Here is a 70420-nt window from a genome sequence, read left to right as displayed (position 1 = left end):
TAAATCAGTAGTGATAATACAGCAGTCCAAAGAAAGGAACACCGTCAGGAGGTGGAACAGAAAGGATAATCGACAGACCCCATCGTCCGTATTCACTAAGCGTCTCAGAGTAGGAGTCTTGATCTAAGATAATGTCCTCCCCCCCCCCGGGTCCATATAATGTTATTCATTATGATCTAAAAGGTCCAACTAATCCTATATCAGCACGCCTACTCCCCAGACGCTTTTTGAATATGAGCCTAGAAAAGTAGAAGCAGGTGGTCACTGCAGTCAGACTGTATTCAGGTGAGGTCGGTGCCCGGTCGAGACTCAGCTGGCCACGCCTTAACTACATTCAAAACCGGAGAAAATCCTTTTCACTTCGTTTCTGTTTGGCTGACCTCTCGCTAAGGCCTTGAACTCATTGATCCCATCTCTCCACTTTACCCATGGGTTCCGCTAGCCCCTTCTCGTTTGCTCTTCATTCTCAGACCCTCAACTGTCTGTGCAAACTCCCCCTGACCCATCTCCTCTGTAATAACCCTCTCTTTCCCCCCTCACTCTTCACCTTATTTTCCCAAGCCCCCCTTCTCCCCAGTGGCCTCATATATGCACCAAGACATCATTATACAAGGTCCCCTCAACCCCATAGCCTCAGCCTTGCCATACACTCACTCACCCCACCCTCCTCTCCCTACCCCTCTCCCTTTGGGACAGCCCAGCCAGCTGACCTGACCTGCCTGCCTCCTCACTCCCTCAGTGTGGCTGCATATCATTCCCCTGCAGTGCTTTGTGTGGGTTGGTATCCTAGCAACAGACGGCCATGACATCTAGGGATCCTAAAGCGGAGAGAATCCATTGCTGCTGCAACACTGCTAGCGGTAGCTAACACACTCGCTGCATCTGAAATGGCACCCTATTCCCTATTTAGTGCACTACTTTTGACCAGAGGCCTTACGAGCCCTTGGCAAAAGTAGTGCTCTACATAGGGAATAAAGTGGAGAAAAAAAATTGGGTGCAACCACTGACTGTGCTGTAGTGTTGGGTTCTCTCCAGCCACTAACAGGCTACTCCCTCTCCAGCAGAGCAGGACAACAGTAGACTTTCTCTGTGACTACTGACTTAGAACCACACTGCACCAACGGTCCTGGGAAAGATGGCAGTGGTCTCTGAAAGCAGTTCCAAATGAACCAACGGTCTCTGGTTTTCTGAGATTAGTGAGAGAATAGAGTTGGAGAGATCATCTATATAAATCCATCTCAGCTTTAGTCAGATTTTGTGTGATTCTGCAAACTTTGTCAAATATGTTATATTAAGGTATTTCCATAGTTTTTCTGTTACAAAAGGTTCATATAATATCCTCTGTGGATACTATTTACAGTAAAATACACTTTACAACTTTATTAAATCATTGATAATAAAATGAATCTCTTTCAAGGAAATCATACAAGCTTTTTTTCAAGTTGTGAACCTGTATGGTTTTTGCCTGCGGTTAAAACCGTGATGTGGGCTAGTGGATTGTTTTATTTTCAGTAGCATTGACGAATCACTGTAGTTGCAATGCAGTAAATTGAGTTTCCATGATACTCCTGACAACTAGAAAATCAGAAACAAGATCTCAGACGGGCTCAGACAAACAATAGAGAACAGAGACCACTTTCAGAAACCCTGCAATCTTTCTCTTGTCTGCTGGGAGGGACTGTCCTTTTCTCCTGTACAAACTGTCTGTACAAACTATGCAAGTGGTACACCAGTGGAATCTTCAAGTAAAAAAACACAAACTGTTTTATGGGACACCTCTTATAAAGAAAAATACTAAAATAATCATTGTACAATCACACCTCATATTCAGGCCTCTACATTTCAGTGGTGATGTGTTGCCATGCCAACAGTGATAGCGTTACAGCGCCCGACTCACCAGTATGGGATATAACACCAATGAAGCATTCTGAGTTAATAAAATCCTTTATACGATTGTGTCTCGTTATCTCATTGTTAGTTTTTTTATTGCTTAATTAGATGGCACGTGGGCAGGATTTCCAAAATGATACTGATAAATACACGCTTTTGTTGACACATGTTGAACACAAAATAGCAGTTTGACGAAAGAATGCAGCAAGACTTTCACCTTTGGCAAATTTCAACTTTCCAAAAAGTTGCCGCAGGTCATACATTTCTTTATGTGATGTTGTCTTGTATATATGCTTATGACACATACGGTGTATGAGCAAAAGCGATATATATTGGGTAGGAGGAGAAAAAAATCCATACTGGTCATCAAAAAGAAAGAAAGAAAAAAGACACAATTGTGCTACAAGTGCTTCTGCCTTCTTGGCACCTGTGGCCACAGTGGAGAATTCGTCATCCTGTTAGCCACAGCAGAGTGATAGGTTCACCAGAGGAGTAGAGAGAGGGAGAGTCCATTTTGTGGAGTTCTGTAGACCCCCCCCCCCTTTCCGGGTAAACTGCCACAGTGGCGTGTTTCTCCCTCACCCCTCCCCCTCCTCGTTTGGTGGAACATCCCAAAGACGGCCATCTTCTCAGACAGACAGTTCCAAAGTCCATTATTTTAGCATCGATGAAATCAACAAAAATGATAGATATATACTGTAAATCAAAACAACAGTAATAGATATAGCTATGTACACAGTCACTCTAAAACGTAAAATGTAGTTCTTAGCGTTAAAGGAGAACCATTTGCAGATTTATCGCATTTTTGTCTCAATTTCTTCTCTCTTCAAGAAAACAAAAAAGACAAAAAATAAAAACATTTTTTCCCACCAAAGACCCTTAGTAACAGTACCCATATACATTCATTCCTGCTATTAACTCCCAAGGCCTTTGAAATCTGCACTCACCAATGGAGGAACACCTATACTCACAGGAATACTACTTGTGCGGTTTTGATATCTTTACTTCTACAATTGTGCGTGTTCAACTTGACATCTGGGGGACAGGATGAAGGATTTTTGTCACATACCAAGAAGACTTTTATGAGACAATCTACCGGCTTTCTGTAGATGTCTTGACGTCTAAGTTCAGTAAGGGGACCATCGTTTCTGGATTGGAAAGCCCTTGATAAAAGGTGCTCTCCAATAAAATAGGCTTTTAGTTCTGATGCAGCATGCATGAATTAAACCATCTATTGCAGATTTTAAAAAAATACATTAACATTCTCCTGTTGTCCCAAGTCAACACAAACAATATTTCCCCCTTTTCTCAGAACCAAAAGGGTAAAAAACAAACATGATTTTTTGGGGGGGGATTGTACATCAGCAGAGCTTCAGTGGAATGGAATAGTATTAAGTTACATAATCACGCTCTAGTGGTGGTTGCATACAGTTTTTCTTCTACATTCTAATACTGTGTATACGTTGCCGGTATCACAGGGTACTAAGACCAGACCAAACAGGGCATACCATAGCATTCGCCATATAAACAGAGTTGAAAATAACGGAGTACAGTAAAATGCATTATGGTGACATCAGTGTAGTTTGTCTGTTCCTCTCAAACAAGCCATATAGTTTTCTGTGGTGGTTTTTGAACGTCAGCATGTAATTATTACAGTATATAAGGCCTTTGCGTAGGCTGGGTATAATATTCCGTTATTTATCCAGAACACAAATAGCAGCCTAGGCTATGCATCTCCCACAAGGCCTAGCGAGAGGGATATTGTTATTGAGACGGCGACAGCAGCGGTCATGGTTCACTTTGACAAGACTTCACATTCGTCCACTTATTACCCTACGTGGTGTACACTTTGTAGTGTACATTTAGTAGTGTTCACTCACTAGGTGCACTCTTATAGCCTCACCATTTAACATCTGCCTCTGGCTTCTACATTCTCGTGGATCCATGTCAAACTTCTTCACCCAGGTCTGTTTGGAATTTTTCAGACGGAGGAGGGGAGGATCGATAAAAATGTTGATCATAATGTGCATCCCAAATGGCACCCTTTTCTCTCTATTGCCCCATAGGCCCTAGTCCACAAAAGTGCAGTATGTAAGGAATTGTATCATTTGGGAAGCACTCAAACTGTGGCAATTTGGAGAAAGAGAAAGACATTTTGAACTTCAATACTGACTTGTTCACTTTAAGTGCCCTCCACATCTCAATTCAGATGGTTGAACAAGGGAGAGGGGGTGTCAGAACAGCGAGACGTTCTCTGAAAATACAGTAGACAGCCAGTCGTTTGACCCGACATCTGATATATCAACATGAGGTACTTCCCAAGAGCTATGGGGGCTTGGTCAAAAAAAGTGGTGCACTGTAAAGGGAATAGGGTGCTTTTTGGAATGCATCCCATGATCTTACACACTCACAAATATTTTGACATTTGTCCAAATGAGGACAAAACTATTCCACTTTCCACATCACGTCTCCATAGACTTCTCGCTACATTATATCCCCACTCCCTTGATAAAAACACAGAGAATCAACTGATAATATCAACGTAATGAAACATAGAAACAATTATTATTTCCACTGCTTGCCATGTGGCAGAATGTATCAAAGTCATTTTCAAGACACATTGCATGCAAAATAAAATAAAAAATTCTCAAGCAAAGAAACACAATTTTGTTTAAATGTTCAGCTAAAAAAAGAAGCTTATTTTCTGTGTTTTTTTTTGTTAATTCTGTTTTTCTATTATTTTTCCAGGACAGGCCCTGTACGTATATACGCACACACCAGGAACAGAGGCATGCCACACTGGCATCGCTTTTGCATTCTACGGTTGGCAGGCTTGATGTCATCGAGGCAGTGCTGTGGTGAGTGGATATAATGCACCTCTTCGCCCAACCCCACCCTACCTCCACAGACACTCAACACACACACCCATGCATCCTACTCCATAGCTGCACCGCACTGCTTTGATGACTCCACAATAGGGGAGTTTGGGGGGGGGTTACAAGTTTAAATAGAATAGAAGCAGTGCAGCAAGACTGTGGCTCATGCAAAGATGGTGGGGTGTGGGTTAAAGGTTAGGAGGGGGTCTGGCCCAGGGTTGCAGTCAGATTTATGTATGGGGGGTCAGAAGTCAGAAAGGGGGAGTGGGGGATAGAAGTCAAGGCTAGGGGGAGTGGGGGGGTCAGAAGTCGGAAAGGGGGAGTGGGGGATAGAAGTCAAGGCTAGGGGGAGTGGGGGGGTGGAAGTCAAGACTAGGGGGAGTGGGGGGTCAGAAGTCAGAAAGGGGGAGTGTGGGATAGAAGTCAAGACTAGGGGGAGTGGGGGGGGGGGGTAGAAGTCAAGATTGGGGGGGTAGAAGGGGGGAGTGGGGGGGTAGAAGTCAAGACTAGGGGGAGTGGGGGGGTAGAAGTCAAGACTAGGGGGAGTGGGGGGTAGAAGTCAAGACTAGGGGGAGTGGGGGGGTAGAAGTCAAGACTAGGGGGAGTGGGGGGGTAGAAGTCAAGACTAGGGGGAGTGGGGGGGTAGAAGTCAAGACTAGGGGGAGTGGGGGGGTAGAAGTCAAGACTAGAGGGAGTGGGGGGGGTGGAAGTCAAGACTAGGGGGAGTGGGGAGGTAGAAGTCAAGACTAGGGGGAGTGGGGGGTCAGAAGTCAAGGATAGGGGAAGTGGGGGGTCAGAAGTCAAGGATAGGGGGAGTGGGGGAGGGTCAGAAGTCAAGGATAGGGGGAGTGGGGGGTCAGAAGTCAAGGATAGGGGGAGTGGGGGAGGGTCAGAAGTCAAGGATAGGGGGAGTGGGGGAGGGTCAGAAGTCAAGGATAGGGGGAGTGGGGGAGGGTCAGAAGTCAAGGATAGGGGGAGTGGGGGAGGGTCAGAAGTCAAGGATAGGGGGAGTGGGGGGAGGTGGAAGTCAAGACTAGGGGGAGTGGGGAGGTAGAGGTCAAGGCTAGGGGAAGTGGGGGGTCAGAAGTCAAGGATAGGGGGAGTGGGGGAGGGTCAGAAGTCAAGGCTAGGGGGAGTGGGGGGTCAGAAGTCAAGGATAGGGGGAGTGGGGGGTCAGAAGTCAAGGATAGGGGGAGTGGGGGAGGGTCAGAAGTCAAGGCTAGGGGGAGTGGGGGAGGGTCAGAAGTCAAGGCTAGGGGGAGTGGGGGAGGGTCAGAAGTCAAGGATAGGGGGAGTGGGGGGAGGTGGAAGTCAAGACTAGGGGGAGTGGGGGGGTAGAAGTCAAGGCTAGGGGAAGTGGGGGGTCAGAAGTCAAGGCTAGGGGGAGTGGGGGAGGGTCAGAAGTCAAGGCTAGGGGGAGTGGGGGGTCAGAAGTCAAGGATAGGGGGAGTGGGGGAGGGTCAGAAGTCAAGGCTAGGGGGAGTGGGGGAGGGTCAGAAGTCAAGGATAGGGGGAGTGGGGGGAGGTGGAAGTCAAGACTAGGGGGAGTGGGGGGGTAGAAGTCAAGGCTAGGGGAAGTGGGGGGTCAGAAGTCAAGGCTAGGGGGAGTGGGGGAGGGTCAGAAGTCAAGGCTAGGGGAAGTGGGGGGTCAGAAGTCAAGGCTAGGGGAAGTGGGGGGTCAGAAGTCAAGGCTAGGGGGAGTGGGGGGTCAGAAGTCAAGGCTAGGGGGAGTGGGGGAGGGTCAGAAGTCAAGGCTAGGGGGAGTGGGGGAGGGTCAGAAGTCAAGGCTAGGGGGAGTGGGGAGGTAGAAGTCAAGGCTAGGGGGAGTGGGGGAGGGTCAGAAGTCAAGGCTAGGGGGAGTGGGGGAGGGTCAGAAGTCAAGGCTAGGGGGAGTGGGGGGGGTCAGAAGTCAAGGCTAGGGGGAGTGGGGGAGGGTCAGAAGTCAAGGCTAGGGGGAGTGGGGGAGGGTCAGAAGTCAAGGCTAGGGGGAGTGGGGAGGTAGAAGTCAAGGCTAGGGGGAGTGGGTGGAGGTGGAAGTCAAGACTAGGGGGAGTGGGGGAGGGGCTAGGGGAAGTGGGGGGTCAGAAGTCAAGGCTAGGGGGAGTGGGGAGGGTCAGAAGTCAAGGCTAGGGGGAGTGGGGGAGGGTCAGAAGTCAAGGCTAGGGGAGTGGGGGGTCAGAAGTCAAGGCTAGGGGGAGTGGGGGGAGGTGGAAGTCAAGACTAGGGGGAGTGGGGGGGTAGAAGTCAAGGCTAGGGGAAGTGGGGGGGGTCAGAAGTCAAGGCTAGGGGGAGTGGGGAGGGTCAGAAGTCAAGGCTAGGGGGAGTGGGGGAGGGTCAGAAGTCAAGGCTAGGGGGAGTGGGGGAGGGTCAGAAGTCAAGGCTAGGGGGAGTGGGGGAGGGTCAGAAGTCAAGGCTAGGGGGTGGGGGGTCAGAAGTCAAGGCTAGGGGGAGGGGGAGGTCAGAAGTCAAGGCTAGGGGGAGTGGGGGAGGGTCAGAAGTCAAGGCTAGGGGGAGTGGGGGGTAGGGTCAGAAGTCAAGGCTAGGGGGAGTGGGGGAGGGTCAGAAGTCAAGGCTAGGGGGAGTGGGGGAGGGTCAGAAGTCAAGGCTAGGGGGAGTGGGGGAGGGTCAGAAGTCAAGGCTAGGGGGAGTGGGGGAGGGTCAGAAGTCAAGGCTAGGGGGAGTGGGGGAGGGTCAGAAGTCAAGGATAGGGGGAGTGGGGGAGGGTCAGAAGTCAAGGCTAGGGGGAGTGGGGGAGGGTCAGAAGTCAAGGCTAGGGGGAGTGGGGGGTAGGGTCAGAAGTCAAGGCTAGGGGGAGTGGGGGGGGTCAGAAGTCAAGGCTAGGGGGAGTGGGGGGGGTCAGAAGTCAAGGATAGGGGGAGTGGGGGAGGGTCAGAAGTCAAGGCTAGGGGGAGTGGGGGAGGGTCAGAAGTCAAGGCTAGGGGGAGTGGGGGGGTCAGAAGTCAAGGCTAGGGGGAGTGGGGGAGGGTCAGAAGTCAAGGCTAGGGGGAGTGGGGGAGGGTCAGAAGTCAAGGCTAGGGGGAGTGGGGGGGGGAGGGTCAGAAGTCAAGGCTAGGGGGAGTGGGGGGTAGAAGTCAAGGCTAGGGTCAGAAGTCAAGGCTAGGGGGAGTGGGGGAGGGTCAGAAGTCAAGGCTAGGGGGAGTGGGGGAGGGTCAGAAGTCAAGGCTAGGGGGAGTGGGGGAGGGTCAGAAGTCAAGGCTAGGGGGAGTGGGGGAGGGTCAGAAGTCAAGGATAGGGGGAGTGGGGGAGGGTCAGAAGTCAAGGCTAGGGGGAGTGAGGGGGTAGAAGTCAAGGCTAGGGGGAGTGGGGGAGGGTCAGAAGTCAAGGCTAGGGGGAGTGAGGGGGTAGAAGTCAAGGCTAGGGGGAGTGAGGGGGTAGAAGTCAAGGCTAGGGGGAGTGGGGGGTCAGAAGTCAAGGCTAGGGGGAGTGGGGGAGGGTCAGAAGTCAAGGCTAGGGGGAGTGGGGGGGTCAGAAGTCAAGGCTAGGGGGAGTGGGGGAGGGTCAGAAGTCAAGGCTAGGGGGAGTGGGGGAGGGTCAGAAGTCAAGGCTAGGGGGAGTGGGGGAGGGTCAGAAGTCAAGGCTAGGGGGAGTGGGGGAGGGTCAGAAGTCAAGGCTAGGGGGAGTGGGGGAGGGTCAGAAGTCAAGGCTAGGGGAAGTGGGGGGTCAGAAGTCAAGGATAGGGGGAGTGGGGGAGGGTCAGAAGTCAAGGCTAGGGGAAGTGGGGGAGGGTCAGAAGTCAAGGCTAGGGGGAGTGGGGGAGGGTCAGAAGTCAAGGCTAGGGGGAGTGGGGGAGGGTCAGAAGTCAAGGCTAGGGGGAGTGGGGGAGGGTCAGAAGTCAAGGCTAGGGGGGAAGTGGGGGGGAGTCAGAAGTCAAGGGGGGGAGTGGGGGAGGGTCAGAAGTCAAGGCTAGGGGGAGTGGGGGGTCAGAAGTCAAGGCTAGGGGGAGTGAGGAGGTAGAAGTCAAGGCTAGGGGGAGTGGGGGAGGGTCAGAAGTCAAGGCTAGGGGGAGTGGGGGAGGGTCAGAAGTCAAGGCTAGGGGAAGTGGGGGAGGGTCAGAAGTCAAGGATAGGGGGAGTGGGGGAGGGTCAGAAGTCAAGGCTAGGGGGAGTGGGGGAGGGTCAGAAGTCAAGGCTAGGGGGAGTGGGGAGGTCAGAAGTCAAGGCTAGGGGGAGTGGGGGAGGGTCAGAAGTCAAGGCTAGGGGGAGTGGGGGGGGAAGTCAAGGCTAAGGTGAGTGGGGAGGTAGAGGTCAAGGCTAGGGGGAGTGGGGGAGGGTCAGAAGTCAAGGCTAGGGGGAGTGGGGGAGGGTCAGAAGTCAAGGCTAGGGGAAGTGGGGGAGGGTCAGAAGTCAAGGATAGGGGGAGTGGGGGAGGGTCAGAAGTCAAGGCTAGGGGGAGTGGGGGGGTAGAAGTCAAGGCTAGGGGGAGTGGGGAGGTAGAAGTCAAGGCTAGGGGGAGTGGGGGAGGGTCAGAAGTCAAGGCTAGGGGGAGTGGGGGGGTAGAAGTCAAGGCTAAGGTGAGTGGGGAGGTAGAGGTCAAGGCTAGGGGGAGTGGGGGAGGGTCAGAAGTCAAGGCTAGGGGGAGTGGGGGAGGGTCAGAAGTCAAGGCTAGGGGGAGTGGGGGAGGGTCAGAAGTCAAGGCTAGGGGGAGTGGGGGGGTAGAAGTCAAGGCTAAGGTGAGTGGGGAGGTAGAGGTCAAGGCTAGGGGGAGTGGGGGAGGGTCAGAAGTCAAGGCTAGGGGGAGTGGGGGAGGGTCAGAAGTCAAGGCTAGGGGGAGTGGGGGGTCAGAAGTCAAGGCTAAGGTGAGTGGGGAGGTAGAGGTCAAGGCTAAGGGGAGTGGGGGGGGGTCAGAAGTCAAGGCTAGGGGGAGTGGGGGAGGGTCAGAAGTCAAGGCTAGGGGGAGTGGGGGAGGGTCAGAAGTCAAGGCTAGGGGGAGTGGGGGAGGGTCAGAAGTCAAGGCTAGGGGGAGTGGGGGAGGGTCAGAAGTCAAGGCTAGAGGGAGTGGGGGAGGGTCAGAAGTCAAGGCTAGGGGGAGTGGGGGAGGGTCAGAAGTCAAGGCTAGGGGGAGTGGGGGGGTCAGAAGTCAAGGCTAGGGGGAGTGGGGGAGGGTCAGAAGTCAAGGCTAGGGGGAGTGGGGGAGGGTCAGAAGTCAAGGCTAGGGGGAGTGGGGGGTCAGAAGTCAAGGCTAGGGGGAGTGGGGGAGGGTCAGAAGTCAAGGCTAGGGGGAGTGGGGGAGGGTCAGAAGTCAAGGCTAGGGGGAGTGGGGGAGGGTCAGAAGTCAAGGCTAGGGGGAGTGGGGGAGGGTCAGAAGTCAAGGCTAGAGGGAGTGGGGGGGTAGAAGTCAAGGCTAGAGGGAGTGGGGGAGGGTCAGAAGTCAAGGCTAGGGGGAGTGGGGGAGGGTCAGAAGTCAAGGATAGGGGGAGTGGGGGAGGGTCAGAAGTCAAGGCTAGGGGGAGTGGGGGAGGGTCAGAAGTCAAGGCTAGGGGTATCAGCGCAATATCTTTTTGGTCTATATGTTTTTTTTTCTTTTTTTTTCTTCACATTTAAATTCTTTATCTTTGTACAAGTATGACACAAGTTCTTGGGCTCATAGAAGTTGTATCTCTCCCTCTGCTGGTTCTGTCTGTGATAGGAGGATGTAGATGAGAGTGGTTATCGTTATGACGGGGAGAGAGGGGGTTGCCTTTTGGGTTTGTCAGCTACATACTGTATAGTATTCCAACTGTGTACACATTAACACATACACAGAAGGATATAAATATACCTGTAAATTGGATATAGTATTGTATTTAAATTCAAATGGATAAATTTGTGCTCAGATGCATTTTGTTAGGTCGACTGCATATACTTTAAGTCCGCAAATATTGCAAATAATGTATTAGGCCTACCCAAGTAGTTTTCTCCAATGACCTGGTTTGAATATATACTAGATTGCGATTACTTTGTAATTGTAGCTGTATCCATAAAATGTGCATACTACTATGTAGCAATGCTTCCATCAAATGTGTGTGATTATAAAAATCTTGAATTCATCCCTAATCAAATTCCAAACTTATTAAAAATGTTAGAATTTATATTGATTCAATTAGTAAACAATTGATAAGTACAGATATGAATCAATAACGCTCAAAGTTGAATTAGATTAAATCCTTTACTCATTAGAAAATCCCATGATTAAATGAGTAATATGTTCAATATTGACACTTAAATATTCACCCTGCATGGGTATCCCTAGCCTGAACTACCCTCTTGTTTTCCCAACCAATTAGAGACCAACTCCATAGTTCCCATGTAGGAAGAATGGAATCATAGAATTAGGAACCATTGTCATTCTATAGAATCCATTCTGATACTGTGTTGAATGAGGGGATAAGAACATGACCAAAGATGGAGGAAGAGATAGAGGGAGGAAGAGATAGTGGAAGGGAGGATATCAGAAAGCTGGGGGAGGAGTGATAGGAAACTGCACTGTGTGGTCAAAAGTAGTACAATATATAGGGAATAGGAGATGCAGCCTGCGTGTGCTTGTTTCCTGCCACCCGATTCCACAGTACATGTCCTGCCACCTGACTGCACAGTACATGTCCTGCCACCCGATTCCACAGTACATGTCCTGCCACCCGATTCCACAGTACATGTCCTGCCACCTGACTGCACAGTACATGTCCTGCCACCTGACTGCACAGTACATGTCCTGCCACCTGACTGCACAGTACATGTCCTGCCACCTGACTGCACAGTACATGTCCTGCCACCCGATTCCACAGCACATGTCCTGCCACCCGATTCCACAGTACATGTCCTGCCACCTGACTGCACAGTACATGTCCTGCCACCTGACTGCACAGCACATGTCCTGCCACCCGATTCCACAGTACATGTCCTGCCACCCGATTCCACAGTACATGTCCTGCCACCTGACTGCACAGTACATGTCCTGCCACCTGACTGCACAGTACATGTCCTGCCACCCGATTCCACAGTACATGTCCTGCCACCTGACTGCACAGTACATGTCCTGCCACCTGACTGCACAGTACATGTCCTGCCACCCGATTCCACAGTACATGTCCTGCCACCCGATTCCACAGTACATGTCCTGCCACCTGACTGCACAGTACATGTCCTGCCACCCGATACATGTCCTGCCACAGTACATGTCCTGCCACCTGACTGCACAGTACATGTCCTGCCACCTGACTGCACAGTACATGTCCTGCCACCCGACTGCACAGTACATGTCCTGCCACCCGACTGCACAGTACATGTCCTGCCACCCGACTGCACAGTACATGTCCTGCCACCCGACTGCTCAGTACATGTCCTGCCACCCGACTGCTCAGTACATGTCCTGCCACCCGACTGCTCAGTACATGTCCTGCCACCCGACTGCACAGTACATGTCCTGCCACCTGACTGCACAGTACATGTCCTGCCACCCGACTGCACAGTACATGTCCTGCCACCCGATTCCACAGTACATGTCCTGCCACCCGATTCCACAGTACATGTTCTGCCACCCGACTGCACAGTACATGTTCTGCCACCCGACTGCACAGTACATGTCCTGCCACCCGACTGCACAGTACATGTCCTGCCACCCGACTGCACAGTACATGTCCTGCCACCCGATTGTACAGTACATGTCCTGCCCCCTGACTGCACAGTACATGTCCTGCCACCCGATTCCACAGTACATGTCCTGCCACCCGATTCCACAGTACATGTCCTGCCACCTGACTGCACAGTACATGTCCTGCCACCAGTACATGTCCTGCCACCCGACTGCACAGTACATGTCCTGCCACCCGACTGCACAGTACATGTCCTGCCACCCGATTGTACAGTACATGTCCTGCCCCCTGACTGCACAGTACATGTCCTGCCACCCGATTCCACAGTACATGTCCTGCCACCCGATTCCACAGTACATGTCCTGCCACCTGACTGCACAGTACATGTCCTGCCACCTGACTGCACAGTACATGTCCTGCCACCTGACTGCACAGTGCATGTCCTGCCACCCGACTGCACAGTACATGTCCTGCCACCAGAGCCACGACCTGTTCACCCCGCTACCATCTAGAAGGCGGAGACAGTACAGGTGCATCGAAGCTGGGATAAGGAGAGACTGAGGAACAGCTTCTATCTCCAGGCCATCAGACTGTTAAATAGTCACCAGTAGCCGGCCTCTGCCCAGTACCCTGCCCTGAACTTTAGTCATTATTACTAGCCGGCTACCAGCTAGTACTCTACCCTGCACCTTAGAGACTGCTGCCCTATATACATACCCCCTTCATATGTATATCCTGTATTCTCGTCATCCTATATAACTACTGCTGTACACACCTTTTCTAATCATATACTGTCTATACACACCATCATATACATATATATATATATTTATATTCCAGACTCTGACATTGCTCATCCTGATATTTCTTAATTCCTTTATTTTTATTTGTGTGTATTGTTTTGTATTGTTAGATGTTACTGCACTGTTGCAACTAGAAACACAAGCATTTCTCTGCACCTGTGTTAACATCCATCAAATATGTGTAAGCAACCAATAACATTTGATTTGATTTGTTCCTCTTGTCTCTCCACAGGGCTGCTGGTTTATGGGCTGTGCTGAAGTGGCTGGACAAATGCCAACCTACTTAGTCTTTTTGTCCTGGTCTTTTTGGGTACACACGTTGTTGTGACAATGGAGAGGGCTTCAGTGGGCTAATGAGAGACAGGGTGCGTTTGAGATAGAAATGCCACGTATTGAGCAGGAGGGGGTAGATGTTGGAGGGGCTGGTAGAGGTAATGAATACGGTAAGGAACAATCACATGGTATCAAAAGCAAAGGGAACACTCAGTTGATGATGTCATTTGAAAAGGCATGGGATGGTGATATATGTTAGGGATTTTTTTTTATTTTTTACAACAGGACAGGGTAAAAAAAAAATCAATAAATGTACTCGGGGGGGGCACTAAATTCAAAATGTAAAAAATAAATAAAAATAAACTAAAACCAATAAAAAGTTAGTGACTTAAGATGAATGAATAGAAACAGTAGTAGTAAGAAGAAGAAACTCTAATAATATAAAATAAATAAAGTTGTCAGAGGAGAAGGACTTGGTCGAGGCTCGTTGGGCGAGGGGCTCTGCCTCGAGGAGGTGGTGTCGTTGCTCTCTCCCCCTTTCTCTCTCCATCCCTCTCTCCCTCTCTCTCATCCCTCACTCCTCACGGAGCTGCAGACGGTAGCGTTGGTAACGGATCTGGAAGAAGAGCCTCTCTTGCGGCGAGCGGCTCATTCCGGGCAGCATGTAATCCTCGCTACCGCCGGTCCGCCGGAAGCCCAGCGACTCATACAGCTTGTGGGCAGCCATCTTGACGGCGGTGGTTCCCAGGACGACGGCGGCGTAGTTGTTATGCATGGCGAACTCTAGCACGCGACGCCCCAGCAACTTGGCAATGCCCTTGCCGCGGAAGCGCGAGTCCACCGACATGCGGCGTAGTTCCACCGTGTTGTCGTCCTCCCGGCCCTGCGCCGCCACGATGCCGACCACCTGACCTTCCAGCACTGCCACCCAGAAACATGAGCCTGGAGAACCAGAGAGCCAAGTTAGAGACACACACCAAACAACAACACAAATCTGACAGTGTATACTTTACATGTAACCCCACCAAATACCATCTGACCTGATGTGAAGGGACTGAAGTTTAAGCCTACAGTAGGACTTTCCATGGCTGTCTTTATCTGACCCCTGGTTGGCTCAGTGTGACTCAGTGAAGGACTGAAGCAATAAGAAGGGAAGAGTCTACAAGAAGGCTACCCTAAAACCCCTACACTATTTACCCTAAAGCCCCCAACACTATTTACCCTAAATCCCCTACACTATTTACCCTAAAACCCCTACACTATTTGCCCTAAAGCCCCTACACTATTTACCCTAAAGCCCCTACACTATTTACCCTAAAGCCCCTACACTATTTACCCTAAAGCCCCCTACACTATTTACCCTAAAGCCCCCAACACTATTTACCCTAAAGCCCCTACACTATTTACCCTAAAGCCCCCAACACTATTTACCCTAAATCCCCTACACTATTTACCCTAAAACCCCTACACTATTTGCCCTAAAGCCCCTACACTATTTACCCTAAAGCCCCTACACTATTTACCCTAAAGCCCCTACACTATTTACCCTAAAGCCCCCTACACTATTTACCCTAAAGCCCCCAACACTATTTACCCTAAAGCCCCTACACTATTTACCCTAAAGCCCCCTACACTATTTACCCTAAAGCCCCTACACTATTTACCCTAAAGCCCCTACACTATTTGCCCTAAAGCCCCTACACTATTTACCCTAAAGCCCCCTACACTATTTGCCCTAAAGCCCCCTACACTATTTACCTAAAGCTCCCAACCCTATTTGCCCTAAAGCCCCCAACCCTATTTGCCCTAAAGCCCCCAACACTATTTGCCCTAAAGCCCCTACACTATTTGCCCTAAAGCCCCTACACTATTTACCCTAAAGCCCCTACACTATTTACCCTAAAGCCCCTACACTATTTGCCCTAAAGCCCCTACACTATTTGCCCTAAAGCTCCCAACCCTTTTTGCCCTAAAGCCCCCAACACTATTTACCTAAAGCTCCCAACCCTATTTGCCTAAAGCTCCCAACCCTATTTGCCCTAAAGCCCCCAACCCTATTTGCCCTAAAGCCCCTACACTATTTACCTAAAGCTCCCAACCCTATTTGCCCTAAAGCCCCCTACACTATTTACCCTAAAGCCCCCAACACTATTTACCCAAAAGCCCCTACACTATTTACCCTAAAGCCCCCAACACTATTTACCCAAAAGCCCCTACACTATTTAACCAAAAGCTTATGGAATCTCGGTCCTGGGGCCCCTCCATGGGTGCATGTTTTGGTTTTTGTCACAGTCATAGAAAGTAGAATCCTTCTTCGAAGTAGCCACTATCAGCAGTACCCGTGCCAGGAAGAAACACACAGCTGCAGATGTGTGAAGGAAAGGGGAGTTGAACGGAGTGTGGCCCTGGCACACACAATAGGGAACTACATAAGAGTGTGTTCTGTTGGTAAGACGTGCCAAAGAAAGTATGTCCAAAATCCTCAAAATCCACTAACTGGATGGATCTACTAAAAGGAGGAGGGATGCTACACACGAGACACTGGTCACAGTGGTGGCTTTCCATTAGCGAAAACATTTCTTTAAAAGGACTGAATGAAGTGTATCAGAGAGAGAAAGAGAATGAGGTAGGTAGAGAGAGAAAGAGAATGAGGGAGGTAGAGAGAGAAAGAGAATGAGGGAGGTAGAGAGAGAAAGAGAATGAGGGAGGTAGAGAGAGAAAGAGAATGAGGGAGGTAGAGAGAGAAAGAGAATGAGGGAGGTAGAGAGAGTGAGGGAGGGAGGGAGGGAGGGAGTTAGAGAGTGAGGGAGGTAGACAGACAGACAGACAGACAGACAGACAGACAGACAGACAGAGACAGACAGACAGACAGACACAGAGACAGACAGACAGACAGACAGACAGACAGACAGACACAGAGACAGAGACAGAGACAGAGACAGAGAGACACAGAGACAGACACAGAGACAGACACAGAGACAGAGACAGAGACAGAGACAGAGACAGAGACAGAGACAGAGACAGAGACAGAGACAGAGACAGAGAGAGAGAGAGAGAGAGAGAGAGAGAGAGAGAGAGAGAGAGAGAGGGAGAGGGAGAGGGGAAGGGAGGGAGTTAGAGAGTGAGGGAGGTAGACAGACAGAGGGAGGGAGGTAGAGAGAGAGGAAGGTAGAGAATGAGGGAGCGAGAGAGAGAGGGAGGGAGGAAGGGAGTTAGAGAGAGAGGGAGGTAGACAGAGAGAGAGGGAGGTAGACAGAGAGAGAGGGAGGTAGACAGAGGGAGGGGGGAGGTTGAGAGGTAAATAGAGTGGAAGAGAGAAAATGAAAGGGAAAACAGACAGAGATTGGTGCTAACTGCTTAATAGCATTATTTGCTCATAATTAAAAAGCTCATAATTAAAAAGTACAATCGTAGACTGAGCTGTTAAATCTTCATCCACTATAAAATGTTGGTGAAAACTTCATAGTTTGGGCAAGGAGTTCTTCCAGACCATGTAACCTGATAAGAAACAGCTCCAGGCCCTGGTCATAATATAAGACTAGTTGTATACTGCATTTACATTTATGATACTCCATAACTTGTATTGTTAACATAACGTATTGTTTAGCAAGTCCATGCCTGCTGTGTTTTTACCTGGGCAGAGAATCATGTTTGTCAGCATGTCTGGTATGAGTTGTGTCATTGGGCGGACAAAAATGCCCTGTCTGACTGCATCTGTCTGCCTGTCTATGTTGTGTGAGAGTAGTACAGTACAGTACTGTACTCTGTCTGTCTGTCTGTCTGTCTGTCTGTCTGTCTGTCTGTCTGTCTGTCTGTCTGTCTGTCTGTCTGTCTGTCTGTCTGTCTGTCTGGTAATGTGAGAGTAGTACAGTACTGTACTGTGTCTGTGTTGTAGCTATACAGTATCTACAGTATCTAGGGATCAATACAGTACCACGTTGGAGATGTACAGAGAATGCTGGACAGGTTTTCTGTGGTTGAGGTTGTGTGTGTAGTGTGGATGACTGGCTTACTATATTCTCATCCTTAGTTTATCTGATTTGGAAACCCCTCCAAAATGTGTGATAGCCTATTTATATTAGATACAACACACACACACACACACACACACACACACACACACACACGTCACACACACGTCACACACACGTCACACACACGTCACAGAGCAAGTGCTGAATTTATGCTAATACACTGATTGGACAATGTTATGAGGGATTTAAGGCCCCTGTGGGATTCAGTGGATTAATGATTGAATAAAACAACTGTCAGATGTATTACAGCCGGTCGCCACAGTAACAAGTGTGCCTGTCCAGACACGGCATGACATGTAGCATCACGGAGAGGGTAGCTTCCCACAGCTGGGGAGGGTATTAGAAGGCAGTTAGATCTGCAAGCAGTGAATAGTTGGCTGGGATATTTTCCCATTTGACCTTTGACCTTGGTCATCATTGTGTGTGCAGAGTTCAGAGTGAGTCAGACAATTACTTTTTGGATTCTAGGACTTGGTCCAACTTGGAGGCTCTCCAGTGTTGACTCTCCCTGTCTCTAGTCACAATGCGGGACAATGTTAGCTAGCTTCGGAATAGCTGCTCCACTTTGGAAGAGTCAGGTTCATTCAAATTATGGTGTAATGTGTCAGCGTTTTTAGGGTTAGGGTCAATTCCATTTCAGTTCAAGTCAATTCAGGAAGTATACTGAAATTCCAATTCTCTTTTGGTTTTTGGTTTACTTTCTGAATTGACTGGAAATGAAGTGTAATTGACCCCAACCCCGGTCTTCAGTTGTCGCTAATTAGTGCTTTATCTCAGAAGAGAGAGATGAGAGTAGGGATGTTAGGTACTGGGAGGAAGGGGGAGGTAGGGGGGATATTAGAGGAAGGGGAGGAAGGGAGGGAGAGGAGGCGGTAGGAGGGGGGAAAGGAGGGGAAGGTAGGAAGGGGGGGTACAAAGAGGAAGGGGCGGTAAGGAGGGGGGATACTAAGAGGAAGGGGTGGTAGGAGGGGATATACTAAGAGGAAGGGGGCGGTAGGAGGGGGGATACTAAGAGGAAGGGGGCGGTAGGAGGGGGGATACTAAGAGGAAGGGGTGGTAGGAGGAAGGGGGAGGGAGAGGTATGAGGGGGTAGGTAGGAGAAGGGAGGTAGGAGGGGGGATACTAAGAGGAAGGGGCGGTAGGAGGGGGGATACTAAGAGGAAGGGGGCGGAAGGAGGGGGGATACTAAGAGGAAGGGGCGGTAGGAGGAAGGGGGAGGGAGAGGTATGAGGGGGTAGGTAGGAGAAGGGAGGTAGGAGGGGGGATACTAAGAGGAAGGGGCAGTAGGAGGGGGGATACTAAGAGGAAAGGGGCGGTATGAGGGGGGATACAAAGAGGAAGGGGCGGTAGGGGGGATACTAAGAGGAAGGGGGCGGTAGGAGGGGGGATACTAAGAGGAAGGGGGCGGTAGGAGGGGGGATACTAAGAGGAAGGGGGCGGTAGGAGGGGGGAAACTAAGAGGCAGGGGGCGGTAAGAGGGGGGATACTAAGGAAGGGGGCAGTATATGGGGGGATACTAAGAGGAAGGGGCGGTAGGAGGGGGGATACTAAGAGGAAGGGGCGGTAGGAGGGGGGATACTAAGAGGATGGGGGCAGTAGGAGGGGGATACTAAGAGGAAAGGGGCGGTATGAGGGGGGATACAAAGAGGAAGGGGCGGTAGGGGGGATACTAAGAGGAAGGGGGCGGTGGAGGGGGGATACTAAGAGGAAGGGGCGGTAGGAGGGGGGATACTAAGAGGAAGGGGGCGGAAGGAGGGGGGATACTAAGAGGAAGGGGCGGTAGGAGGAAGGGGGAGGGAGAGGTATGAGGGGGTAGGTAGGAGAAGGGAGGTAGGAGGGGGGATACTAAGAGGAAGGGGAAGTAGGAGGGGGGATACTAAGAGGAAAGGGGCGGTATGAGGGGGGATACAAAGAGGAAGGGGCGGTAGGGGGGATACTAAGAGGAAGGGGGCGGTAGGAGGGGGGATACGAGGAAGGGGGCGGTAGGAGGGGGGATACTAAGAGGAAGGGGGCGGTAGGAGGGGGGAAACTAAGAGGCAGGGGGCGGTAAGAGGGGGGAACTAAGGAAGGGGGCAGTATAAGGGGGGATACTAAGAGGAAGGGGCGGTAGGAGGGGGGATACTAAGAGGAAGGGGCGGTAGGAGGGGGGATACTAAGAGGGTGGGGGCAGTAGGAGGGGGATACTAAGAGGAAAGGGGCGGTATGAGGGGGGATACAAAGAGGAAGGGGCGGTAGGGGGGATACTAAGAGGAAGGGGGCGGTAGGAGGGGGGATACTAAGAGGAAGGGGGCGGTAGGAGGGGGGATACTAAGAGGCAGGGGGCGGTAAGAGGGGGGATACTAAGGAAGGGGGCAGTATGAGGGGGGATACTAAGAGGAAGGGGCAGTAGGAGGAAGGTGGCAGGGGGAGGGAGAGGTATGAGGAGGTAGGTAGGAGAAGGGAGGTAGGAGGGGGGATACTAAGAGGAAGGGGCAGTAGGAGGGGGGATACTAAGAGGAAGGGGGCGGTAGGAGGGGGCATACTAAGAGGAAGGGGGCGGTAGGAGGGGGGATACTAAGAGGAAGGGGGCAGTATGAGGGGGGATACTAAGAGGAAGGGGCGGTAGGAGGAAGGTGGCAGGGGGAGGGAGAGGTATGAGGGGGTAGGTAGGAGAAGTGAGGTAGGAGGGGGGATACTAAGAGGAAGGGGTGGTAGGAGGGGGGATACTAAGAGGAAGGGGCGGTAGGAGGGGGGATACTAAGAGGAAGGGGCGGTAGGAGGGGGGATACTATGAGGAAGGGTGCGGTAGGAGGGGAGATACTATGAGGAAGGGGAGGTATGAGGGGGGATACAAAGAGGAAGGGGCGGTAGGGGGGATACTAAGAGGAAGGGGGCGGTAGGAGGGGGGATACTAAGAGGAAGGGGGCGGTAGGAGGGGGGATACTAAGAGGAAGGGGGCGGTAGGACGGGGGATACTAAGAGGAAGGGGGCGGTAGGAGGGGGGATACTAAGAGGAAGGGGGCGGTAGGAGGGGGGAAACTAAGAGGAAGGGGGTGGTAGGACGGGGGATACTAAGAGGAAGGGGGAGGTAGGAGGGGGGATACTAAGAGAGGAAGGGGGCGGTAGGAGGGGGATACTAAGAGGAAGGGGGCGGTACTAAGAGGAAGGGGGCGGTAGGAGGGGGGATACGTAAGAGGAAGGGGGTGGTAGGAGAGGGGATACTAAGAGGAAGGGGGTTAGGAGGGGGGATACTATGATAGGAGGGGGGAAACTAAGAGGCAGGGGGCGGTAAGAGGGGGGATACTAAGAGGAAGGGGGCGGTAGGAGGGGGGATACTAAGAGGAAGGGGCGGTAGGAGGGGGGATAAAGAGGATGGGGGCAGGGGGGGGATGAGGAAAGGGGCGGTATACTAAGAGGAAGGGGGCGGTAGGAGGGGGGATACGGTAGGAGGGGGGATACTAAGAGGAAGGGGGCGGAAGGAGGGGGGATAGGGAAGGGGCGGTAGGAGGAAGGGGGAGGGAGAGGTATGAGGGGGTAGGTAGGAGAAGGGAGGTAGGGGGCGGTAGGAGGGGGGAAACGGTAAGAGGAAGGGGGTGGTAGGAGGAAGGGGGCGGTAGGGGGGGGATACTAAGAGGAAGGGGCGGTAGGAGGGGGGATACTAAGAGGAAGGGGGCGGTAGGAGGGGGGAAACTAAGAGGCAGGGGGCGGTAAGAGGGGGGATACTAAGGAAGGGGGCAGTATAAGGGGGGATACTAAGAGGAAGGGGCGGTAGGAGGGGGGATACTAAGGGAAGGGGCGGTAGGAGGGGGGATACTAAGAGGGTGGGGGCAGTAGGAGGGGGATACTAAGAGGAAAGGGGCGGTATGAGGGGGGATACAAAGAGGAAGGGGCGGTAGGGGGGATACTAAGAGGAAGGGGGCGGTAGGAGGGGGGATACTAAGAGGAAGGGGGCGGTAGGAGGGGGGATACTAAGAGGCAGGGGGCGGTAAGAGGGGGGATACTAAGGAAGGGGGCAGTATGAGGGGGGATACTAAGAGGAAGGGGCAGTAGGAGGAAGGTGGCAGGGGGAGGGAGAGGTATGAGGAGGTAGGTAGGAGAAGGGAGGTAGGAGGGGGGATACTAAGAGGAAGGGGCAGTAGGAGGGGGGATACTAAGAGGAAGGGGGCGGTAGGAGGGGGGCATACTAAGAGGAAGGGGGCGGTAGGAGGGGGGATACTAAGAGGAAGGGGGCAGTATGAGGGGGGATACTAAGAGGAAGGGGCGGTAGGAGGAAGGTGGCAGGGGGAGGGAGAGGTATGAGGGGGTAGGTAGGAGAAGTGAGGTAGGAGGGGGGATACTAAGAGGAAGGGGTGGTAGGAGGGGGGATACTAAGAGGAAGGGGCGGTAGGAGGGGGGATACTAAGAGGAAGGGGCGGTAGGAGGGGGGATACTATGAGGAAGGGTGCGGTAGGAGGGGAGATACTATGAGGAAGGGGAGGTATGAGGGGGGATACAAAGAGGAAGGGGCGGTAGGGGGGATACTAAGAGGAAGGGGGCGGTAGGAGGGGGGATACTAAGAGGAAGGGGGCGGTAGGAGGGGGGATACTAAGAGGAAGGGGGCGGTAGGACGGGGGATACTAAGAGGAAGGGGGCGGTAGGAGGGGGGATACTAAGAGGAAGGGGGCGGTAGGAGGGGGGAAACTAAGAGGAAGGGGGTGGTAGGACGGGGGATACTAAGAGGAAGGGGGAGGTATGGGGGGGGATACAAAGAGGAAGGGGGCGGTAGGAGGGGGGATACTAAGAGGAAGGGGGCGGTAGGACGGGGGATACTAAGAGGAAGGGGGCGGTAGGACGGGGGATACTAAGAGGAAGGGGGCGGTAGGAGGGGGGAAACTAAGAGGAAGGGGGTGGTAGGAGAGGGGATACTAAGAGGAAGGGGCGGTAGGAGGGGAGATACTATGAGGAAGGGGAGGTATGAGGGGGGATACAAAGAGGAAGGGGCGGTAGGGGGGATACTAAGAGGAAGGGGGCGGTAGGAGGGGGGATACTAAGAGGAAGGGGGCGGTAGGAGGGGGGATACTAAGAGGAAGGGGGCGGTAGGACGGGGGATACTAAGAGGAAGGGGGCGGTAGGAGGGGGGATACTAAGAGGAAGGGGGCGGTAGGAGGGGGGAAACTAAGAGGAAGGGGGTGGTAGGACGGGGGATACTAAGAGGAAGGGGGAGGTAGGAGGGGGGATACTAAGAGGAAGGGGGCGGTAGGAGGGGGGATACTAAGAGGAAGGGGGCGGTAGGACGGGGGATACTAAGAGGAAGGGGGCGGTAGGAGGGGGGATACTAAGAGGAAGGGGGCGGTAGGAGGGGGGATACTAAGAGGAAGGGGGCGGTAGGAGGGGGGAAACTAAGAGGAAGGGGGTGGTAGGAGAGGGGATACTAAGAGGAAGGGGCGTTAGGAGGGGGGATACTATGAGGAAGGGTGCGGTAGGAGGGGAGATACTAAGAGGAAGGGGAGGTAGGAGGGGGGATACTAAGAGGAAAGGGGCGGTAGGATGGGGGATACTAAGAGGATGGGGCGGTAGGAGGGGGGATACTAAGAGGCAGGGGGCGGTAGGAGGGGGGGTACTATGAGGAAGGGTGCGGTAGGAGGAGAGATACTAAGAGGAAGGGGAGGTAGGAGGGGGGATACTAAGAGGAAAGGGGCGGTATGAGGGGGGATACTAAGAGGAAGGGGGCGGTAGGAGGGGGGATACTAAGAGGAAGGGGGCGGTAGGTGGGGGGATACTAAGAGGAAGGGGGCGGTAGGAGGGGGGATACTAAGAGGCAGGGGGCGGTAAGAGGGGGGATACTAAGGAAGGGGGCAGTATGAGGGGGGATACTAAGAGGAAGGGGCAGTAGGAGGAAGGTGGCTGGGGGAGGGAGAGGTATGAGGAGGTAGGTAGGAGAAGGGAGGTAGGAGGGGGGATACTAAGAGGAAGGGGCAGTAGGAGGGGGGATACTAAGAGGAAGGGGGCGGTAGGAGGGGGGTACTAAGAGGAAGGGGGCGGTAGGAGGGGTGATACTAAGAGGAAGGGGGCAGTATGAGGGGGGATACTAAGAGGAAGGGGCGGTAGGAGGAAGGTGGCAGGGGGAGGGAGAGGTATGAGGGGGTAGGTAGGAGAAGTGAGGTATGAGGGGGGATACTAAGAGGAAGGGGCGGTAGGAGGGGGGATACTAAGAGGAAGGGGGCGGTAGGAGGGGGGATACTAAGAGGCAGGGGGCGGTAGGAGGGGGGATACTATGAGGAAGGGTGCGGTAGGAGGGGAGATACTAAGAGGAAGGGGAGGTAGGAGGGGGGATACTAAGAGGAAAGGGGCGGTATGAGGGCGATACAAAGAGGAAGGGGCGGTAGGGGGGATACTAAGAGGAAGGGGGCGGTAGGAGGGGGATATTAAGAGGAAGGGGGCGGTAGGAGGGGGGATACTAAGAGGAAGGGGGCGGTAGGAGGGGGGATACTAAGAGGAAGGGGGCGGTAGGAGGGGGGATACTGAGAGGAAGGGGCGGTAGGAGGGGGGAAACTAAGAGGAAGGGGGTGGTAGGAGGGGGGATACTAAGAGGAAGGGGGCGGTAGGAGGGGGGGTACTAAGAGGAAGGGGGCGGTAGGAGGGGGGATACTAAGAGGAAGGGGCGGTAGGAGGAAGGTGGCAGGGGGAGGGAGAGGTATGAGGGGGTAGGTAGGAGAAGTGAGGTAGGAGGGGGGATACTAAGAGGAAGGGGCTGGTAGGAGGGGGGATACTAAGAGGAAGGGGAGGTAGGAGGGGGGATACTAAGAGGAAGGGGGCGGTAGGGGGGATACTAAGAGGATGGGGGCGGTAGGAGGGGGATACTAAGAGGAAGGGGGCGGTAGGAGGGGGGATACTGAGAGGAAGGGGGCGGTATGAGGGGGGATACTAAGAGGAAGGGGCGGTAGGAGGGGGGATACTAAGAGGAAGGGGGCGGTAGGGGGGATACTAAGAGGAAGGGGATGGTACTAAGAGGAAGGGGCGGTAGGAGGAAGGTGGCAGGAGGAGGGAGAGGTATGAGGGGGTAGGTAGGAGAAGGGCGGTAGCAGGGGAAAGGTAGAGGTGGGAGGGGAGAGGTAGGAGGGCGGGGGTGGGCACGCCTCTGAAGATGAAGCCACCCCACCATCTGTCAGAGCAGAGCCTGTGCCAACAGTCAGGGTTACATCATTCCGTGAACTTTCCTGGTTTCGAGAAATCCTTTTTTGAGGATTGCTGCTTATTCCCTTATTCTCGGTATTGTGCAACCCTATTCAGGACAGGATGGGACAACCAATTATAATTATTATTATTATTTAAATGGGGTACTCAGAAGAAGTGGGAGGTAGGAGGTGCCGGAGAGGAGGGGGGTACTAAGATGAAGGGGGGAAGTAGGAGGGGAGATACTAAGAGAAAGGCGGGAGATAGGAAGGTACAGGTAGGAAGGAAGAGGTAGGAGGAAGCTGAAGCCCTCCCCACCATCTGTCAGAACAGAGAGTGTGCCAACAGACAGGACGGGACAACCAGGCACGCCAGCCCAGGTCGTGTGTGATGTGTGAGATACACGCCACTTTAGTGTTGCTGTAACTACAGATCAAACATTTTATTAATAGATTAATAATAGTTAAAATGTGAATAGAATATTACATATTAATAGATTATACATATTCAAGATGATTCTATTAAAGATGCACTCTCAAACCATTGTATAATTTCAGCCAGTAGTTTTGCAAGTGGTTCTCATGAGCCAAAAGTGGTCCCCGTTTTTTGTGTACGAAGCCATTAAATTGTGTACTACGTCATCCAGCTTGTACGATATGTTACGAATACAGTTTGTTGTGCTTTAAGATCCTGGAGTGCATCTTTAAGATGTCCCATGTATATACTAGCGATTAATGTCATGCATCCCAAATCACACCCTATTCCTTATATAGTGCACTACTTTTGACCAGGACCCATAAGGTTCCATTAGAGACGCAGTCTTGGTCTCTGGTAAAAGCTCAGAGGGATCCCACAGTATTCATTCCTAAGCTGCTGGTTCCAATGTTCAAGAAGCACCGCCCCGTTTATTTGACTTCATTCCGATTCAATTGAACAGATTTAGAGAAGCTCAATACCACTTAGCTGTAATTATCTCTGTACGGGGGTCGCTAACTGCAGATAGGATGAAAGAAAAAGGCAACTGATCTTTTCAAACTCTTCTTGACCCCGTGTGTAATACCTACATGTTTCAAGCAGACCACCATAGTCCCTGCGCCCAAGAATGCCAAGGTAACCTGTCTAAATGACTATCGCCCCGTAGCACGCACAGCTGTAGCCATGAAATGCTTTGAAAGGCTGGTCATGGCTCACATCAACACAATCAACCCACTCCAATTCGCATAGCGCCCCAACAGATCCACAGATGACGCAATCTCTATTGCACTCCACACTGCTCTCCACACTGCTCTCCACACTGCCCTCGCCCACCTGGACAAGAGGAACACCTAAGTGAGAATGCTGTTCATTGGCTGCAGCTCAGCGTTCAACACCATAGAGCTCAGGACTCTGGGACCGAACTCCCTCTGCAACTGGATCCTGGACTTCCTGAGGCACCACCTCCAGGTGGCGAGGGTAGGCATCTACCACACTGACCTACAACACGGGGGCCCCTCGGGGGTGCGTGCTTAGTCCCCTCCTCTACTCCCTGTTCACCCACAACTGTGTGGCCGTGCACGACTCCAACACCATCCTTAAGTTTGCTGGCGACACGACGATGAGACAGCCTATAAGGAGGATGTCCGTGACCTGGTAGTGTGGTACCAGGACATCAACCCCCAACGTCAGCAAGACAGAAGAGCTGATCGTGGACTACAGGAAAGGAAGGGCCCGAGCATGCCCCCCTCCACATCGACGGGGCTGTAGTGGAGCGGGTTGAGTTCCTCAGTGTCCACATCACTAAGAAACTATCGTGGTCCACACACACCAACACAGTCAGGAAGAAGACTCAACAACGCCTCTTCCCCCTCAGGAGGCTGAAAAGATTTGGCATGGGCCCCTCAGATCCTCAAAAAGATTTACAGCTGCACCATTGAGAGCATCTTGACTGGCTGCATCACCGCTTGGTATGGTAACTGCTTGGCATCTGACCGCAAGGCGCTACAGAGGGTAGTGCGTACAGCCCATCCTTGCCATCCAGGAACTCCAAACCAGGAAGTGTCAGATGTAGGGCCTAAAATTGGTCAAATACTTCAGCCACCCAAGTCATAGACTGTTCTCTCTGCTATCGCACAGCAAGCGGTACTGATGCAGGAAGTCTGGAACCAACAGGACCCTGAATAGCTTCTACCCCCGAGCCATAAGATGGCAAAATAATTTGTCAGGTTAGCTATTGGTTAACTATTTAACTATTTGCGTTGACCCTTTACGCACAAACTCTTTTGACTCGTCACATACAGTACATTGCTGCTACTGTTTATTATCTATCCTGTTGTTTAGTCACTTTATCCCTACCTATATGTACATATCTACCTTGTACCTCTGCACATTGACTCGGAACTGGTCTCCTGTGCATATAGACACATTTTCGTTACACATTGTGTATTTATTCCTCATGTTACTATTACTATCTTTTTTCCGCTCTCTGCATTGTTGAGAAGGGCCCGTAAGCATATTAGTCTACACATGTTGTTTACAAAGCATGTGACGAATACAATTTGATTTGATTTGATAGGATAGGATCAGAGAAAGAAGGAGAGAAGACAGAGGGGGGGGGGGGGGGGGGGGGGGGGGGGGTGGAGGAGAAGAGAGAGTACCCATCGGCTCACCTGTGTGAGACAGGTGGTGGAGTCTAGCATTCTAGCTGGCAGGGGGTCCTCCTCCTCCCCTCCCTATTCTCCTTCTCCCTCCTCCCCTCCCTATTCTCCTCCTTCTCCCTCCTCCCTATTCTCCTCCCCCTCCCTATTCTCCTCCTCCTCCCCCCTATTATCCTCCTCCTCCCCCCCTATTCTCCTCCTCCTCCCCTCTCTATTCTCCTCCTCCTCCCCTCCGTATTCTCCTCCTCCTTCTCGTCCATATTCTTCTCCTTCTCCCCTCCCTATTCTCCTCCCCTCCCTATTCTCCTCCTCCTCCCCTCCCTATTCTCCTTCTCCTCCTCCCCTATTCTCCTGCTCTCTAATCTCCTCCTTCTCTACCCTCCTTATTCTCCTCCTCTCCCCTCCTTATTCTCCCTTTTCTCCCCTCCTTCTCCCCTCCCTATTCTCCTCCTTCCCTCCCTATTCTCCTACCTTCCCTCCCTATTCTCCTCCTTCTCCCCTCCTTATTCTTCTCCTCCTCCTCCTCCCCTCCCTATTCTCCTCCTCCTCCCCTCCCTATTCTCCTCCTTCTCCCCCTCCCTATTCTCCTCCTTCTCCCCCTCCCTATTCTCCTCCTTCTCCCCCTCCCTATTCTCCTCCTTCCCTCCCTATTCTCCTACCTTCTCTCCCTATTCTCCTCCTTCTCCCCCCTACTTATTCTCCTCCTTCTCTTCTCTCCCCTCCCTATTCTCCTCCACCTCCTTATTCTCCTCCTTCTCCCCTCCTTATTCTCCTCCTTCTCCCCCTCCCGGTTCTCCTCCTTCCCTCCCTATTCTCCTACCTTCCCTCCCTATTCTCCTCCTTCTCCCCCCTACTTATTCTCCTCCTTCTCTTCTCTCCCCTCCCTATTCTCCTCCACCTCCTTCTCCCCTCCTTATTCTCCTCCTTCTCCCCCTCCTTATTCTCCTCCTTCTCCCCTTCCCTATTCTCCTCCTTCCCTCCCTATTCTCCTACCTTCCCTCCCTATTCTCCTACCTTCCCTCCCTATTCTCCTACCTTCCCTCCCTATTCTCCTCCTTCTCCCCCCTACTTATTCTCCTCCTTCTCTTCTCTCCCCTCCCTATTCTCCTCCACCTCCTTCTCCCCTCCTTATTCTCCTCCTTTACCCTCCTCCTCCCCACCCTATTCTCCTCCTTTACCCTCCTCCTCCCCACCCTATTCTCCTCCTTCTCCCCCCTCCTTATTCTCCTCCTTCTCCCCCCTCCTTATTCTCCTCCTCCTCCTTTGAGAAACATTGGCTCTGAGAAGAAGGGATCTGCTGGTTAAGAGTCAGACATGGAGAACTAAGAGCTAGCTTGACTAGAGAGGGGGATCATAGGACCCTGGTAGATGGGGATGGGAGTAGACATTAGGGTGTGGGGGTATCCTAGCCCGTGGTTGAAGGAAGTGGAGAGGACTCTACCAGGACAGTAAGGAGGAATGGAAGGAGGAGAGAGCTATTACAAGAGCTTTAAACACTATTTCATTTGGAAAGATTTTTAACTCAGGATTTTAATGTGACAGATTTTTTTATTCTAACTGGTATAGGAAAATATTATGCTTCCTGCCGTGGGCGTGCATTGGTAGGAGAATATGGTGTGATGATATGATATGACCCCCCCCGTCCCCCCGTCCCTAACCCTTTTTATTGTGCTTAACAAGATTATTGTCTATCCATTCAGATGAAACCTATAAGGGTAATTCAGTTGATAAGCATTTAGTCTAGACAGCGCACACCCTTGCTGTGTGTGTGTGTGTGTAAGATTAAACAAAAGCTCATTAACAGCTTGTGTCTGCTTTAGTGTGTGTTCATACTTGATACAGATCATCCCTTTGTTAGGGTTAAGCGTGCCTGTGTGTGTGTGTGCGTGCGCGCGCGTGCGCACGTGTGTGTAGCAGACATGGGTCGGTCATAGTTGCTCATGGTCACGTGATGAGGTAGAAGCAAATTTCCTCTTGGTCTAACGGTCAAGGTGTTGGTTTGTCCCGCAGTAGACCAGGAATGAGTTTAGTAGGGTGTCTCTGGGTATAGGATGGGGACCCCCCTCCTCCCTGTCTTCCGGACAGCTATACAATACACATCATTGTTTTGTCCCCATGTCACCCTAACATATGAGACCAGGAGCACACACACATGCTTACACACGCACATCTATGCACATACACTCATATGCACACTTCTCACACAACATATGGCAAATCATTATTTAAACATGAATAGTTAACATGCCCCACCCATCTCAAGAAGACCTACAAGCTCCAGCATATCTGTCATACACACTAACCTGTGCCCTGTCATTCACTACACACACTACCCCTGGTATGTTACACACACACACACCCTGCCCTCTGTCTCCATTACAGCTCCATTAGCGCCTGAGACGGTGTAGGAGCATTAATCACTAAGGAGGCTGCAGCACTGGTCTTTTCACATTAGTTTTACTGCCCTGGGTGGCTCATCACTCACACTGTGTGTGTGTGTGTGTGTGTGTGTGTGTGTGTGTGTGTGAAAGGGTTGGAGGTTTCGTAAAAAATCCCTTCCCCCCTCTTCTTTAAATCACTAACCAAAACCCTCTGTTAACGTCTAAGATGTTGTAAAGCAGAGGAAGATGTGCTTTTTCTGTGTCTCACCCACTCATAAAGATCAGACCACATGATTGGTTACCTAAGATCGGATCATATTATTGGTCACCTGGGAGTAAAGTGTTTAGAAACAATAATGTTTTTAACATCTCATTTTGCCTCTTGTTGGGTCCATTGTTCTTTACCAGTATCGATTAAAAACATTTTTTGGAGTAGCGCTTTTGTAGTCACATATTTTTGGGTTGTGTCATTGTACAATGAATAAGACACTTACTGAAATGTGCTATGAAGTGAGTAGAGATTAAACTCAGTGACATCTAGTTAAATTGATACCCCTCTCGAATGGACAATCAAGAATGTACTAGAGCTGGAATGAATCTCTCTCTCTCTCTCTCTCTCACTCTCACTCTCACTCTCACTCTCACTCTCACTGTCTTTCTTACTCTGTCTCTCCAGGTGATGCCTAACCCAGTTCTCCACACCTACTGTTACATCCTCAACAATAAAGAGAGGGAGTGGAAGGATGGAAGGAACGTTTATCTACTGTGTGTATAGCGAGCTCCCTCAGCTGACGAGCTAGAGAGAGTTCCCAAGGGAGACCCCTACTTGGAGCAAACCTTCCCCCATATCCCAATCAAATGCTTCCATTTTCTACCTTGCCTTCTCTCTCTCTCTCTCTCTGTCTGACACACTCTGCCTCTCTGTCTGACACTCTGCCTCTCTGTCTGACACACTCTGCCTCTTTGTCTGACACACTCTGCCTCTCAGTCTGACACACTCTGCCTCTCAGTCTGACACACTCTGCCTCTCAGTCTGACACACTCTGCCTCTCTGTCTGACACACTCTGCCTCTCTGTCTGACACACTCTGCCTCTGTCTGACACACTCTGCCTCTGTCTGACACACTCTGCCTCTGTCTGACACACACTCTCTCTCTGCCTGACACAGTCTGCCTCCGTCTCTCCGACTGCCTCTGTCACTGTCTCTGTATCTCTCTCAGCAGCGCTATAATAAGCAGCAGGTACTATGAGTGACAGTAGTGAAGTGTCTGCACCCACTAACTCCCCAGAACAGAATGAGATCACTGTCATTAGCAGGGAAGTGAATAGGGGCTAACAGACAAGTAGACAGCGTCCCAAATGGCACTCTATTCCCTACATAGTAGCCCATAGGGCTCTGGTCAAAAGTAGTGCACTATATAGGGACTAGTGTGTCATTTGGGATGTGGAAGTAGACTGCGCTGTCTAGGCAGGACCCGGTATGGGACAGGCTCTGACCCAGACTGAGATATGAGGACAACAACCCATCTGGCCACTTTTATCACACTTTTATCACTGCCCTGGGGCCCAGGAATCAGGTGGCTGGCTGTAACTGTTGAGTCACCTTGGCCCATCTACCTAAGTACTGTGTGGAGCAGACTAGATACCTTCACTGTAGAGAGCAAAGTTGAGTGAGTCCCAAATGGCACCCTATTCCCTACATCGTGTACTACTTTTGACCAGAGCACAATGAGCCCTGGTCAAAAGTAATGCACTATATAGGGAATAGGGTGCCATTAGGAATTGGGCCCAAGCTTCATAATGTTGAAGTGAGGAACGTGGTAGAGGAGCTTGGTTTTGCCTTGTGCCGAATCACGCCCCTCGCCATGTCTTGTATAACAACGGGGGCTGCGGGGGTACGTGCTACGCCACTCTTTATAACTAGCTAGAAGTTAACTATCTAAGATGTGACAAATAAATTATCTCCAGCTCAGCACTCCAGCTATGGATCTGGTTTGCTAACTTGCTAGCTAAGTGGCTAGATGGCAAGATCAAGCCTCTTGGTTACGGCATAGCCAATCAATCCTCTCCTGGAACAAGAGCCTTGCGGTCTAATATATGTTTTGTGCATGCAGCAAACTGTGAGTAGCCTTTTGAGATAGTTGTATAACTTTATGAGCTGGAATATCTGTCACTGCAATATCTGTCACTGCCTGGGCGGCAGGGTAGCCTAGTGGTTAGAGCATTGGACTAGTAACTGAAAGGTTGCAAGTTCATATCCCTGAGCTGACAAGGTACAAAGCTGTCGTTCTGCCCCTGAACAGGCAGTTAACCCACTGTTCCTAGGCCGTCATTGAAAATAAGAATTTGTTCTTAACTGACTTGCCAAGTTAAATAAGATTCCCACTATGGGAATCCTGCGTGTGTGTGCTGCCACGCACCTCCTCCAGGACTGCCGCGCAGAAGACATGCCAGGCCGCGCAGAGACGTAAGAGACTGAACTTCTGACTGAACCAAAACAAATCGAACTTTGCAAGATTGAGTCTGATTTTGACATAGGCAGAGCCGGAGCGCAGCGGAGTAGAATTCTGTTGGCCGGGGTAGCCCATAAGAGGTCTTTCAATCCCCTGCGAGGGAATGCGCTTTTCAGATCAGTTCAGAACAGAGCTTGTGCGTGTGCACATTTTCTGATATTCTTTTCCAGTTAGCGAGTTATTAGCCCAGTTATAGATAAGTATAGGTCAGCAATGGGGAGTTACTGCTTCCTACAAGATGACAAAACGTGGAGGCTACATTTCAAGCTGTCTTTAAAAAGACAGTCAGGTAAAATTAAAGGGGCAGTGTTGTATTTTGTATTTTGAGACAGGCTTGAATATACAGATATGCTAATAGACAGAGGGGTAGCCTACAATGTCTAATTCTCTGTATGGTAATTATTATTATATGTCTCAAGCAATGTAGGCCTGCATTGAACACCATATATAGGATACTGTAGGCTATATGATAGAAATCAAAAGCTATTTCCATGGGAAAATGTTATAGGATTTGCTCCATTGGTTTTGTTGGTGGGCCTACATTATGCTCAGATAGCCACAATAGTCTATTGACTACTGTCTAAAACCATAAGGGTACAGCCTCAGTGTTCACCGTAAACGCACTCAGGAAGTTCTCAAAATGTTCAAGATTCCGCTCAAAATACCTACAATTTTCTCAGTGCCCCCAAAAATGTGAGGGAACATTGGTTGGGAACCCAACAAACATTTATGTTGGGAAAGAAAAAGCGGCCCCTGTTTGCACTGACATTAATACCATATACCCTGCTATGGTACAGGAACATTATGAAGGTATGAAAATCTGGATACAGCCAGACCCGGTATAGACTACAGAACAGTGGTGTATTTGTACAGGGCAGTGAAAGTGGATGGGATTGATTTGTTGATTAATGAAACAGCGTTTATCGATTGGTTGATTAATGACACAGCCTTTAGTGATTGGTTGATTAATGACACAGCCTTTATTGATTGGTTGACAGTACCACAGGGATGTCAGGGAAAACTCAAGCTGGTAGAATTAATGTCCTGCTCTTTGATGTTAAGAATCCCTAGTTAAACACCCACCCCCATGCCCCTATTGTTCCTGGTATGTCTCATGCACACACACGCTGAGCAGAGGGCTGAGATAACAGATGGCTTTTTGTGACAGTGGGACGAGTAAATGCTTAACACACATTATAGTAATGGGGGGGGGGGGGGGGGTTTAGATACAGGTACATATCGGGATATTATTTCTGACGATATATTGTATCGTTTTGACAATATCGCAATATTAATTTTGGGATAGTTGGCTGTACCGACAGTATTCTTCCTTCATACCTTGTTCTCCATCTTCTTTTTAAACAGGCAGCCAAATGACTGATCAAAACTGGTTTTCTCGTGGCTCTGTCTTTGTCCTTCTGCAGCAGACAAATGGTGAGCAATGTGTTTGGATCATTGAATCGCAATAAAATCTCAGTATCGAATCGCAATACATATAGAATCATGAGAATCCTGACAATTACAATACATATAGAATCATGAGAATCCTGACAATTACAATACATATAGAATCATGAGAATCCTGACAATTACAATACATATAGAATCATGAGAATCCTGACAATTACAATACATATAGAATCATGAGAATCCTGACAATTACAATACATATAGAATCATGAGAATCCTGACAATTACAATACATATAGAATCATGAGAATCCTGACAATTACAATACATATAGAATCATGAGAATCCTGACAATTACAATACATATAGAATCATGAGAATCCTGACAATTACAATACATATCGTATCGGCACCGAAGTACTGCGATAATATCGTATCGGCACCGAAGTACTGCGATAATATCGTATCGGCACCGAAGTATTGCGATAATATCGTATCGGGAGGACCCTGGCAATTCCCAGCCCTAACACATATACAGTGCCTTCGGGAAATATTCAGAACCCTTTACTTTTTCCACATTGTTTGGTAACGGCCTTATTTTAAAAATGTATATATATTTTTTCATCCTCATCAATCTACACACAATACCCCTTAATGACAAAGCAAAAACAGGTTTTTAGAAATGTTTACAAATGTATTAACAATGAAAAACTGAAATATCACATTTACATAAGTATCGATTGGGTTCAGGTCTGGGCTCTGGCTGGCCCACTCAAGAACATTCAGAGACTTGTCCCGAAGCCACTCCTGCGTTGTCTTGGCTGTGTGTTTAGGGTCGTTGTCCTGTTGGAAGGTGAACCTCCCCCCCCATTCTGAGGTCCTGAGCGCTCTGGAGCAGGTTTTCATCAAGGATCTCTTTGTACTTTGCTCAGTTCATCTTTTCCTTGATCCTGACGCTGAAAAACATCCCCACAGCATGATGCTGCCACCACCATGCTTCACTGTAGGGATTGTGACAGGTTTCCTCCAGGAAGAGTCTTGGTGGTTCCAAACTTCTTCCATTTAAGAATGTGGGAAGGCCACGGTGTTCTTGGTGACCTTCAATGCTGCAGAAATGTTTTGGTACCCTTCCCCAGATCTGTGCCTAGACACAATCCTGTCTCTGAGCCCTACGGACAATTCCTTCAACTTCATGGCTTGGTTTTTGCTCTGACATGCACTATCAACCATGGGACCTTATATAGACAGGTGTGTGTCTTTCCAAATCATCTCCAATCAATTGAATTTACCACAGGTAATGGAAACAGGATGCACCTGCCCTCAATTTGCATATCAAAGGGTCTGAATACTTCTGTAAATAAGGTATTTCTGTTTTTTTATTTCTAAAAACCTGTTTTCGCTTTGTCATTATGGGGTATTGTGTGTAGATTGCTGAGGATTTTTAAAAATCAATTTTAGAATAAGGCTGTAACATAACAAAATATGTAAAAGTCAAGGGGTCTGAATACTTTCTGAAGGCACTGTATACACCTACTGAAGAGGAGATAAGTGTGTGTGTGTGTGTGTGTGTGTGTGTGTGTGTGTGTGTGTGTGTGTGTGTGTGTGTGTGTGTGTGTGTGTGTGTGTGTGTGTGTGTGTGTGTGTGTGTGTGTGTGTGCCAGATAACGGAGGCTAGCAGACAATGTCAGCAAGAGGGGGAAAATCAAATGCTTATCAAACACCTGCCTGTTAGGAGATTCACAAATAACTGGCAATTGACCCCAAGATGTAGGGTAGAGGTGGATAAAAGTGTGTGGGTGCGGTGTGTGTGTGCATGTGTCAGCATGTGAGAGAGACCGAGAGAGAGAGACAGAGAGAGAAAGCGATTTGATTATAGCCTAAAGTTTTGGAACGGAACAAGGAGGAAGTGTGTCATAGCTCACTTCTTAGAATCGAAGTGTTTTGCATCATAGGAGATTTATGGATTGTCCTAATTAGGGACTGATGTAGTTGAGGAAATGACTCCAATGAGGCTTGGCCGACTGCTGCAGAAAGTCTATCAGCAGTTTCCTCCTTGCAATCAATAGGCCCAGTAGTGTGGCTTGCCCTGAACCCTCCCGCAGTAACACAGTGGAGCGAGTCGCCCTGCATACTTAATAAGCAGGGAGACTGCCTCGGTCTTTGAACGCATAAATGCGTCCCAAATGGCACCCTATTCCCTACATAGTGCACTACTTTTGGCCAGGGCCCATGGGTCTGCGGATGAACATTTATATACTGACAAACACAACAGATTAGGCCTATTTCCTTTTCACATTATATTCAGGATATAGTTTGTGTGTTGTGTCCAATTGCCCCTTATGCCCTCTTACCTGTAGGTTTCATGTAATACTCCTCGATGTCTGCCATGTCAGTGTGGAGCGCGCAGGCCAGATAGCTGTGGATGACTTTGTGGCTGTAGAAGTAGCGCGCGCCCATGAGAAGGAACGGCGCGCAGCAGGTCAGCGCGAGGGATTTCGTCACAACAAAGCACATCACTATGGAGATAAGGAAGAAAAATAAACGATACCTGTCAGAAAAAAGAATCAAATGTTGGATTTTGGCGGAAGTCACACACATAACCAAACAGTGACATTCCAAAAATAAGTATATGTTGTTGCTTCAAAATAAGATCAGTCCCTAATATCACACACGTAATAAGGAGTAATTGAAAAATTGAAGGAGTAATTGAAAAACATCACATGGCATCCTATGTTGAACATGTATTTATTTTACTGGGTGCAAATTTAAGTGTATACACATAGCCTAGATATCCTACACATCCAATAGCCTTTTAAAATAATCTGACTCTGGTCCATTTACTGCAGTCGGTGCTTTTTGGAGTAGCCTATTTCTCTGATTGGGCAGCACGGTGGCGCCAGAGTGGAACCCACCACACAGACAGGCTGTGCAGCACCATTGCATGTTATTATGTTTTCGTCTAGCCTGGCATGATGCAACACTATTTTACTCCATTGCGCCACGATATGGCGTGCTTACTGTCAACAGTGTGCCCTTACTTTGTAGCGGCATGGTTCCAAATAATAGCGTCATATCCACATGATAACCCACACCAATTTTCATACAACATTTCGACAGTGAAGTATGGTATGTTTTGTTGGTTTTTACTGTTTAATCTGTATGGTACTTACCACGGTACAGATAAAGGAATGAGGTGTACATACGTACGTGATGAACATTTTGAAATTAAAATCTGCACTAGAATTATAAACAATGCCAGCATGCGCACACGGCTGTTGGTGCTGCGCGTTGTGTGCACGTACAGTAAAATGTGTGTATGATGGGAACTGGTGGGGGGGTGCGATTGCTGCACGCACGCGCACACTGTGGGCCAATCCTCAAATTCTATTCATTCATTCATGCGTCCAACCCAACCTGCATCGTAGCGCCCTACACGCACATCCAACAGGGCACCGACTACATACTACATGCACCATGCGTTTTAGCCATGCCTTTGTGTGCGGTTTGATGCGGTGCTGTAAGGTACGTGAGCTACATGCCGGAATCGAGGAAAAGAGGGCATCGAGTTATCCATTAACACACACATTGATGCTCCCAACAGATTATAGCTTTCCTTCAACTGCATTTCAACTCACAATAAAAAAATAAAAAACATTTTGCAATGATTGGTTTTCATGTGTTAGTATGGTTGGGTTATTCATTAAGAATGTATTTTACAATAATCATTTTCAAATACATAATATACATGGGTAAAATGAAAAGCGTTTTTCAATGAGTAATGGCAACTTTAAACGAATTTCACTCCAGTAAATCGTTAGTATAGGGTGAATCGTGTCACTTACGTGTCAGAAGAGCATATACGAATTGGGTTTGACTTTGCTGTAATATGCCTCTGAACGCGGTGTTGGGTATTCTCTCCATTATCCCCTCATAAAAGATGCGGCGCACTTCCACATGGTCCGTGCGCTCAAACTCCCGGATCAAAACCGTATCTTTCCTCACATCATTTTCCTCGAGAGGATTCGGTGCCGGTGTGGAAGAAGTCCACATTTGCGAGGAGGAAAGGATAATAGAATCTTTTTTTGTCCCTTGTATGGCATCGTGTTCATCCGCAACAATTTTTGTCTCGCAAACCATTTTTGGAGACGAACAATGCATGCAACTGGCCTCAAAAATAACTCGAACCTTGGTAAGAATAGAAATGGGATACGATGCGTTTATAAATATGCAAAGAAAAAAGGCGGCGGGTGTTTCTGTTGCAACCCTGAGCGTTTCTGCACGACCGAGGGTTGCCGGCCAGCACTTAGCCTATTTATAATGCGCCCTAGCGGAAGCATTCAGATTCAGGGGCTGGCCCGCACAGAGCGTACATTGGCTCAGGCGCTTCTCCATTCGATTCTGATAGGCGTATCGAGACAAGAGTGAGGCACCCGGTTTAATTATTTTTTTAAACCTCAACATTGCTCCTGGTGTGCCGGCGAAATTCCACACATGTGTGTTTGAGGGGGACAGGGAGGGTGGACTTGCGTAAGGGTATTTCGGAACAGGTAGGCTAATGGGGCCCTTTGAAGCTCACCCCAAACAACCCGGCCTGCACCGGTGTACCTGCTGCGGGAGCTGCGCCAGACCCTCTATGCAGTGATGACTGAAATTACACTTGCCAGAATGGAAAAGACGCGTTCATACGAGGACGCATGAGATTTCATGCGTCAAAATATAAAGGACACTTGGTGATGGTGGGACTTTGTAAGGGAATGTTTGGAGAACTGACTGACTGTGTAGCCTATGGCTGGTTGGGTGGATGCGGCGCAGAGCTTCGCTCCTCCCGGCGTTGTGCCTCTTTCGATCTCCGGTCTCATGACTGACAGTTCTGCTGCACTGCAGTGATTCCACCCCGGTTTTATTCTCGCCTCACTCGTCCTTTCCCCCGACACTTTCCTTACGACGGCGTTTCGGTGTGTCATCATTGAACATTCCTTAACCTAAGTCGTAGGACTGGCTGTGTAGGCTATTTGGCACAGTATGAGGTAATTTAAATTCACTGTCATTAATTTATTCACACATGCTACAATTGACTGTTTACATTAATTCAGTGTTCTATTTAAATGTGGCCATACTGGATATATCAATCACATCAATATACATTTATGGGGTGATGTTTTGTTGACACTAAAGGGGCGACACCGCCTATAATAAACCAATGCCGTTACAATGGTCCCGCTACTACTACACCCAATTCAATTCCGTGACGTCTCATCTGTCCTCGATTATGCCTATGGTTTGTTACGCCTGTAAGCAATATTATAATCAGTGGAGAAAGTTTCACTAAGCGGATGCTTTCATAGGCCAAATACTCTACCAAATCATTATACATTTGCATTGGCTTCGTTCCATAGCGCGCAGCCTAAATGTAAACACGAATTTAAAGCATTATCTTAATTTTCTGACGTTTTTATGAATTTTTACGCTAGCATTATCAACCTAGCGAAGAAAATGCATTTGTATAGCTCTAAATTAGTTCGGTATAAGATGTTACTAGCCTATCGCATTGAACAGAACTGGGCTAGTGTATATATATATATATATATATATATATATATATAAATAATTGGTTTAGACTAGAATCATCACCACCTCCCCCGCCCTACTGTTGATAACACACCCACCCACTCCACTCCCCAAGAACACATCAATCCCATGCAGTCTATAGGTCTGTCCAAACACCTAAACATTCCCAAATGTGTGTGGTCGTCGACGCGTAGAGCCGCAGACCTCAAAACATGCGCACGGGGCAGAGTAGCCCTTGCAGTAGACTATAGGTTGTAATAGCCTAGACATCGCAGGTTTCTCGCGCACAAGACGCAGTCATTTCACACAGCAAGACAGCAGCAGCACCTGCGGGTGGACTGAACCGAAGCTCCCTCTGCCGGGAAACGAATCAGAAGGTGTCCTGAGCATGCGCGGATTGATCTTACACCAGCATCGACTCTATAGTCTATAGTTGTTTATTAGGGTCCTATACATAGAACCATACATGTGTTGTTATATTCAAGGTGATATACAATAGCAGAGGGTGATTCAAGGGGACCTCGGTCACAGTCAGTGTGATTTTATAGAGGCTGCAGTGGACAACACTTTACACATCAGCAAACCATAGAAATCGAATGAAGGATTGGAGTTATGTAAGGCAAACAAGCAAGGGTTAGGGAACCAATAAGAGCGTCTGCTCCTGAGCACCATGACTCTTAATAACTAGTTAAAGAGATGTAAGTCTTTACTGGGACAGAACGACTGGCTGTAGCCCACTTGCTCTGATTATCTTCAATCTGACTTTGTGTGTGTGTGTGTGTGTGTGTGTGTGTGTGTGTGTGTGTGCGGTGCCAATGTTTCCTAGTTTTAGGCTACACACGGTCTATTTATAACCAGGCTGGCTGCAGGATAGTTCTGGTCCTTGTCCCCGGTTTCCCCGGTTTCCACTGTTCTGTTACCACACTGTGTACCCTCCTCGTCTGACACACACAGAAACACACACTCTCCCTCTCGTCCCAGTCTGACCCAGTCAGAGCCTGTAGCATACACACACACACACACACACACACACACACACACACACACACACACACACACACACACACACACACACACACACACACACACACACACACACACACACACCATCAGTGCCCACTTCCCCTGTCCCCCTGTGAACCATTCTGCCAGAGACACCCACCGCTCTGAGGGCAGTGTGTGTGTGTGTGTGTGTGTGTGTGTGTGTGTGCTACAGGCTCTAAACGGGATGAGAGGGAGTGAGAGATATAGCTTGATAAAGTACAGGGGAGATGGGGACAGAAGGGCTGAAAGGGGGAGAGAGGGACTTAGTGATGGGAAAGATAAGGTTAAGATAAGACTGGCAGAGTGTAGGAGAGATGGAGAGATGGTGCAAGAGGGGAGGAGGAGAAAACACTGCTCTGCCCTTTGACCCAAGAAAAACAGAAGCAAATGAGAGATAGAGAGCAAGAGAAAGAGAGAGAGGGTGGAGGTATACTTGAAAAGCGAAGACCCAGCTCTTTAGAATGAGATTCAGGGTTGTCTGGGGCTGGCTGGGGCTGTGTTTCAAATTGCACCCTATTCCCTACATAGTGCACTACTTCTATATAAGAAAATGGTATGATTTGGGATTCATCCCTGTGTTTACCAGGTGTCAGCAGTTACCCACAGACTGCATGCAAACACACAGAACCCTGGGAAGAGAGAGAAAGAGAGATAGTGAGATAGAGAGAGTGAGGGAGAGCGATATAGAGATATACTGTATATAGAGGGGGAGAGATATAATGAGGGAGGGATATATACAGTGGGGCAAAAAAATATTTAGTCAGCCACCAATTGTGCAAGTTCTCCCACCTAAAAAGATGAGAGAGGCCTGTAATTTTCATCATAGGTACACTTCAACTATGACAGACAAAATGAGAAAAAAAATCCAGAAAATCACATTGTAGGATTTTTTATGAATTTATTTGCAAATTATGGTGGAAAATAAGTATTTGGTCACCTACAAACAAGCAACATTTCTGGCTCTCACAGACCTGTAACTTCTTTGTTTTGGAAACCTAATAAAGTCCAGTTTCCCCAGCATCCTCTGCTCTCTGCATTTGACTCCGCCTCCACCACTCCAGGCGCTGTGACACCACAACCCCTAACTACCCTGAATAACTTATTCTCCTCTTCTTTCAGAATCCAAAGCATGTGATTTTCTCACACCTTCTATTTCTCTCTCTCTCTCTCTCTCTCTTCACCCTCCACCCTCCACCCGTGTGTATCTTCATCCAGTGAATATTTCATCAGGGTTGGCCAGGGCTTTATTCATAGATCTGCCTCTAATGAGTAATTCATAGAAGCCCTGCAAAAATATATATGCATATTTAATGCATTATCATGCATATAATTTATTAATGGTGGCAGCCCTGGTAGGCAGCAGCACTGCAGCCTCCTACTTACTTGCTGGAGGTATGCCCACTGGGCGGCCATTTTGGCTCCATTTGCAGGGCATGGTGGGTAAAAATAGATCCGGCCACACCGTCTCTATGGGTCTTAGGTGCCCGGATGGCAGACTGGCCTATTCAGGAATATTCAGCCTGCATGGGAGATCTAGGACAGAAATACAGGGCGTTGTTGACTGGCTGTCATTGTCCCTCCCGGTGTCACCGCTAACCAAGTCCTGTTGGAATTTGTTTTAACACTAGCTGTGGCACCGTTTCAGACGTTGTGTGTGTGTGTGTGTGTGGAGAGAGTAAAGACTGTTCTGAATTCCTCTCATCGCCTGTCATTTTAAGACATTTCTGTTCCTAGACATTGGGGGGTTTCCCGCTCCAGAGGAGAACCGTTGGGAGGAGGATCATTCTCCTGCTAAAATGGTGCATTCCAGTGTTGTAGAGTAGAGAGCAGGGGCTGGAGTGTTAATGTAGTGATGAAAGGGGCAATCTGCTCTTGGTACATCCATTTTTTGACATTTAATATAATATGATATACTGTATACCCATTGATTCTAGAAAAATATAACTTATAAAATGCTTCATGAGGTTAGTTCAACTGTCATACATCATCATAACCCAAAATATAAGCTTGTTTTAGTCTGTTATTTGTAAACAATGTAGCGATTGAAGAGGAAAAGGTGTGCCATAAAGGCCTGAACCTCTTTGCAGAGAGAGGCCTGCTCATCCATGGACTGTGGGTGGTTGGGACTGTGGGTGGTAGCGGACTGTGGGTGGTGTGGACTATTTTAGGTATTGATGGATTGTGGGTGGTATTGGGGCTAAGTTTTTAAAGTGGACACTCATGTAAGTGTAAGGTTCTGCAAGGTTAAACACTTGGTGTGCGTGTGTGTGTGTGTGCGTGTGCGTGTGCGTGTGTGTGTGTGTGTGTGTGTGTGTGTGTGTGTGTGTGTGATTATGTGTGTGTGTGATTATGTGTGTGTGTGTGTTTGTGTGTGAGGTCTTCAACTCAACTGTATGCCAGGGAACTACAACACTTCAAACGGTAGTAAGGATTTAGTGGGGTTTCACAGGAACAGATGAAAGGGGGATTTTGATGAAAGACAAGAGAATCTTGAGAGGCTGCCTTCGCCGCCAGGATCTATTTGGGTGATTCAGCAGAAAATCAGCTTGATTCTCAGCCCATCTGAGAGGATGTGATTCCTCCATTAAGTCATCATAAGATTACTGAGTGTCTGCTTTTCTCACCTTCTCTGACACAAACACGCCATGTGCCATAATGTAAGCCAAACCCCACTAAATTCTTACCACCAATGATTGGCTTCCTCTATGGCTCTCCAGAGGTCCTAAGACCTAAAAAGTATTGAATATCCTATTACTGCTGCAACACGAGTACCATGAGCCAGTGATACCTCTCTGCAAGTCCAAGGTGTCTGTCTGTCATTTCCTATAAGCCCCGCTAAAAAATAATATAATACCCTCTATAAAACACTTCCAGGAAACCAAACACTTATTAAGGTGACGAAAGAGTTCAACGTTCAATGTGCTTGGAGAGAGAGAGAGAGAGAGAGAGAGAGAGAGAGAACAGAGGGGTGAATGTGGCCTGACTGGGTGTGTTCAGTTTAGTCAGAGTTGCGACATGAGGATGGCGTCTTAGACCCGGGTGGATGGAGGTGATGGTTCCCTATTCCCTACATAGTGCACTACTTTTGATACGATACCATTTGAGACGTAGGTAGCCCAGGGTTGCAATGCCAGCAGAGTATATAACAGACAGTTTGATCTTTGTTCAAACTGTTGCTAGATCTATTTAATTCATAAACATGCTTGCTCTGCAGAGATAACTCTTGATTTTAAGCCTATAGGGAAGATGCTGCATCAATGCGACATAGCAGTACCAAATTTCCTGCCCTGCGCTGAGTTTGGGCTCCTCCATGTGGATGGAAGGGGTATGGCAGGCAGTCTCTGTCTACATTTATTTGTATTTATTTTATTTAACCTTTATTTAACAAGGCAAGTCAGTTAAGAACACATTTTTTATTTACAATGACGGCCTACCCCGGCCAAACTCTAACCCGGACGACGCTGGGCCAATTGTGTGACGCCCTAAGGGACACCCAATCACGGCCAGTTGTGATACAGCCTGGAATTGAACCTGGGTCTGTGCTGTAATCCACATTATAAATAAATGAAGGAGCGTGTGAGAGTATGCGGTAATTGGGGCGAGACTCAGGCTACTTCTAGCCTGGTCTTCATTCTCTTTGTGCTGTCTTGCCAAGTCTTGCCTAGTTGGCAAGACAGGACAAACAGATCTGGGACCAGGCTGGCTACTGCTGCATTCTAGAAATATAACTGACAGAAGCAGCTCCAGACCAGAACAATCAATATGTCCACAAATAGAGAATTGTGAAAGCAGCAGCTACTCTTCCTGGGGTTCATGACATAACATGACATAATACAGAACATTAATAGACAAGAACAGCACATGGAAAGAACTACATCAATTTAAAAATGGCACATGTAGCCTACATATCAATACATACACACAAACTATCTAGGTCAAATAGGGGAGAGGCGTTGTGTTCATTTAAGCAATATAAGATGGAAGGGAGTTCCATGCAATACTGGCTATATATAACACTGTATGCTTTCTTGAATTTGTTCTGGATTTGGGGACTGGTGGGATAAGTGTGCGTGTCAGAGCTGTGTGTAAATTGGCTACGCAAACAATTTGGAATTTTCAACAAATTCATGTTTCTTATAAAAAGAAGAATTGAAGCAGTCAGTGTCTCCTCAACTGCTGCTGTGTGATCTGAGACAGTCATTGTTTTTGATTGGCGTTTGATAGATAATGCCTGGGGTCTCATTCCAAGCTGAGTAGTCTATTCAGACACCCTATGAGGAGAGGCATGGTTACAGGGTTTTAAATAAAATGCTGCCTCTTAATTCTATGTAATAATAATGTTGATCATGATCACTTAATAACCATGATTCTCTTTTTAGAATCTAGTCAGGGGAGCAACTTTCACTGTGGCCGGTGGGAACATGCCCCCCCCCCAACATTCTGAAATTGTATTTTTGTCCCCCCCCCCAGTTTTATCATTGGAATGTGACACAAAACGAGGCAACAGTGTGCTTTAGGACAGAGTGGCTGGGTAGGCTGTTTTGAGTGTTTAGCCGACTGGATTTTTTTTTTAACTTCTGAAACCAAGCCCCTGAATCTAGTTATGTATAAAAATATCAGTAGACCAAGGACATAGCATCAGACAGAAATTACAATCTCACAGTCACTGTCCCACACACACCACACATAAACACACACCACACACCAAGAGAGTGCTTCGGAGTCAGTCCATGCTTACAGAGGTGTAGCCTACAGTCATGACCGAAATTGAATTTTATGAATGCCCATCTATGTGGTAAACCATTTGTAAAATACCAAAAAACGACGTCCGGACAGGACCAAAAAAAACGTCTTAAAGACGTCCGTCGGCTCGTGCTTACTGGGGTGTGGCCTACCATGTCACCCGCAATGGAATTTTATGAATGCCCCTCCATGTGGTATGCCCACCATTTATAAAACAGGCCGTTGTGTTGGTTTTATTAGTCCTGATTCCTGTGACTAATCAATTTGGCGATTTCATCTTTGAATATCAGAGTTACTTAACTTTATCTGGATTTATCACAAGCCTATTTGTAATGTGTTTACACAGTGGGACATGTAGAAGTATTTTATTTTTCGCTATGATCAGCCGGTCAAATTTATGGATATAAACTTCAAACCACTGATGATGACAATCGGGTGAAACTCCTGGAGAACAGTTGTGATTGTTCATTCCGAATTGTCCATTTGACTTTGACCTGTCCTGTTATTAGGATATGTTGTTAACATGACAGCTCATTTTTAATTGATTGAGTGCCATTTAGGTTATTAGCCTATTTGATCGGAGAAAATTACATGATGTAAAAGGATCCTACATCTTCATACATTTGATCTCCAGCCTGTAGGCTACAGAAAGGGCCACATACTCTTTCTGGCATATTCTCTATCTGCTACATGATTTATGTTAGATACATTTTTTTACTGAAAGTTGGTGTGGCGCTGCAGAGATGCATCTCTCCAACAGCACCCTGGAGAGGCGCTGGGAATGGACAAGCTAAATATTTCCCCCCCCTGCCTTTGACAAAGTGGGCAATGCTTAACGAAGGGCAACATCAGCCCTCACCTAGAAAGCCCATATGTCACTGGTTGAGAGACATTGTTTTTGGGCAGAATTATGTGAGGTTTTATGTGTTGTTGTTGGAGGTGTGTCTTGGTCAGTTTAGCTCAGAAAATGCTGCCCTTGTCAATTTGCCTACCTAATGAGCGGACCAGCCGTGGTCCCATGTGTTGGAGCCAAATCCCCATTTTCTTTACTTGTGTTAAATATATAGTTTTAGTCCATTTATACAACTATAAATATAGCGTTATGAATTATGGAGTATAGTTGGAGTCTAGTTGCCTCAGGTATGGAGCTACCTTACAGTTTTTTTGCGCTACGATACTAAGAAAGCTGCTACTAGTCTATACCTTTTGTTTGGAGTTGAAAACTGATCGCTTCGACTTTGTTCGTTGATGGAATATTGCCAATGAAATGACTTTTAGTTTGGAAAATAATTTTATGTTTTTACACTATCGGAGCTTTGGATTCCCTGTTCCTTGGTTGCTTTGGAAATGTGTCTGAGTACGTCATCACATACCTGTGGCCTCAAGGTAAGTTTGGAATTGGATTACAAATTGCCTTCATACCATATTTCATGCGCTGAAATAAAAGATCCCAGAAATGTTCCATACGCACAAAAGGCTTATTTCTCTCCAATTTTGTGCACAAATTTGTTTACATCCCTGTTAGTGAGTATTTCTATTTTTCCTAGATAATCCATCCACCTGACAGGTGTGGCATATTGAGAATCTGATTAAACAGCATGATCATTACACAGGTGCACCTTGTGCTGAAGACAATAAAAGGCCACTCTAAAATGTGCAGTTTTGTCACACAACACAATGCCACAGATGTCTCAAGTTTTGAGGGAGCGCGCAATTGGCATGCTGACTGCAGGAATGCCCACCAGAGTTGTTGCCAGAGAATTGAATGTCCATTTCTCTACCATAATCCGCTTCCAACAACGTTTTAGCGAATTTGGCAGTGTGTCCAACCGGCCTCACAACCGCAGACCACGTGTATGACGTCGTGTGGGCGAGTGCTTTGCTGATGTCAACATTGTGAACAGAGCGTCCCATGGTGGGGTTATGGTATGAGCAGGCATAAGCTGCGGACAATAAACAGAATTGCAATTTTCAATGGTCATTTCAATGCACAGATATACTGTGACAAGATCCTGAGGCCCATTGTAGTGCCATTCATCCACCGCCATAATCTCATATTTCAGCATGATAATGCACAGCCTCATGTTGCAAGGATCTGTACACAATTCCTGGAAGCTGAAAATGTTCTTCAATGGCCTGTTTTCTCACCAGACATGTCACCCGTTGAGTATGTTTGGGATGCTCTGGATCGACATGCACAACAGTATGTTCCAGTTCTCGCCAATATCCAACAACTTCGCACAACTATTAAAGAGGAGTGGGACAACATTCTACAGGTTGCAATCAACAGCCTGATCAACTCTCTGCGAAGGAGATGTGTTGTGCTGCATGTTAAAATGGTGGTAGGATCCTAATTTGACCTGTACTGTCACAGCAAAATAATTCCGCAAAACAGGATTTGAATGTTTAGTCCATAAGGTTGCATTCTCGGTGGTTAGGCTATTAGCTGTCCAAAAGTAGGCTTCATGGAAAGTGCAATACTGTCGGGCTCCCGAGTGGCGCAGCGGTCTAAGGCACTGCATCTCAGTGCAAGTGGTGTCACTTTAGTCCCTGGTTTGAATCCAGGCTGCATCACATCTGGCTGTGATTGGGAGGCCCATAGGGCGGCGCACAATTAGCCCAGTGTCGTCCGGGGTAGGCCGTCACTGTAAATAAGAATTTGTTCGTAACTGACTTGCCTAGTTAAATAAAACAAAATCTATATAACTGTGGGTTTTCAGTGAATGGATGCAAATCACAAAGCTCATCTGCAGGAAAATTCTCAGCAATAAAAGTGTGATCAAATGACATTTGTTATAACTGATGGAGATGAGTGTAGGTCTATACCTTATATTCATGCAGCAAGGATGTATGGTACCACAGAGAACTAAAAAGAACACTTATTCTGAAGCCTGGTGTTCCCATGACTATAAAAACACTTTCCAAGACACTTTCTTAAAATGATACGGGTGTTATTATGAATTACCAGCTCTTTTGAATTCAAGACCGCTTCCAGGTGTATATGTGAATTATCTTGAAGATCACTGATATTTTGCCACACATTTTATAAAGATATCTGTTCATTGAATGTGCTTACAGAACTACCTAAAATTATCTAGATTTGTGTTTCAAAACCTCACATATGACCAAGAGGGACATGAGGTGTAGTTTGCTTTGCCCGACATGACATAGTAACGCATTGCTGGTTTTCTGAACTCATCAAATAAAATATTATATTCAAATTACAATTAAACCACTGCAATATAATATCTGATATGTTAGCAAAGAAAATAAAGTGCATGTTGTACAAATTATTAAACTTTTTTTTTTTTACAATATTCCATAGAAGAAGGCTCAGAGACATCTGTCTAGTCCAGGCAGTTTAAAGAAGGTGTCCAGTAATAGTGGGTGTGGAGTCGGTTGCCATGGTGAGGGCACATCACTACTTAACTCAGTGCAGGGTATTAGTGGGCGTGCATCCACACAAGGCTCGCCTCACTGCCCTCAATGCCAGGGTCTCAGTCTAGGAAGAAATAGAGGCAATGCCATGTTAGTGAGCACCAGTCTGAGTAAACCTTCTAAGCAAGACTAACACATTACTTTGTCCATTAACTTATAGAGAACGGAAATGTGTCTTTACGCTCACAATCCAACCCCCCCCCCCCCGAGACACACACACCCGCGGGGTTGGAAGCAATGGGTCAGCCGCAGTGCAGCGCCTCTGGAGCAATTGTAGGGGGTTAAGTGCCTTGCTCAAGGGCACAACGGCAGGCAACTTATAGAGGAACTGTACAGAGGAACTTTTGACCAAGACGGACGACGACAGCAAGACTTAGAAATCTCACTGGAGAAAGCATCCGAGCAAGTGAAACAGTATGTTTAACCCATGTACATATCTGATGGTGTCTGGCCAAAAAGAGTATGACATGTCATATTATTTTTGGCCAGACACCATCAGATGTGTGTACTACAGATACTAAGACAGAGGGGCGCTGTTTGACGCTTTTTCTGATGAAAGATTCGGCCTCTTGCAAATTGAAGGAAACTTATGAAACACGGCTAGACAAGAATGAGAAATCATTTTTTTTTAAATTATGTTGACTGGGTTCTGTTGGCATCCATGTTTCCACGCCCCTTTGTACGCTGAATGTCATTACACTTATGGTGTTTGCAAAATATATCCCTTTCCGTTCAAATGGCAGGTGCACAATCCACTCTTTAGGATGCTGGACTTATTTCAGAGTAGACAAGCGTACGCAGGTAACCTACTTAACCTTCTATTTAAAAAATTATCCTGTTAAAAAATAGAGACCCCATGAATATCACGGTATAATTCACACTCTGGATGGCACATTAAGTGAATTTACTGTTGTACGGGTAAAAAGCTTGAATGCAAACACTCTAACAAGATTTAGAAATTAATTTATGATTTATTTGAACAGGGAAATATCTCAAACCTAAGCTGAAGCATTTAATGCATTGCACCATCATAATTATTTGGATCAAAATCCACCTTCCATCGATTAAGGTTCATAATGACTAGGTTAAAAATCTGCCGATGTGCCATTGAGCAAGGCACTTAAACCTAGTTCCTCCTGTAACTCACTCTGGATAAGAGCATCTGCTAAAAGACTAAAATGTAAATGTATATGTTATGGCCCCCCTAAACTGGGTCTGTGCCCCACCTTGGCCACTCCATTGAAGATGTACTGGACATGCCACTGATCAGTGGTTGAAGTGGAATGAAATAGGTACTGGTACTCATTTTGGGAGCTGGAAGTCTTCGTTTAGATGGTGGTACGCATAACATAATAAAGCCAATAGCCTATTCTATATCAGGTGCCAGTTCTCAATCTATAGACAAATTGGAGGTGGACAGCTCCAGCCCACTTCAAGCACTGAGTATATGCAATAGTCTTTACACTGTACTTACAAGAATAATTACAATGCAACATAAAGTGTAACTGAAACAGAGAGGGATAGGAACTGTTACCTGGGCATCGAGCTTGAAAGCAGTCTTCTTGAGGTCTTGCAGTGCCCTCTGCATGAATTCAAATGCATGGCAGTCCACACAGGGACGTCCTGCAAGACAATGAGACAAAATACAATAATAGTGTTCAGTATGATTAATTATATATAGGCTACTGCATTTGTGAAAACAAAATCAATATCTGAAGACTTTTAGATTTACAAGTAATACCTTATATGCTGCTACACTTCATCAATCAATGGCTGTTCTCAATTGGTAAACTATTGATTAGGCAATCAGATTTGATTTTGTGTAGGTCTAATAAATCTTACATTTTTTCTATCTATGCACAATAGTCATCCGCACAACAGTAACAAACGCTCATTGTGTGTATTTGCAAAAAGAACAAATACAATAAAACCTATTAAATAAAACACCACTTACTTTCGGCAGGTATTGCCTTCCCCGTCTCCTGCTCGCCAAAACCTGGCCTAAAAGACAGCAGCTGCACAGCTAAGAGCAGCATCGCCGCTTTCAAATAGCCGCTCGATGCCATACTGCGGTGCATCATGTCCAGAGGAAGACCTGGCAAACGGAGAGAGCGAATTTCAGCCTTTGAAACTTTAGGATAGGCAGCTATCATATTACGAAATTGGTAGGCTAGATGAAAACGACTGTAGGCTATGTTTGCTCAGCAAAAGACTCACTAGGGGTCCCAAGTGGCGCAGCGGTCTAAGGCACCGCATCTCAGTGCTATGGGCATCACTACAAACACCCTGGTTTGAATCCAGGCTGTATCACAACCGGCGGTGATTGGGAATCCCATAGGGCGGCGCACAATTGGCCAAACGTCGTCCGGGTTTGGCCGGTGTAGACTGTCATTGTTAATAATAATTTGTTCTTAACTGACTTGCCTAGTTAAATAAAAGTTCAATTTATAAATAAAAAAATACATGTTTACATAGGCCTACTGTTTTACCCACTTCATATGCATATACATACTTAATTTTATTCAAGGCTCATCCTATATAACTTACTGTGCATATTGTCTATTTCATCCTATATAACATATACTGTCTATTTCACACCATTATATAGACCTACATACACACATATATATATATATATGTTTATATATCGAACCAGGTACCCTCTGCACACATCAACAACTGCCTCCCACGAAGCATCGTCACCCATAGCTTCACAAAAGTCGCGGCTTTGCAGAGCAAAGGGAACAACTACCTCAAGGGCTCAGAGAGAGTGACGTCACCGATTGAAACGCTATTAGCGCGCACCCCGCTAACTAGCTAGCCATTTCACATCAGTTACAGAAGCATTCAAATCTAGGCCTACTCACTGTGTGTGATAATGAAGAGACGAACGATTCTGTTGAATATGAATTCGATGGACAGAAAGCGCATGCGTATAAAACCCTCTGAACGGATTGTCCCTCCCGAAAACACGTAAAATGATGCTAAATTGTTTTATTCATGGCAAATGAAATGTTGGCCTCTCTGGTTCGCTATGTTGGTCACATGTCTTATAGGCTAATTTAATCACAGCACTAATTTTAGCATCTTTAGTTGCATAACCTTAAAGATGTAAAAAAAAAAATTGATCACTAGCCACTTTAAACAATGCCACTTAATATAATGTTTACATACCCTACATTACTCATCTCATATGCATATACTGTACTCGATACCATCTACTGCATCTTGCATATGTCGTTCGGCCATCGCTCATTCATATATCTTTATGTACATATTTTTCATACCTTTACACTTGTGTGTATAAGGTAGTTGTGAAATTGTTAGGTTAGATTACTCGTTGGTTATTACTGCATGGTCGGAACTAGAAGCACAAGCATTTCGCTACACTTCGCATTAACATCTGCTAAGCATGTGTATGTGACAAATAACATTTGATTTGAGATACAGTAATTGTTGTACAATAATATTCCTACAGGCCTGTCTATTTTAAGAAATTATTTAGTTGCATAACTCTAACACGCGAAATGAATGGTAAATAAATGCAATGCTGTTGTACAACTCAAGTGTTCTGTAAAGTAATTATTTCAAAAGGCCCTGTAAAATAATATTTTTTGAGGACAGGTAAGAGAGAGGTGAGTATATTTTGCTCTCCCCGATATGAACATGTGGGTGGGTCCTAACAGTTCTGTTTTCTTAGGTAGCCTGTTAAAATGCCCGAACTCAATACACTTCTTTTTCCAAGATGGCGTCGATGAAGGACAGCGACACCGGTCTGTGGCTCCATAATAAACTAGGATCAACAGACGAGCTTTGGGCGCCTTCTAGTATTGCTTCACTCCTCACCGTTTCAGTTATCGACAATATACGGTTGTGTTTTTCGAGTTTGTCGCCTCCAGTTAAGCTAAAACTCTTGCTAGGGATGCTGCATCTTCCCAGGCGGACTGTTGACGAGGTGGGTAACGTTACGCGAGTTGACATGACTGATTGAGCACTAGGTAGCTAGTTTAGATGGGATTATGCAACAGGCAGCCTTGACCGAGTTTCTAGCTGATGTTTCCTGAGCGGGAAGTATAGTTGTAACGTCAATGGACACCATGCTTACAAGCTGTTTCAAATGTATACTTAGCTCGTTAGCCGCAGATATGGCGATGCAGACAGTCAACATCATTACACAGTGTTCTCTACTCAAGTTAAACCATCGATAGCCAGCTTCCTTGGTTAGCTAGATAGCTGCTAACGTCAGCTGTGTAGGTAAGTGTCTACAGACCGAGGTAGCTAACTATCGCGGCTAGGCAAATTTTGTCCAGTCGTATGTTTTCTGTTTTGTTTACCTAATGCACATGCCTTCTTTTCATAAACACCACTTTAGTTAGCTAACCTAAAATGTAGCATTGGACCTGTTTGTAGTGTAGTCGTATTTGTAATCTGATTTGTCTGATAATCATTGAAATGCTTGAACTTGTTGAGTTTTGTCAGTCAGGTGGTTTCGCTTTTTATTTTTTTATATATTTTAGTTCACCTTTTGTTTAACCAGGTAGGCCAGTTGAGAACAACTGCGACCTGGCCATGATAAAGCAAAGCAGTGCGACACAAACACAGAGATACACATGGAATAAATAAACCTACAGTCAATAACACAATAGAAACGTCTATATACAGTGTGTGCAAATGAGGTAAGATTAGGGAGGTAAGGCAATAAATAGGCCATAGTGGTGAAATAATTACAATTTAGCAATTAAACACTGGAGTGATAGATGTGCAGAAGATGAATGTGCACTGGGGTGCAAAGGAGCAAATAAATAAATAACAATATGGGGATGAGATAGTTGGGTGGGCTATTTATAGATGGGCTATGTACAGATGCAATGATCTGTAAGCTGTTCTGACAGCTGATGCTTAAAGTTAGTGAGGGAGATATGAGTCTCCAGCTTCAGTGATTTTTGCAATTCGTTCCAGTCATTGGCAGCAGAGAACTGGAAGGAAAGGCGGCCAAATTAGGAATTGGTTTTGGGGATGACCAGTGAAATATACCTGCTGGAGCGCATGCTACTGGTGGGTGCTGCTATGGTGACCATTGAGCTGAGATAAGGCGGGGCTTTACCTAGCAAAGACTTATAGATGACCTGGAGCCAGTGGGTTTGGCGACGAATTTGAAGCGAGGGCCAGCCAACGAGAGCATACAGGTCACAGTGGTGGGTAGTATATGGGGCTTTGGTGATAAAACGGATGGTACTGTGATAGACTCCATCCAATTTGCTGAGTAGAGTGTTGGAGGCTATTTTGTAAATGACATCGCCAAAGTCAAGGATCGGTAGGATAGTCAGTTTTACGAGGGTATGTTTGGCAGCATGAGTGAAGGAGGCTTTGTTGCGAATTCTAGATTTCATTTTGGATTGGACTGCCAGGTAGTGCCATTTTGGAGGGCGTAACCAGCGAGCTAGCTAGATCACAATTACAAACTAGTGGGAGATGGCCTTTGAAATAGTTGTTGCTCTATTTTAAATCAGCTATCAACAGTTAAACTTTCTATTAAGCTTTGTTAAATAAATCTCAACTGGTCTACAACCGGTGTTGTAAACCAGGTGCATTCCATAAAATATCTCGACATTGCTTTGTTTACCCATTCTATTTCCGTGATTAATACCGGTAAGCGATTGAATTAGCTACATGTAGGCTATACAGTTAGACTTGTCACTTGTCACACCATTTTTTGACCATAACAAAATCAGTATCTCCTGTCATATATTATCTAAAATTAGTCCAAAGTTCTTTGCACTCCTAAGTTTCATCCAATGGAGTCAGCTCTGGTTGACATTCTGCACCACAGAAGTTGTAGCTTCTATGTACGATTGAATATACCTTATTGTTCATTTACATGGAAATTCATTTTGTGCGATCAGAATACAAAATACACAAAAACACTGGAAAGTTAATAGGGCTGCGTTTACATAGGCAGCCCAATTAAGATACTTTTTTCCACTAATCAGAATTTTATCAGAGCTGATCTGATTAGACCAGTTAGTGGATAAAAGATCAGAATTGGGCTGTCAGTTTAAATGCTGCCTTTTTTTTAATATATATATAGCTTAACGCACACATTCACAGTCCCTGCAGCCTTCTGTCCGACCATATATTGGGCCTATGCCCACTGTTCAGCAGCCTGGTGGCTGATGTAATGAAACTTGCCTTGCTCCTATTCTTGCTGAACAGTGGGACCTTATATCTCCTTCTGGAGGACAGCAGCTCAAAACATTGGACCAGATTGTGTGCAGGGTTCTCTATGATGCGCCTGGCCTTGTGGCCTGGCTATGATGGAGGCCATGAAGTCCCCTGCACTGCAGCCTGCTGAGCTTGGAACCTAGGTTTAAGGGCCTCCCAATGATGGCCTTGTAAGGCAATTGACAGCCCACCACACCAGGCCAGGAAACAGAAAGTCAGTACACTCTCTATATGGCAAGAGTAGAGTACAGTGGCGGTCGGTGCCGTTTATGATGATGATTTTTATTTTTTATTAGTTTGGCCTTATTTCTATTACAGCACATTGGATGACTGCCATTCATATTCCATTCACACAGATCAATGTCAAATTGATAGGTTTAGGATACTACATGATACAACATTTTTCCCTATACCCATTATGAGGTTGCTACAACCTAGACAATGAATGAAAGTTTACAACGTAGGTGGACATAGGTCGAGAGAAATGAGGTGACAGACAGTGAAGCATGGACAGACAGTGACAATTTCAATACTGCCTTGCACACTCTTGCGTGCATCTAGCTTACCTAGGGTGTAATCATTAGTCCAACAGGTGCAAACAAGAGTTTCTATTGGACAGATTCAGGTACGTTTATCCCCGTTTTGTTCCGTTTGCTTCCGTTTAAGAAATGTTTTCAACAGAATCGGTGGATTAAATACAGCCCTGATCACGTGTAAACCCAGTTCACTTTCATAGCAGCCACATTGTATTCCTTCTGCATCAGCTGTTTGTGACCAGCCGAAAAAAACTTTCCAAGCCAAACCATATGATAACCGCTAAACACAGCCTACATCGTTGTCACCATATGGGGCGGCAGGGTAGCCTAGTGGTTAGAGCGTTGGACTAGTAACCGGAAGGTTGCAAGTTCAAACCCCCGAGCTGACAGGGTACAAATCTGTCGTTCTGCCCCTGAATAGGCAGTTAACCCACTAGGCCGTCATTGAAAATAAGAATTTGTTCTTAACTGACTTGCCTAGTTAAATAAAATAAAAAACATATTAGCTAAAGTCAGCATAGCTAACAGAACTAAAGCATTAGTAAACCTACTTCAATCATGCACTAACGTTAGTGTATAGTCAGTAAGCAGTTTAGCGCTTACACCAGCTGGTAAATTGTATGAAATTCACTGAGGAGGATGGTAAACTGCTAGCTAGTTGTAGTTTCAGTATCCTCCTTTGATTTGGTGGAAGAGCTGAGGTTGGCGGAGCCTTGTCATAATTACTTTGGTGGTGCCTCAACTGGTGGTGTACACCATGAGGCTGCTGTAGACAGCAAAACAGTGTGTTTTAATAAATAATTTGGTGACGTGAACATATTTAGTGTAGTTATCAAAAATGTTTAACTTTTGGAACGTTTAAATTGTATGAAATTCACTGAGGAGGATGGTCCTCTCTATCCTCCTCTGATGAGCCTCAACTGGTGGTGTAGTTGGCGAGTGTCCAGGTGTTTTATATATATATACATACATACATACATACATACATTACATATATTCGAATTCCGTTCCCTGCTCTAACCTCCATATCCACCCTCTGCCCCTACACACTCTGCCCCATGGAGATTCTAGGTTCAGTTTATTTCCATACCTTGTTCTATACCATTTGTATAAACTGCTTAAGGCCTACTGTGAGCCATGCATGCATGTAAAGCCTAAAAACACATTACCATTCCACAAGATTGGACAATAGTTTTTGAATCTTGCCCTCCACACTCCCACAACCTCCCTGACCCTATCTGTGCAGATGAAGGAGGCCCTGTCCGAGATCATCCAGCTGGCCACGGTGGACTCTGAGCCCTGGGTACTGATGGTGGCAGACATCCTAAAGTCCTTCCCTGAGACGGGCTCCCTCAACCTGGACCTGGAGGAGCAGAACCCCAATGTACAGGACATCCTGGGGGAGCTCCGGGAGAAAGGTGGGTACACTACAATATGTCAGGAGTCACTAGTCAAGGGGGAAAATGAGAACAGCAGGAGTCATTGAGGTTCATGGTTCTAGCGTTGTCACTGGAATGAATGATTTAGGAAAATGTTTTTTTTTTTGTGCCTATTTCAAATAGGATACATTTTCCAGCATGTTGGTGCTGCTCTACAATCACCTGTTGATTGGTCATGTATCAGAGTGGAGAATCGTTTTTTGTATTCAGTACATGAGCGGTGAATTGCTGAGCTCTAGACTACTTGTCATGATGCACTTTTTTATTTATCACCTGTGGTACTGGTTGGTTATAGCATGATGCAGACAGGCATGTGTACTAACAGCTTTCGCTTGCTCTCTGGGGTCTAGGTCGAGTTACTGTAAAAACACTGTCAGCTGCTGATGTAAAAAGGGCTTAATTAACCTTTCAAGATCCATTTAGAGATGTAATAAACAAGAAAATAAATGCTTTTGATTGCTCTCCTCCCTGCAGTGAGTGAGTGTGAGGCGTCAGCCATGCTCCCTCTGGAGTGCCAGTACCTGAACAAGAGCGCCCTGACCACGCTGGTGGGCCCACTCACGCCCCCCGTCAAACACTTCCAGCTGAAGAGGAAGCCCAAGAGTGCCACGCTCAGGGCAGAGCTGCTGCAGAAATGTAAGATAAGACACTTCACTCCATCCAAGGGTACATGACAAGAGTCTAAAATGGCCACCTCGTCTCTTCACCTCAATCTCCGCATCTTCATCTGGGGACAAATGTATCGAACGTCTCAGATTAGTAGTGCTGATCTGGGATCAGGTCCCCCTCCTGTCCATTTACTGTTATTAGTGCAGATGAAGGAAAGCAGATGAGATAAGGAAGCCACTTTAGACTGTTGAAATGCCTCCCCGTGTTTCAGGTCTCCTCTCCTTTGTGCAATTTTACAGAAAGTTGAATGGTCTTTTTGTCACATTGATGAAAGGTCATGACTCATGTTCATTGCGGCACTCGCTGGAAAACAAACATGAGTGTTTCTTATTGGACAAGTTAATGTAGTCCCACCCTGTTTGTCAGTTTTCTTCTGTCAGGTGCCTAATGAACAGCACCCTTGGGTGTATTCACTAGGAGCCTAACGGAAGCAAACAGGATGAAACGAGGAAGGACCTACTGGAATTGGTCCATTTGAAAATGTTAGTTTAGTTTTAAAATGTTTTCTGTTGCTAAATGTTATGCTACAATGTTCACTGATTTAATACTCATTGTTGTTAATTGGCTCATTGTTATTGTGTTTTCAGCCACAGAGACGGCTCAACAGCTGAAGAAGACAGCGGGAGTGCCTTTCCACGCCAAAGGAAGAGGCCTGGTCAAGAAGATGGACACCACCAGTGAGTTTGACACACTTCTTGTTGTTGCCAAGACTAAGCCTATGAGCACTTACACCATTTATACCAGGGTTTAGCCTGTAATTGAAATGAATAGCGCAAGAGATGCTGCTACAGTGCCTCAATCAAGTCATTTGTTGCTGCTGGAGTGAAACATGCTTTTATTAGCACAATCATTGTGGAACAATTGTAAATGTGTGTTAAAAAAACCTTTTGATGGCAACGATTCCACGTAGCTACAACAAATGGCTTCCTGGTTGTGTAGTATGGGGACCCCAGGAAACACATGCTCCAAAAACACCAAAATACCTCATTTTAGAAACGGAAAAGCTCTCAGTATTGTGATGCAAGGTCTTTTAGATGTTGTACACATTAAATTGTTATATTTGCAATGTTTTATTCAGTTTTGTTGCAAAAAAAATAACTTATCCTTTAATTGTTTGAAACCTGAACATTTAACTGTATATAACAGGGCATGTCGTACCTTCAAAGTATCCTGTATTCAAAATCTGACCAAACATGGAGGCAATTATTTTATAAAAACTTCCATATGCCAATGAAACCAGTAGTCTATTTCTCTCATGTTCTATGTGTTTCCTTCAATGTCCAGTATCCAAAAGTAGAATCCTGGTCATATTAGCAGCGCGTGTGCAGTGCGCTTTTGACAGTGTTTTCCCACTAATTGAATTATGGAATGAACATTCGCGTGTAGCCAATTGCCTTGTGCAACTGGATTCTGGAATTCCTGACGGGCTGCCCCCAGGTTGTGAAGGTAGGCACCTCATCTACACTGATTCTCAACATGGCCCCACAAGGGTGTGTCCTCAGTCCCCTCCTGTATTCCCTGTATACCCACGACTGCATGGTCTCAGAGTTCCAATTCCATCATCAAGTTCACTGACGACACGACAGTAGTTGGCCTGATTCACCAACTACAACGAGACAGCCTACAGGGAGGTGGTAGGCACTCTGGCGGCATGGTGCCAGGTAAACAACCTCTCCCTCAAATGTTAGCAAAACAAAGGTGCTGATTTGTGGACTTCAGGAGGAACCAGGCTGGACACGCCCCCATCACCATCAACTGGGCCGCCGTGGAGACAGTCAATAACTTCAAATTCTTCAGCGTACATATCTCAGAGAAGCAGAAATGGTCTAACCACTGGGACACCGTAGTGAAAAAGGCACGACAGAGACTCTTAAACAGGATGCTGAAGAAATCCGGCCTGTCCCAGAGGGCCCTCCGTGTTCAACAGGAGCACCATCGAGAGCATACTGTCGGGCTGGGTCACAGCCTGGTGCGGAAACTCACTGCCGCGGACCGCAGGACTCTTTAGATGGCGATACGTGCAGCTGAAAGCACCAGGTGTCACAGGAAGGCCAAGAAGATCATCAGGGACCCCAGCCACCCAAACCATGCCCTGTTCAATCATTCAGACGTGGCCAGACTGGACAATAGTTTCTACCCTCAGACCATCAGGCTGCTGAATATCCACCACTAGTCAGCTATCTGCTCCAGCCTCCCCACTGCTACTCCCCCATGGATATTTTGCCCCAACTACTCCCCCTATGGACATTTCCCACCGTCAATGGTCACTTACATTACCTGCTGCTCCCCCACCCCTGCTACTCCTGCTATGGACATTCCCCCTTACCCCAATAGCGTGCATCACTGTTGCAGTTGTTAATGTGTATATTATGTATTTTTGTACATATTTAGTTTTTATTTCACTTGGTCCCCACACCCCCCTTAATGGTCACGTTGCTCTCCCTATGGTCTTTATTCTGCCTCCACCCCAATATGATGTTTTTATTCATCACTGCTACAGTTGTGTATATAGTGCCATTTGTTTTTTATTACCATTTTCATAATTTTATTTCACTTAGTCCTGCATCACACGTGCAACCCTGTACATGTGACTATTAAACAATCTGTATCTGTGTATCGCTGCACTTTATGATGTGAAGAAATTATAGTTAATCAACTTAAGCTAAACGTTCTGATCTGTCGCGTCAGATTCATTGCTTTTTAGCAGGTTTTTTAAAAGTATCTTAGGCCTACTGGTTGTATGAATTTGGGCTCCATCGCCCCACAACTGCCCCAGTGTCTGTTTTGGAATAGGACATTTCTTTGTCACACAGAACGATAAGCTGACAAATAGAGTAGGTCAACTTTTCTACTATGAGAGATAGTAGATTGACATACGCTAGTGATTTTGCTGTTCGTTACTCGTCTTGTTGGCTGAGGAAAAGTAAATGTGGACAGTTATTCTAGCATCTTCAAATTGCATCCTTGAGTTGCATGTTCGGTTCAGATGAACTACCATGCTCTAAATGTGATTTTCTGTCATTTTGAGCACTGTGGGTGGACGCCCTAATCGGGTAACACACCCAATGCAGTCTGGTAAATTTCTCAAATGTCCGGTCAATGTAAATGCTGTCAGTCAAATGTCCGGTCAATGTAAATGCTGTCAGTCAAATGTCCGGCGCCACATTTTCCTACCGGAAAACCTGATTAATACCCACTGGTATCTGAGTGGTTGCTGAGATCATGTTATCATGTTTTCTACCCTTCCTTCCAGCACCCCTGAAGGGGATCCCCAAAGCCCCGTTCCGCAGCCCCACCACCCCCAGCATGTTCAGCCCCCCCAGCAACCGCACACCTATCGCCCCTGCACGGACACCCCTGCGCAAGGAGAGGGGGGTCAAGGTGACTAAGGGGGATTAACAAGTGGCATGTGCTGTGTCCTAAATGGCACCCTATTCCCTACATAGTGTGTGTTCAAATGTGTCAAGAGAAGCTGATGCACATTATTCTCCGTTCCCCAGTTGTTAGACATCTCAGAGCTGGATATGGTGGGAGCTGGTAGAGAGGCAAAGAGGAGAAGAAAGACTTTGGGTAACTGCCTTTTCTATTTCCATCTATACCCCTCTAGCTAGCAGTCTTCACTGTTGCTCACCATCCTTCAGACTCACTGACTCTTATTAATGATTATGTGCTAGTGGTATTTGCTAAAACATTCAGGACATGATAAGTTGAAATTGTTTAGAAAAGTTGAATGTCTTCACTTAAACCACTTATGGCCCTGTCTCTGTGTGTACAGAAACAGAGGCTGGGGAGAAAGCTGCTAAAGAGGAGGCTGTGGTGGAGAACGCTACACCAGACTATGCTGCTGGACTGGTATCTACACAGGTAGGAACACTCACTCACTCAGTGTCATTCACACACACTCACTAACTCACACAATGTAATGCAACTTATACAGAGGTATTGATCCACTTCTCCTGTGTTTCAGAAACTGGGTGCGTTGAACAACGAGAGTGCTCTGCCGTCTACGAGCTACCTGCCGTCTACCCCCAGTATGGTCCCCTCCTCCTCCTACATTCCCAGTTCAGAGACACAGCCAGGTGAGAGAGACGCCTACAGAGCTGTTAGTCAGATCTCAGGGTAACCCTCCATTTGGCTAGCCTGGGTATCAGTCGGTTTGTGCTAACATTCCACTCCTTGTACTCCAGGCACATTTTCTGTAGTTACTCCTATCCAATCTTCTCAGATTGGCAGAGTGATATAGCGATTGTTTCATGTCGATAACTGGGTCTTCATTCTAGCGAACGCAGGTGGTTTGGGACGTGACGCCCTGCAGTCGGGTCGCCAGCCTGAGGAGTCGGCCACGCCCGGCGCTGCCGCCACCACCACCCTCCCGGGCCAGTTCAAACAGAGGACGCCCATGTACAACGCCAGCAACACTGCCACCAGCCCCACCGCTCCCGCCTCGCCCAGCACGCCAGCCAGCACCCCTGCCAGCAGCAACGGCCCCCCGGCTGCCGCCACCGCCACGCAGCCCGAGACCCCCACCACACAGCCCCCGACGCCCACGCCCCAGCAGCCCCAGCCCAAGAAGAACCTCTCGCTCACGGTGAGTTGGCTCAAGGCATCATTGGGACTTCCAATATCCAGGCATTATATTGGGTGAGCGTTCTAATCTGGACTACTTATGATGTGAGACTGCTATGCTTACATACAAACATTGTAGATTGTAGTACAGTATGTGGTAGTTTTACCTACCTTAGTGGTGTGTAACCTCTGCACCGCTGTGTGTGTAACCTCTGCGCCGCTGTGTGTGTAACCTCTGCGCCGCTGTGTGTGTAACCTCTGCGCCGCTGTGTGTGTAACCTCTGCACCGCTGTGTGTGTAACCTCTGCACCGCTGTGTGTAACCTCTGCACCGCTGTGTGTAACCTCTGCGCCGCTGTGTGTGTAACCTCTGCGCCGCTGTGTGTGTAACCTCTGCGCCGCTGTGTGTGTAACCTCTGCGCCGCTGTGTGTGTAACCTCTGCGCCGCTGTGTGTGTAACCTCTGCGCCGCTGTGTGTGTAACCTCTGCGCCGCTGTGTGTAACCTCTGCGCCGCTGTGTGTGTAACCTCTGCGCCGCTGTGTGTGTAACCTCTGCGCCGCTGTGTGTGTAACCTCTGCGCCGCTGTGTGTGTAACCTCTGCGCCGCTGTGTGTGTAACCTCTGCGCCGCTGTGTGTGTAACCTCTGCGCCGCTGTGTGTGTAACCTCTGCGCCGCTGTGTGTGTAACCTCTGCGCCGCTGTGTGTGTAACCTCTGCGCCGCTGTGTGTGTAACCTCTGCGCCGCTGTGTGTGTAACCTCTGCGCCGCTGTGTGTGTAACCTCTGCGCCGCTGTGTGTGTAACCTCTGCGCCGCTGTGTGTGTAACCTCTGCGCCGCTGTGTGTGTAACCTCTGCGCCGCTGTGTGTGTAACCTCTGCGCCGCTGTGTGTGTAACCTCTGCGCCGCTGTGTGTGTAACCTCTGCGCCGCTGTGTGTGTAACCTCTGCGCCGCTGTGTGTGTAACCTCTGCGCCGCTGTGTGTGTAACCTCTGCGCCGCTGTGTGTGTAACCTCTGCGCCGCTGTGTGTGTAACCTCTGCGCCGCTGTGTGTGTAACCTCTGCGCCGCTGTGTGTGTAACCTCTGCGCCGCTGTGTGTGTAACCTCTGCGCCGCTGTGTGTGTAACCTCTGCGCCGCTGTGTGTGTAACCTCAGAGAGACCAGATGTATGCTGCTCAGGAAATGTTCAAGACGGCCAACAAGGTTACCAGACCAGAGAAAGCACTCATCCTGGGCTTCATGGCCGGATCCAGAGGTACTGTACTGCTTTCTGCAAAATACTCCCTCATTTTAGTAAAAAGTAATAGCTTTTTGCAATGGATTATGAATATTCCCTGGAGTATGTCCACCTAGTCGTATACTGTGAGTTTAACGTACTAGTAATGTGTTCGACTGGGATGTGGATATGTGCAAGCCCTCTGGTGGGGGTCGAATCTAAGCCTAACTGGCTATTTACTCATGTGTACACAAACACACCTTCCAACACTCTTACCCTCACTGCTAGTTGAAAATGTCTGACTTCTACCATATCAGCACACATCTAACTGATCTATCCCCTCCTCCAGGGAACCCTTCTACCATAACACTCTAGAACATCTAACTGATCTATCCCCTCCTCCAGGGAACCCTTCTACCATAACTCTAGAACATCTAACTGATCTATCCCCTCCTCCTCCAGAGAACCCTTCTACCATAACACTCTAGAACAGTGGTCACCAACCTTTGAGTCAAGATCACTTACGCAGTCAAAAAGCAAGCTGAGATCTACTGCTGAGATTTATTTATTTTACATTAACCTCACGCAAACAGTTTTGTAGGAATGAGGTTTGGGCAGTTGGCCCTAACACATTATCACAGCATATTGGCTATATGATTGGCCTGCCAATATTGTTAATAATCAGACCATATTATATTTCAAAACTCGAGTTTGATAACATAATGGATCAGTTGGTTTAGCACTTGAGGCACTGTGGAGCATGAAATGAAATAATTTGCTTTTTTATTTTACTGGACTGATGGTACCTGCATCTGATAGTCAACGAGGTCAAATCACCACGTCAGTGGTCTTCAGGTCGAAAAGTCAGAGCTCTAGAAAGATGCCTGAGTTTCTAACTTGGATGACCATTCAAAATTATTTTTCCCAACCGCCTCTCACGGTCCCTGCTCTCTCCTTCCTTTCCTCCGGTGAGAGTGACCAGAGAGAGGGGACACCGTCTTCCACCTGATGGCGAAACTCAAGTCGCATTGCATCTGCCTCATGTACAAATTCATGTTGTTACTATGACCAGAGAATGTTTAATATTCCTTAATATTAAAAATCGACAGTACTAGCTGCTAAAAATAATAAAGAGCAGAGCTATCGATTCTTGGCTACTCATTCATTGCAGCTGCAGCCCAAACAGAAGTACGGAGAGGCGCATTTTGTAAGTGTTGAATAAAAACAGTGACATTGCTGAATATAAACTTAACCATGAACGCAGTCATGAAAACAGCAGCTCTTTGCTGTATTCGTTGACAGTCTCTCTGTGGTCATGGTTTTAAAAGTTATTAAATCTGACGTTGGCTAGTAGCCTATTAAACTTGGCTGTGGCCAGGGTCATGGAAGCTCTGTAGTCACGGTGATTTGAGCTATCCGATTGGGCAGCGCAGTAGGTGCACTCGATTTAGTCACAGATTTGCCGGTCCACCAGTGGAGTTTGTCTCATGGGAACACTTTGCTTACACGGCGAGCAGGATTTTTGAATCAAGTGCACCTACCGGCAACAGCTCATCACGAGCGCAAGCCTTTATCGTTCATTGGCTTTTCTACAGAAATATTTGGTGATCGACTAGGAATGTCTTGAAGATGCCTCGATCGCGATCGACCGGTTGGCGACCACTGCTCTAGAATCTCTAACTGATATATCCCATCCTCCAGAGAACCCTTCTACCTTAACACTCTAGAACATCTGACTGATCTATCCCCTCTTTCTCCAGAGAACCCGTGTCCGGAGCAGGGGGACATTATCCAGATAAAGCTGAGTGAACACACAGAGATCCTGCCCAAGGCAGATGGCACGGGCAGCACCACCATGCTGGTGGACACAGTGTTTGAGATGAACTACTCCACAGGACAGTGGACCCGCCTCAAGAAGTACAAACCAATCACCAACGCCTCCTGAGGTGGCTGCTGGCCTGCCTGTCGGGACTAAACATACATGCATACATACATACATGCATGCATCAACACACAGACCAAATCTTGCTCTGGTGGACAGGGACTTGTCACACACACACACTTGTGCATACACATGGGCCAAATTCAGTGCGTGAGGGGCTAGGGAGGATTGTGTGGGAGGGATAGGGGGGTATGGCTCACTCTTTCAAAGTTCCTGCATTGACAGGCAGGGGTATCCTCAAGACTATCTCTCTCTCTCCCCCCCCCCTCCCATTGGTTTGTTTTTCTGTTTTGTTTATATGTCCCCTCAGATTCCTGAATGTTTGGTAAGGGGAGGGGTACAAAGTTGTACCTTATTTTAATAAGACAACTGTTAACACTTGCTTTACTATTAAAGGTACAAGCATGCCACACTATGTCAAGAGAAAGTCGTTATTACAACTGTCCGTGTTTTTCACTGTGAGAAGGTAAATAATGGGACGTTTGCAGCTTCCTACTTTCTGTCAAAGAATGATTTGAAAAGAACAAAGAAAAAAGCCTGAACGTTTCAGAAAAATGTGACCAATGGGATGATCTGCTGTTTCCTTTGTGCTGTCTAGTTCTGATTTGGAACATTCTGGAGAATGCTGTTTTTCCATCCTTACCAAGAAGTGAAGAAAATAAAGTGAAAACCTGTTCAGATTCCAGTGTTTAACATAAGTCCTTCAGAACATCTCTCTCCTCCTGACTCTAAGATCCTGATGATTAGGGTACAGACGTACCGTTGACAGCTTCGTCCACTCTGATCTGTTGGATTACTCTTCAAGACAGGAAGTTCAGGCAACGGGGGTTGCACTAGCATGACGACACCTGTCGTAAGACAATGCAGTCGCACTGGTATTTAGTACAGTATGAATCAGTGGCGGCTTGTCCATTAGGGTGTTGGGGGTGACACCCTATAGTCCCCCCCCCAAAAAAAATGTTTAAAACAGTCAATTGCTGTAGCCTTTATATTTTACGGTTTAAATGTGTTCCAAACTATTATTTCAGTTGGCCTCTTATTGCTTTGAGGGGGGCATGTTTTAGCATCCAGGACCGCTACATTAGATTACATTGACACCTAGCGGTTCTGAGAAGAAATACACAGCTGCTTTAAGTCTATTGCTCCTCCTGGGGGCGTTGAGCTGGAACGCCCTAGCTGCTCTGATCTAACTCCATTCCAACAGCAGGCAGTAATCATGGTCAACAGATGTGAAAATGAATGGGATTTTGGCGCCGACAGGCAGCATCTCGTGGTGGGATTAGCGGCTGTGAGTATACTGTATATGTCATTACAATCTGAAATCAGGAATAAAGTAACCCATAATCAATACAGCACTGATTTTGTGTGGCACCTGACCTCCGACTTGACTGTCATGCTCATGACAGGTTTAGGCTACAAGAGGAAATGTTGGTGGAATTCGTTTCCAGATTAGCCAACACAGCTTGAATGTTCATTGCTTGCTACTTGATGAGGCCCAATCCTTCAGTAGACTCAGACTGGCGCTTTGCTTTGATGTATGTCCCAAAATGATGTATTCTTATTCACCAATGGAGGAGAGGATGAGGTTTTTATTTTTTGCAAGGCAATATAGTTGGCAATTAAGCTTTTCTCTGCAATTTCAGTTATGCCAGAACTATGTTTTTGATCTGCAGTCATTTCTGGTTTCTATCAGGACTGGTGTTATTCTGTTATGATGTCAATCCAGTCAGGTTTTGGGGCATTTAGTATAATTTATGGATCTCGCAGTACTGGACCTGTTGGAAAACCCTATTTTCTTGGCGAACTGTTGCCGTTGACTGGTTTAATTAACTATAGCATATAGGCTAAGGTAAGGAAATGCATTTTTGTCCAAACATTTCAGCAGGCCGTCCGCCCATATAATCAGTCAATCACGAGCCGCCACTCATATGAATGTCCCTAAGACTGATTGGACTGTAAGTGCTCCTCTGCAAATTGAAGCAAATTACAAGGCTAAGATTTCTGTATCCTTTACTCAAAAGTCACTAGAAATTAGCATTTCACCCCCCAAAAACAATTTAAAACAAATCTTACCTGGTGGGATACAAAACCAGACCACCAGTTTCAATATAGTTCTGAAACACCCTTTTGTGCTTTCCCAATGGCAGTGAAATTATAGACAATCGAAGATAAGTATGTTCATGCATGCTTATTTCATTAATCGTGCTAAAATTATTGTAACATGAAAAAAAAACTTTCTGTTCTGCACAATTTTATTTTTTATGAATATAGCTATACAAATTTAGATTTCCACCTAAATAGACATGTCCAGGCCATGCTGAATAATTCTAGAAACGTCTGGAACTCACCTTTCTGTGAAACAATGGTTAGAAATTGCTGAGGTGTACTAACTTGAGGTCACAGGTTCAAGTACAAATATTATGGAAAATATGATAAATTACTTTCTTCCCCCTATTCAGCAAAAGGCCTTTCTAAATATAGTAACAATCAAATTAAAAATTACTATAAGATTTCACCTTTCTTACAACAAATAAATGTTAAGTGACAAATTGCCACCATTTTACATTACTGTCAAAGTTTTCTGCATCACACAGCTGCCATTCAAATGTCTTCAGACTCCTTACAACATCAGCGTTAAGTGAATTCCTCCCTCTGTGAGAAAGTAATCATATATACATTTTACGGGAAAAAATAATTTTGAGAGCTTAATCCATCTGAGAAGACCAAAGCAAGTTCAAATGGTGAGATAAAGTTAACAAATGCGCACCACTCTCCCCTACCAGAAAACAACCCATGAGGGACTGCGACATACTGAGCCAGAGGATATCAATCCTTTGTCCGAATAGGCCAGAAAATGTGACATCACCCCCTAATTTTCCCCTGTAGGAGCCAATGGTCAGAGCATCCTTTTGAAGAGTCCTGTTGGGTTCCATGTTGAACCATTTCCACTGAGGTTTCTAAACGGAACCCAAAACGGTTCAACTTGACCAGATCCACAGATTCTATTGGAGAATCAGGAATAATGGTGGGCTAATGTAAAGTGTAACAGGAAATTAATCATCTGCTGCTCTATAAATCAGACTATTTAAATAGAATCTGTGGCTTTGGTAAAAACCTATCGACAAATAGAGAGTAGGGTGCTACAAGTAAAATCAGATTTTTTACAAATGGAATTGAATGCACACTGCTCACCTGCGAAATGATGGCATCCAACATGTTCAGCTAACTCCATGTTTCGCGGAACGCTTCCAGGTCGGATTGTAAACGTGGGGACGGAATGGGCATTGTGGCAAAAATGTTAGTGGGGTGGAAACTTGTCCTCAGTGTTTATTTCCTGCTCCCCCATAATTTCAATTTAAAAGCTAGCTTCTAGGTTCCAAGATTAATACTCTGCTAACACGATACCTCTTAGAAATGGATGTCATTCATGATTTAGTTTCCATAAACACTAGTGTTGGAGCCAAATTCCCATTTTATTTGTCCTATATTTGTTTTTGCTCCATTTACAAAAATATAAAATATTGCCTACGATAATGTGATTATGAATTTACTATGAAAATAATACATTAATTAATGTTCTTAATTCCTTATGTTTGTGTGTGGAACTGGCAATTTGGGGGCTCACTTAGGCACACCCTTTTTTCCCTGGATACCATTTCCCTATGGCAATATTGGCATGGAAAGCCCTAGTTATTGGCATGGAAAGCAAACAGATTTTGACCACACCCATAGTTTATGATTTAGTTACCCGATTGATTAATTTTTTTACCTTAAAGAAGAAAAGTTCATAGCTGTTAGATAACAAAGGCTTGTGTTGTAAATCTCAGTTTCCTTGAATGAATATTTGTTATAACAAAGGAGATGATTGTGGACTTCCGTAAACAGCAGAGGGAGCAACCCCCTGTCCACATCGAAGTGACAGCAGTGGAGAAGCTGGAAAGTTAAGTTCCTTGGTGTACACGTCACAGACAGACTGAAATAGTCCACTCACACAGACAGTGTGGTAAAGAAGGCGCAATAGCGCAATGTCCATACTGTGAGACGTACTAAGACAGCACCACAGGGAGACAGGACGGACAGCTGATTGTCCTCGCAGTGGCAGACCACGTAACACCTGCACAGGATCGGTACATCACACCTGCGGGACTGGTAAAGGATGGCAACAACTGCCCGAGTTTCACCAGGAATGCACAATCCCTCCATCAGTGCTCAGACTGTCCGCAATAGGCTGAGAGAGGCTGGACTGAGGGCTTGTAGGCCTGTTGTAAGGCAGGTCCTCACCAGAAACAACGTCGCCTATGGGCACAAAACCACCGTCGCTGGACCAGACAGAACTGTCAAAAGTGCTCTTCACTGACGAGTCGCGGTTTTGTCTCACCAGGGGTGATTGTCGGAATCGCGTTTATCGTCGAAAGAATGAGCGTTACACCGAGGCCTGAACTCTGGAGCAGGATCGATTTGGAGGCGGTGTGTCACAGCATCATCGGACTGAGCTTGTCATTGCAGGCAATCTGAACGCTGTGCGTTACAGGGAAGACGTCCTCCCTCGTGTGGTACCCTTCCTGCATGCTCATCCTAACATGACCCTCCAGCATGACAATGCAAATATTTACACATGTTAAGTTTGCTGAAAATAAATGCAGTTGGCAGTGAGGACATTTCTTTTTTTGCTGAGTTTAGAAAATGACCTAAGTTTAAAATCACCCGGTAAAATACTACTTGAGTAAAAGTATTTGGTTTTAAATATACTTAAGTATAAATCATTTCACATGACTTATATTAGAAATCCAGACAGCACCATTTTCTTTTTCACAGACAGCGAGGGGCACACTCCAACACTCAGACATGTAAAGAAGCATTTGTGTTTGAGTCCTAAACACGGGGACAATCTAGCTTTTCGTGCGTAAAAACTGCGAATTCAGAGGAAGGGTGTGATGTGTCTGCACTCAAAAATAGTTTTTTTAATGCATTAGAGATAGCATACACAGACCTTTAAATTGTCTCCAGTGTGTAGATACAAATCTTTTTAAATCAAGACAGCATTTGTTGGGAACACAAGAGCAGCAGGTGCTTCTAATCAGTCAACCAGATCAGAGGCAGCAGGGACTAACAGGTTGAGATGTTCTCTTGATAAGTGCTTGAATTGTAAATTTTCTGTCCTGCTAAGCATTCAAAATGTAACAAGTAGGCTACTTTTGGGTGTCAGGGTAAGTGTATGGGGTAAAAAATATATATACACTTTTCTTTAGAAATGTAGTGAAGTAAAAGTTGTCAAATATAAATAAAGTAAAGATACTCCAAAAAAATACTGTAGTACTTTACACCACAGATACAGACTATTGAGCCACTGACTTGCGATTCTTTCTGCGTTGGACAGCCATAATGATCTGTACCAGGATCCTGTATTTGTTGTTCTTCAAGTTGTACTTGGCCTTCTTCAGGAGGTGTTCGTTCTCAGGCGCACTGTAGGGCTGCCGTAACGTTGTGTACTTCTCCCTCTCCTTCTTA

The 70420-nt window shown here is 47.2% G+C and overlaps 4 protein-coding genes across 5 annotated transcripts in view; 1 reads left to right on the top strand and 3 right to left on the bottom strand.

Moving 5' to 3' along the window:
- Positions 1–13245: 13245 nt before the first annotated feature.
- Positions 13246–37785, bottom strand: LOC139417128 (N-acetyltransferase 8-like). The gene is made up of 3 exons (XM_071166373.1): positions 37375–37785; positions 35884–36048; positions 13246–14372 (listed from the first exon to the last, which is right to left on the bottom strand). The coding sequence occupies exons 1-3, from the start codon at positions 37688–37690 to the stop codon at positions 14005–14007; spliced, it is 849 nt and encodes a 282-aa protein (XP_071022474.1). The 5' UTR covers positions 37691–37785; the 3' UTR covers positions 13246–14004.
- A 3531-nt stretch (positions 37786–41316) lies between these two features.
- Positions 41317–50415, bottom strand: LOC139417127 (NELL2-interacting cell ontogeny regulator 1-like). 2 transcript variants are annotated; one of them, XM_071166372.1, is made up of 5 exons: positions 50280–50399; positions 49860–49948; positions 48318–48389; positions 41528–41677; positions 41317–41429 (listed from the first exon to the last, which is right to left on the bottom strand). In XM_071166372.1, the coding sequence occupies exons 1-3, from the start codon at positions 50389–50391 to the stop codon at positions 48318–48320; spliced, it is 273 nt and encodes a 90-aa protein (XP_071022473.1). In that variant the 5' UTR covers positions 50392–50399; the 3' UTR covers positions 41317–41429; positions 41528–41677. The 2 variants fall into 2 exon arrangements, with proteins under 2 accessions (XP_071022473.1, XP_071022472.1); XM_071166371.1 differs by lacking the exons at positions 41317–41429; positions 41528–41677 and having other exon boundaries at positions 48263–48389; positions 50280–50415.
- A 1596-nt stretch (positions 50416–52011) lies between these two features.
- LOC139417125 (negative elongation factor A-like) lies at positions 52012–65151 on the top strand. Its single transcript, XM_071166370.1, has 11 exons — positions 52012–52280; positions 56330–56501; positions 56997–57158; positions 57779–57868; positions 60445–60572; positions 60692–60761; positions 60967–61055; positions 61159–61270; positions 61472–61779; positions 62910–63009; positions 64731–65151. Exons 1-11 carry the CDS (start codon positions 52071–52073, stop codon positions 64913–64915), a joined length of 1626 nt encoding a protein of 541 aa, XP_071022471.1. The 5' UTR covers positions 52012–52070; the 3' UTR covers positions 64916–65151.
- Positions 65152–70248: 5097 nt separating this feature from the next.
- Positions 70249–70420, bottom strand: part of LOC139417480 (cytosolic phospholipase A2 gamma-like) — a 20555-nt gene continuing 20383 nt past the window's right edge. The window contains exon 15 of the mRNA XM_071166759.1: positions 70249–70420. This exon is cut by the window's right edge and continues 13 nt beyond it. Coding sequence (XP_071022860.1) covers positions 70249–70420 — 172 coding nt within the window.

This window comes from Oncorhynchus clarkii, chromosome 9, assembly GCF_045791955.1.
Source record: "Oncorhynchus clarkii lewisi isolate Uvic-CL-2024 chromosome 9, UVic_Ocla_1.0, whole genome shotgun sequence".
Lineage (NCBI taxonomy): Eukaryota > Metazoa > Chordata > Actinopteri > Salmoniformes > Salmonidae > Oncorhynchus > Oncorhynchus clarkii.
Note: the sequence above shows the minus strand (reverse complement) of the source record. Positions and strands in the feature narration are given on the sequence as shown.

What these genes read in the sequence shown, in the direction of transcription:
- LOC139417127 (XM_071166371.1), bottom strand. Translation starts at nt 50,406, where the DNA reads ATGATGCACCGCAGTATGGCATCGAGCGGCTATTTGAAAGCGGCGATG. An exon ending in GAAGGCAATACCTGCCGAAA is followed by an intron (nt 49,949 to 50,279) that starts GTAAGTGGTGTT and finishes ATTGTCTTGCAG; the next exon opens with GACGTCCCTGTGTGGACTGC. An exon ending in CTTTCAAGCTCGATGCCCAG is followed by an intron (nt 48,390 to 49,859) that starts GTAACAGTTCCT and finishes ATTTCTTCCTAG; the next exon opens with ACTGAGACCCTGGCATTGAG.
- LOC139417125 (XM_071166370.1), top strand. Translation starts at nt 52,071, where the DNA reads ATGGCGTCGATGAAGGACAGCGACACCGGTCTGTGGCTCCATAATAAA. An exon ending in GCAAGGAGAGGGGGGTCAAG is followed by an intron (nt 60,573 to 60,691) that starts GTGACTAAGGGG and finishes TCCGTTCCCCAG; the next exon opens with TTGTTAGACATCTCAGAGCT. An exon ending in GAGGAGAAGAAAGACTTTGG is followed by an intron (nt 60,762 to 60,966) that starts GTAACTGCCTTT and finishes CTGTGTGTACAG; the next exon opens with AAACAGAGGCTGGGGAGAAA.
- LOC139417128 (XM_071166373.1), bottom strand. Translation starts at nt 37,690, where the DNA reads ATGCATTGTTCGTCTCCAAAAATGGTTTGCGAGACAAAAATTGTTGCG. An exon ending in CGTATATGCTCTTCTGACAC is followed by an intron (nt 36,049 to 37,374) that starts GTAAGTGACACG and finishes TTATCTCCATAG; the next exon opens with TGATGTGCTTTGTTGTGACG. An exon ending in GTATTACATGAAACCTACAG is followed by an intron (nt 14,373 to 35,883) that starts GTAAGAGGGCAT and finishes CTGGTTCTCCAG; the next exon opens with GCTCATGTTTCTGGGTGGCA.